The sequence below is a fragment of the Anser brachyrhynchus genome (assembly GCF_964034855.1).
Source record: "Anser brachyrhynchus genome assembly, chromosome: 10".
Lineage (NCBI taxonomy): Eukaryota > Metazoa > Chordata > Aves > Anseriformes > Anatidae > Anser > Anser brachyrhynchus.
In genome coordinates, this window is record NC_137705.1 from 25,060,194 (window position 1) to 25,110,845 (window position 50,652).

The following is a 50,652-nucleotide window of genomic DNA, read 5'->3' on the forward strand; positions in this document are numbered from 1 at the left end:
ATAAGTTTCGATAACGCTATGTGCTTTCTTGACCATTACATCTGCGTTATGTGGCCAGGGTGGACTCGTTCAGGGCACGGAAGCCCCACACAGTCCTTGAGCTAGCAGGGTGCTAAGGAGGGTGTTGGAGATTTTGCATACAATTGCAGCCCTTTGTTGCTGCAGTGACAGGTTCCTCAGATTCTTTCTAAACAGGGTTTAGCTTGTTGAGAATCTTTTTGGGAGTGCTTATTGTGGATCAGTCAGTAAAAGTATCTTAGTGGGCCCGTGAGGGATTTGGGGCTGTGGTGCAGTAACCCAGTGTTTACAAGTGTTACTGCTATGCATGCTTGTCCAATAACGTCTCCAGATCAGAGAGTGAGAGCGGGCAACTGGTTTGGATTAAATCTGTCACTTCTTGCTGCTTTGGACAGAGCCTGTAGATTAAACCCTTGTGCTGTTCAATAAGCTGGGGTATCAGATGTGTCGGTTGGGTTTTTATCATTTGATTTATTTTTTTTATCCGTTTGGAGATCTGTCTTTTCTATTTAAGTTTCCCCAAGAGAGCTGAGTTGCTTGATGCATCGACCAAAGAGAAGTTCCCCGGCTGACTTGGGACAGCCAGTCCCCTCGTTTTTCTGATCACAAAAAAAAAAAAAAAAAAAAGAAAAGAAAAAGAAAAAAATCGAAGAAGAAAAATTTTGACTGTAACTGTAACTCAGAAACTAAGATTACCTAAATGGAGAGAAATGAATTTTGATGCACAGGCTGTGCTAGAAATCTGTTAATCAGCATTCAGTTTTTCAAAACTTCAATTTGTGTATCATCATCATGAAAATTAATAAATTCAAGGTGGGAGATCCTTTCCTGAAAGGGAAGGACAGAAATACGAGTCTTGCTGTGGGGCCTACCCAGCGCAGTTCTGCCATTCCGAGAAGTAATACGTCAGGAGTGTCACAGCAGACGTTCCCAGGAAGAAACCTTTGAGGGGCAGCATGACACACTTGATTGGCTAAAGCAGCTTCAGCTGGACAGCCTGCTGCCGGGATGGGTAATTCTAAGTTGTGTTCAAGTTGCTGAGTTCCTTTCAGCATGTAGTAAAGATGTAACGTGCCGATGTCGTTTGGGAACAGGAGGCATTACGTGTCACCAGCAGTGGGCACGTAGGGAACAAAACAGTATCTTACGAGGTCCTCCACATCTGCCTTTCATTTTGTCCTTGGTTTGCCAGCTGGAGCTTTCAGGAGGTGAGGAAGGAGGCTGTCCCAGTGAATAGTTCAGGTGTTGCAGGGTATTTGTGATGCAGTGCTTGTAAAATTTACCTGCCCGCATCTCCTGTTACAGGCAGCCCCCCGCGGGCCCTGTGAGATGGGGAGCTGCTGCCCGGGGTTAGGCCCAAGGTGCCCTGTCAGGCCCAGGGCCGCCCTTCCCCTTCCCCTCGCCCTGCCCTTCCCTCCCGCTCCTCAGCCCTTGCTCAGGCCTTTTGGGCCGTCTGGCCGTCCGTCTGGCCGTCTGTCCATCCATCCGGCCGTCTGGCCGTCCATCTGGCCCTGTGTCCCTCCATCCCACCGCCCTGCCCCGTCCCTGCCGTCTCCCTAGGGAAGCAAAGAGTCCCTGGGCTGCCTTCAGGGGGGAGGTTCTGCTCAGGAAATTAAAGCTTCCCCCTTAACGGGCGCCTTGCGAGTTATTTTGAGTTCCAACCTTCTGCCTTCCTTTCGTAGCAGTGCCTCTGAGGGGTGCGCTGTAAGGTAGCCGTCATCTGGCGCGCTGCTCCTGCGTTTCCCAAAGGAACTGCCTTCGGGATCTGACTAACTCTGGATGCACGCGGTTGTCACCTTAATTTCTCCGTTAGTTTGCTGAAAACAACCCGCTTGGGTGACCTTTGTGTTTGTTTCTTCAAACTTGGATCGAGGAGGTCTCTGTTTCCTTATGTTGATGTTCACGACGAAAGTGCAGAAGGGATGCTTACTGTTGCCCGGGTCAGTCCTGTTGCCAGGATGGGAATGTTTAGCCTACCGGCCCTCTGGTGCTGTTAGGCTGCACTCGGAGTGTGAGCTCTGGGCCTTATTTGGAAAAGACTGCGTTATTTGAGTGTACAAACCCGAGATATTCTGCGGATAGGTGATTCTCAAACCACGTCAGAACCACCGCTGTGACGTGTGCTGGAGTCGGACGCGCGTTTGACTGATCAGGCGGAGCAGGTGAATTGAATTTGTTGCTGGATGGCGAGGTGTTCTGGGGGAAGAGCTAGTCTAAGGAAAACTTCCTCTTACTGCCCCTTCCCATCTCAAATGGCCACTGCCTGGGGAAATTGCTTCTTTATGACATTAACTACAACGTTACAGTGAGGATGAGGAATCATCATTACTCCCATAGTTATTTGCTGCCAGGCCGCAGTGTTGATTTCAGAGATTTTAAAAAAAAAAAAAACAGGAAAAAGAAAGGAAGTATGTATTCTTTCACATACTCTCTTTTCCCTGAGAGTAAATGTTGTAGCTTCAGCAGTACCTTTCGTCTGGAAACGATTCCCAGTGCCTGCTCAGACACTGGGGAGTAAAATGACAGAACAATGGAGGAGAGCCACCCGATATAAAGAAAGGAAAAAAGGGGTTATGGATGAAGGGAAAGCAACTACATAAAAAATTGGTGCTATCTAAAAATTGGTTAACGGTTTGGGACCTGCAGGTGCTGCCTACACGTGCGTGTGTTGCAGTCGTGCCTGTTGCCACTGCGCAAAATGGAGAGAGCTTCTTTGTCGAATGCAGCATGTTAAAGAATGCGCCATTGCCTGGAAGAAATGCACGGCCTTCCCTCGTGTGGGACTTCTTCCCCATTGATCTGTGGTTTACCTGAAGGTTTACCATAACCTACATAAGTTTCAAAAGCAAGCAAGCAACCAACCAAAAAACAACACCAACATTAAAGAGTGGCAAGGCAGATGCTCATCTGGGGACTCTGACTCATCGGTGACATCACCAAGCAAAGCATTGTGAGCGCTTCGGGTCGGGGCTGCTGTGGCGAGCCTCGCAGCCGGGAGGGAGAGCGGGTACGGTTCGCCTCTGGCGGGTCTGTGTCAGCCCTCTGCCCTGGTGGCTTCGTTAGCAGTGAGAGTTTGACTGCTGTGTTCCCAGCTTTCGCTTCTGCACCGACCGTGTGGCAGAGCCCGCAAGCTGCTTCCTCAGCTGGAAGAGGAAGAGGAGTGACCTCAACTGTGCCGAGGTAAAGCAGAACCGTTGAAAAGATTTGTCAAAGATGCGGCTGGTACCAGCGCAGCCGCTGCAGCTGCAGCAGGTCCTGGAGCATTGGAGAAGATAGAGAGGGGTTTCTTCGTGAAAAGAATGCTGTGAAAGTGTTTTCATGCCAGAAATTAGGAGAAGCGCCTCTGTTGTTTGGATATCCTCTATTGACCTGGCACACGGGCATTACAGCATAGCTGGCACACTCTTTGTATTGTTTGTAAAAGAAAAAGAAAAAAAAGTGTTTTAGGGCAGGCCAAAAACCTGCCTTGGCACTTCCACATCGCAGCAGTGCTTGCAGGCCGTGCATCCTGGATGCCAGGCAAGGATCTAAATCCGATGGTGCTGTTGGTAACGTGAAGTTCAGGAAGCACTTCTGTTTTTTTCTGCTCTTCCATGTGAATTTTTGCCCTGTGAAGGTGGTGTACTGAGCTCTTTTCTTACCAACAAATAGGTTTAAAAGCAGTTACAGCAAGGATGAGCTGTGTTAGCAGGAGGCTGTTCTGTGCTTTGACCATGGGAAGATGAATGGTTTACCTATGCACCGTTAAATATAATTTGACACCTAGCACACAACACTTGCAGCCTGTGGGGTGCTTTAACAAGCAGGTAAATCAGCGGAGACTGTTTTGCAGCAAGGCTGATGCTGGGTGATTAAAAAGCAGGGTCACAACAAGGAGTTTATGCTGTTCTTTCTTGCTTGTCATCCGACTGTCCGCTTACACTGTTCTAAAAAAAAAAAAAAACCACCAAAACGGGGTAAGCATCTTTAATACCTTTATTATAAACGGAAGGCACAAAACAGGCCAGCAACAGAGACTGTCCAAGAGAAAGACTTTGTGCTTTATAAACAAACAAGAAATTACCCTTAGGTAGGTGTGATAATCCTTCCCTAATGCATTTTTTGGAGTGCAAAAATATTTTGTTCCCTTCTTGCTCTTCTCTCCAGGACAAAGGCAGAATAGCCAACTGGAAAGTTAGACCAGGGAGGTCAGTTTGTTCCATACTGAGAAAGACAAGCCTGTAAAACAAACTAGGCAGGTTTTCTTTGGACTAGTTATCTTCCTTCAGCAAAGGCAAAGTTTATGACACTTGTTGGCATGTATTTCCAGACCCCCAGCTACCGTGACTGTAGTGCATCTGTAATTCTTTTGTACAAAAAGAGTTCAAAATCTCGTAACGCAAAAACTTTACTAGCACCCTGGAGAAAAAAGAAATCTAAAAATCTTGCCAACTTCTATTACAGACCTGCTGAGTGCACCAGAGTTACTCATTTTTATTCAGGCTTTCAGGGGCTAGTTCAGTTGGTTTCTGTTCAGCACTTGGATCGCCATATTGGCAGATGTCAGTTTAAAAAAAAAAAAAAAAGCTTTGGAGATCTTTTTTAAAATGAGACTGCTTTTTATGGCATTTAGGGCTGTGAGGTATCCTTGGTTTTTGCTTTCTTCCCATTCCTTAGACCAGATCCATTCATATCCTGAACAGTGTTCTGGGTCTGTTCAGGAAAATGGAAGGCAACAAGCAAAATGATGAGCTCCTTGGGCATTCAAAAGAGCTCAATCTGGGAAAGATTTCAAGTCCAACTTCCATGCTAAGGAGCACCAGTAATTTTTAGAAGTAGATGCAGAGGAATCTGCATGGCACTAAGTGTGTTTCTGAAGGTGCTAAAGGTCAGAAGTGACGATTCCTCTCAATACTAAAGAAGAGAAGGAAACCTTGCACTTAACTACTGTTTTTATTCCCTTTGTCAAGCAGTCAAAACCAACAACTAATACGGGAACCCAACTTTTCCCCTCTTTACTTTAGATTTGGGAAAATTCCCTGCCAAAATAATACTTCCTGGAAAATTCACTAGTGTTTGTGTGAGTAAAAGGTTCCAACCTTTTATTATTAATTTGTAAGAACTATTTCATCCGCTTTTGTCCAGAAGAGTCAGAAATAATTTGCACAGAAATGTGCAGCATTTTAATGAAAGGCTTCAGAATCACTCTAATTTGAACTTTATCTGGTCTGGTTGCAGGTTTTATGACATTTAGTGTCTTAAAAAAAAAATCAAAATATCTGACTTCACATCAGAAAAAAAAACCTGCTTGTGGCTAAATAAAATCTGTTGCAGCTCTGGTCATTGAAAAATCATTGGCTGTTAAATTGGACCTAAGTCATCTTTTCTAACCTTTCATGATCTTGCAGCAATGGATGATGATGGATATATGGATTAGGGAACAGCACGTGATGGCAAACCTGTGGTATTTGCTACAGCGCAGAAAGAAAACAAATTGCTTCCAAAAAATCAAACTAATTCAAAATTCTTGGTATCATGCAGCCATGCCACTGGCAAAGTGAGCATTGCCCTGCCTCTCAAAGCTTGCTGTATCCTTGATCTGCTGTCTTCCTGCTGTTAATTGATTGCAACTCTACGTGTCTGATCAGGGCTACGAGTTGTTCTCGATATGGATACCATACGACATATACTGTGCACGCTTGTGTGTATAGATATGTTTATCCTGTATGCATGTACATATTTGATCTGGATAGGCTGGAGCGATGGGCTGAGGTCAACTGTATGAAGATCAACAAGGCCAAGTGCCGGGTCCTGCACCTGGGGCGCAACAACCCCAAGCAGAGCTACAGGCTGGGAGATGAGTGGCTGGAAAGCTGCCTGGCCGAGAAGGACCTGGGAGTGTTGGTTGACAGTCGGCTGAATATGAGCCAGCAGTGTGCCCAGGTGGCCAAGAAGGCCAACAGCATCCTGGCCTGTATAAGAAGCAGTGTGGCCAGCAGGTCTAGGGAAGTGATTGTGCCCCTGTACTCGGCTCTGGTGAGGCCGCACCTTGAGTACTGTGTTCAGTTTTGGGCCCCTCGCTACAGGAAGGACATGGACGTGCTCGAGCGAGTCCAGAGAAGGGCGACCAAGCTGGTGAGGGGTCTGGAGAACAAGTCTTACGAGGAGCGGCTGAGGGAGCTGGGCTTGTTCAGCCTGGAGAAGAGGAGGCTCAGGGGCGACCTTATCGCTCTCTACAGTTACCTTAAAGGAGGCTGTAAAGAGGTGGGGGTTGGTCTGTTCTCCTACGTGCCTGGTGACAGGACGAGGGGGAATGGGCGAAAGTTGCGACAGGGGAGTTTTAGGTTGGATGTTAGGAAGTACTTCTTTACCGAAAGGGTTATTAAGCATTGGAACGGGCTGCCCAGGGAGGTGGTGGAGTCACCATCCCTGGAGGTCTTTAAAAGACGTTTAGATGTAGAGCTTAGCGATATGGTTTAGTGGAGTACTTAGTGTTAGGTCGGAGGTTGGACTCGATGATCTTGAGGTCTCTTCCAACCTAGAAATCCGTGATACTGTGTGATACATATGTATGCATATTTGTGTGCTGGCCCCCAGATCACTCATGGTATAAAGCATTGGCCTCGAAGGCATACTCATCAAAATATTTGGTAGATCCTCCATTTTTTTCTAGTTCCCTCAAAATGAGAGAGTTTTTACGCGCTCTCTGTGTCAAAAAGGCAAAACTTCTGATTTCCACTGTCGCTCTCGCTAACTTTCTATCACTCACTCCTCGTGTGTGTGTGTCTAAACACATATGTGTGTAGGCGTATGCACATTTGTGTATTTCTGTGCACTGGTGTGTTTTTTGCTGTACAGGTAATAAAGACGGGGAAAGGTTTTAGTGTTTTCTTAATAGGTGAAGAAATCTTGAAGACCAGAGATTGGAACATACTGAATTTTGAATTAAAAAAAAAAAAAAGTCAAATTTTCTGGCTGTGGAAGATGGAGCCTCATTTTTGCAGCCACTTTGAATCACGAGTTCATCTCTAAATGCACTGGGTTTTTTTGTTTTTGTTTTGTTTTGTGTTTTTTTTTTTTGGTTTTTATTTTTTGAAGAGCTAACTAACCCTGGCTGTCTCCAGTCTGAGAGAGTGTTCAGATGGACTTGCTTCCTCCATTAGTTATAAGCTGTTTAAAAGCACATCCTATGTTTGAATTGTGGATGAGAGGCTCCCTTGGCAAAGTGAGGAGGCAAATTCTTCCTACCCCTTTATCATTAATTCACGGATTCAGTGTTGGTTCGGCCTCCAGGAGAAGTTAACTGGAAGTCTTTGAAGATCGATAACTTTGCTGAGGTTGTCCAGGTAGGTGAACTCGAAGACCCACAGTGACTGGAACGTGCTATTTAATGCGTCATACTGCGTTCTGTAGAAGTTACTCGTAGCCATAGTTGATCATTGCCTTGCATGTATGATCAGGTCGTTTTTGAAGAAGTGACTCCATTTTCAGGCTTCCGGATGTGCTCCAAGGCATATTATTGAGGACGTGGAAGAGAACACTTGCTGACAAAGCTCCTGGCAGCTTTACAGAACTTTAGTTTAATATTGTGTTAGTTCCCGTAACAGCTGATTTCAAGGCATTGCTCTCCTCAAGAGACTAATTTGATGAACAGAAGAAAGCTGGAAAAATGCTTGTTACTCATTATTTTTCACTTGTTGGTACTTTGTTTAGGGTTACTTTTAAAAAGAAGATTTCACTGATCACAAGCCAGTGGAAGACTTTCAGCCCAAGCAAGGGTGAAGACAGCTCTCTCCAAGAGCAGAGGAAGTCCCTGTGGAGAGAACCCGAGCTTGTTATCAGAACTTGTCGGCATGTCTAAACAAGGAGACGATTGCTACTTCTATTTCTATTCTACCTGTACCAAGGTATGGCTGGGTTTCTTTTGCTTTGCTTTGCTTTGTTTTTTTGTTGGTTTTTTTTTTTTTCATTTTTTTCAGGAAGGGGTAGAGTAGGAGGAGGAGGCACACTGGTCTTTGGTTAACGTGATAACCAGATAGATTCTGAATTCAGTCGTAGCAACCTGAAGCAGTAGCATGGACGTTTTTGAGGCTGTACTATATTTTCCTTGTTGGTTTCCTTTTGGTTACAGGGAGACAACTGTTCCTTCCGCCACTGTGAAGCTGCTCTGGGGAACGAGACAGTCTGCACGCTGTGGCAGGAGGGTCGTTGTTTCAGGAATGTCTGCCGATTCAGACACATGGAAATCGATGTGAGTGCCTAAAGATGTGTTCTCAAAATAAATCAACAAAAGCATTTTTCAGTGCTGTAGGTGTGCTGATTGTGCTTTTGCAGGACAGAGTCCTTTGCTTTGGAATTACACTGGTTTCTGTTAGCAGGGGAGGGGGTGGGAGGAAGGAGAGGGAAATAAAATCAATGCCTTAGGTATGTCTTAGCAAGATTTTCTTTTATTAGACGCCGACAGTATTTTCTCAACAGATGCAGAATAACCGCTAACTAGACTGCTAAAACCTGCTGGAGCAGGGGGGTAATAAACAGGCTGTACTAGCCTCCTGAGAGCAGGCTTGATAATGATCAGGTCTCTTGTGTCCCGGAGTCCTTCAGATAATGCTGTTCTAGCTGCCTGGGCTAGGAAGCAGTGGGGAAAGTTAAAGGTGCAGAAGAACGAAGTCTCCGAGAAGTAGTTCTGGATAGAGTTAACGTAGGCAATTTAAGATGTTCTTTTTCCCTCCGAATAATCCTAGTATAATCCTAGGTGTATTAGTTTAACCCACCCTAAACTGATGTCTGAGAGTGCCTGTCTTCTCAAACTGAATGATGACAAGGCTAAACGTGCATAGTGGTTACAGCTTCTGCAAACTTTGTGAATATGCCCGGAAATACTATACTTCCGTGATAAACTGACCTTTGGAATGATGTTTCAGCACTGTATTGTGACAGCCCTATCGCTGTCGTGACCTGGAACTGTGCATCTCTTTGCAAACCTTAGGTGCATGTTATCACGAGCTTGTCTTTCTTTCTGTCTTCAGAAAAAGCGCGCTGAGATTCCCTGCTACTGGCAGAAGCAGCCAGTAGGCTGTCAGAAAGCCAACTGTGCTTTTCATCACGCAAAGGGACGTTACATCGATGGCGTCTTCTTACCACCAAGCAAGAGTGAGTTTAGGTCCTTTTTCTTTAAGTATTGAAGAATTAATTTTGCATATTACTTAGTGGGTGCCAATAGTGTAGGAGACATCAGGTAACCGTTCATTTGTGAGTGCAGGAAAAGGTCTGCAGTCCTAGGTGGTCAGCTAAACCGAGTGTACTGCTGCTGTACTGCTGGTATTTGTTTTCTGCTTTCATGCTCAGCTTCTCTCTGCTTTGTGTGATATTTGCCTTGCAGTTTGCTTTCTGTTGTTTCGTCTTCTGCTGGGTGGTAGGGAGATGTGTTGTTGTTTGAAGGCAAGTCATTGTTCACGGTGTAAACAGTGGCGGGATGGGCAAAAGGAGATGCTGCATTCATTGCCTGTGCAGGTTATCTGCCTTAGCTACCATCTTCGTGCATTGTGGTCAAAGTTTTAAACTGCCATATTACTGATGATCCTCCTCTTCCTCTAGCTACACTGCCAAGTCCGCCTGAGTCCGCGGACGATGATTTGAAAGTGGCTCAGATGTCACTGCAGCAAAACAAACTTTCTGTCCAGTCCAATCCCTCTCCATAGCTAAGGCGGGTGATGAAAGTGGAAAACTCGGAAAATGTCCCAAGCCCTACACACCCTCCAGTTGTAATCAATGCTGCAGATGATGATGAAGATGATGATGGTGAGCATGGTTTGGTTCTTGGAAGGAATTTGTGCTGTAAATGATTGTGTAAGTCTTTGGTTCTTGGAAGGAATTTGTGCTGTAAATGAATGTATAAATCACAGATGACCTGAGGTCTGACTAGCGATAGGGCAGGCAGTCCGCTCAGGTCACTGGTGGCTTTGTCTGGCAGTCAGTGGACAGAACCTGAAATGTTGGAGGAAAGCTTAGAACCACTCTTGGCTTTAGCTGGTCTGTTGTGTAAAGCTCTATGTGAAACTAGGAAGGAAATTCCTTTTTTTTTGTCTGAAGAGTAATATGTTGTGTAGTAGTTAAAGCTGCAGAGAGAATCTAGAGTCCTAGATGTTTTGTCCTAGGGTAGTCTACTTACGAGTTCATCAGGTCAGTGTAGCTGTATTAAAAAAAAAAAAAAAAAAAAACAAAAAAACCACAACTTTTTTATAGGAACCATGGACTGAAGTGTCATTGCATGAGCTACATAATCACGAACAATCTGGCCTATGCATAACTGAATAGATTTTTCCCCTTCAGACCAGCTTTCTGCGGAAGGAGAAGAAACTAAAACTCCCGTCCAGCAACCAGCTGAGGAAGGCCAAAATGGATTACGGATGATTTCCACTCGGAAAGCCAGTGCTACTACTGCTAAACAAGGTATTCCAGCACCTGTAGTAGGATAAATCGGAAGGAGAACTTGACAATTAACTCAAAAGCAATGTGGCGTAAAAACACAACAGAATGTAGGGGTGCTGAATGGACTCGGTTATTTCCATGATCTCATTTCTCCCTGATACCATCATGTGCCCATTGGGTCAGAAAGTTGAACTCCTTTTCTTTCCTTTTGGAGAACAAAACAGGGTCACAGCATGGAGTTTAAATGGCTGCACGTGCAGCCTGGCAACCACTGTTGAAAGCCATACCTAACGATAGAGGGATCTAATATCACGTAAATGGATTAAAATTAAAACTACAGTTTTTACCCTGAAGGGTGAAAGGAGGGGCAAAATGCCATTGATTCTATGGTTGTTTCACTTGTGAGGAGTGTTGACAGGCTTTATTCTAAATACTTCTGAAAGTTCCTGAGCACTAAGAAGCCTGAGGATCTGTGGTCCTCAGTGAGTGCCTCTAAGCCTTAGTCTCATTAACTGTTTTCTGTTTTCAGAGGACGGTCTGAATTTTGGAATAAAAACACTTGAAGAAATCAAATTGCAGAAAATGAAGGAAAAAACTAAGAGACACGGTGGTGAGTTAATATTCCCTGCTTCCTTACCCTGTTCACCTTCATCCTGTGTGATGATTTTTCTTTCAAAAAAAAACTCTTCCAGTAATACCGGGTAGCTGGCTATGCTTTGGTGAATCCAACTATTTTGCCAAAGAAGTGAAATTTGATTGGCTTCAGAATGGCAGGTGATGGTGGCTGGGAGCTGCTTGAGGGATAGACTTCCATGTTTAGCTGGGGGCATCGAGCAACCTGATTCTCAGCCAGCTGGTATTCTAGATGGGAATTCCAAGGGCAACCAGAGGCAAACTAGTCACCTCTCTTATTTGCATGCTCTGGTCACTGTATGTTTGACAGTAATGAATAATTAAAGTTTTTTGTTCTTCGTGATAGTTTTTTCTGTTTGGTAAACTTCCTTATGTTTTGCTTGCTCTGAGCAGAAGGTCCTTCAAGATCTTCTCTTCCTCCCGTCGATTCTATGATTTTTCCTGCTCCGGAAAAGGAAAATGTCCGGACAGTGGTGAGAACTGTGACACTGTCTACAGAGGAAGGTAATAATTCATGCTTTTGTTTTGATTTCATTACTCCTAAACTGGAAGGTTAAGCAAGAAGGAAGGCAATTCACCCCTGTTAGCCTCCTGGTGCTGCCACCTTCTGTTCAAAACATGCTTTTATGCTGAAAGTCCCTGGTTGTACTGGAAAGCTTTGGTGCTCAGGTTAAGTGCAGTAGCAGGAGAAAGAAAAAAATGTGTCAGTATGCAAATAGGGGGATAACTGAAAAACAGGAGAGTAACGAGAAGAAAGAGCTCTAGAGGACAGTGCTATGTAAGAAGCAATTTCTGAAGCTTTAAAGAGGCTGACAGTGGCACGTGTGGACAGTAGTGCGATAGGAGTCTGTGTATAAATTATATTGTTTAGAGTTGTGCAAATTCCTTTGAAAGGGAAAGAAGTGAAGAAGTACTTCTACTCATAGACATTCACCTTAGAAAGGAATATTTCTCAGCATTTGTACCTAATAATATTCTGCTTGCTTATGCAGCTCTGTTCTGCACAAAGTATAGCTGTCAAGCAGACTCAGATTCATTCTCGACTACATTCAGCTGGAATTTGAGGCAAACACTGAGACTATGGATACTTTTTCTAAGTTAATTATAGTTGAAATATGAGTTTGTGTGGTTTAGCTGTCAAAACAGTGCCTTGCTGGGTTCTTTTTGGACATGGGCTAACAGTATACTATTTCTATTGGCTACTGGTTTCTATGAAATAGAAAAATTTTACTTTTGTTTTAGGGGAGGAACCTGTGGTTCGACTAGATCTTGCTGAGAAACAAGGAAAACGGAAAGCCTCCGTGGGTAAGAACTTTTTATGAGCTGTTATTTAGGTGCCGCCTTCTCTATATGACTGCATTGAAGAGTATTTTTGACGTATGAGAGGAAAATGCATTGCAGTGGAGATCTGTGTTGACTGCAGAAATGGCAAAAAAACCATTTAGCAGCTGAAAGGCAATTTTATGAAAATATGCTTGAAAAATAGAAGCTTGTGGTTGACTGTTCTCAAATCTTCCTGCAAAGAAATGTTCTTAAAATATTCCTTGTTTTCTCTGTCTGAAGCTGATGTAAGCACCCTTCCGGTGAAGCGCAGCCTTGCTGAAAGGCTGGGGAAGAAGGTGGAGGTTCCGGGAAATGCTGACAAAGCACCAAAGAGAGGTACAGCTACTAAACAGGCATCTGGATGTGATTCACGGGTTTTGTATTTAGGCTTTCTGTTTGTCCTTTTCCTGCGATGTTTCTTTTTGCATGTTGGCTGAGGTCTTAATCACCGGGATTCAAAGTTACCTTTCCTGCCTTGTTTTCGAATGTGAACACAAAGTTGACGTTTATGCAGCCTCCCTAATTTGGTCTTTTTCTGTTTTGCAGTTCAAGTTCCCAAGTCTGTGAAGGAGAGGCTAGGATTACCTTCTCAACGGACTAGTACTGCGAAAGGTAACAACTGGCTATTAAATATACTTTCTCCTTCTTCCTTTCCGTGAACTTAGACCGTTTTCATACAGCCCTAAAAAGGAATTCAAATGAAAACAAAGAACTGGTTCCTCTTGCTCGAGTGCTGAAGCTCTTCTGACAGCCACTATCAGAAATCTGCCTCTAGGTGTGTGTTTATTTTCCGCTTGTGCCTTGTCAAGGTTTTAAGCTGCTTCTGTGAACCATCATATACAATTAGAATAGAGCCACTGCCGGGAGCAGGAATTTGAAATGCAGTCTGAAAAAGTAATCAAGTAAACTAGCATTTCTGTGTAGCAACTCTCTCTGGATAGGGCTGGTCTTCAAAATACAACAAGTGGCTCAGAGGAGGAGGAGAATGTTAGGCTATTGTCCTAAGATGCGTTATTGGGAACGCTCAGGCTTAGTTTTCCTTAGTACTGTGACAAATTTTGGAGACTTAAACTATTGTTGGACTCTCTTTAAATGTTGGTGCTTCTCATTTCTTGATGATGACAGGGAAGGCTGCTAAGCCAAAGGGAGAGATCCATGTGAAAACACTGGAGGAAATCCGTCGTGAGAGAGCTCTTCAGAGACGAGAATGTCAAGCCAAAGCCCAGGCTGAATGGCATGGTAAAACCAAAGATCCCAGCGCAGGGGCAAAAATTGAGGGTGAGCCCAAGAAGCAGAGCGTGCTTACTCTTTCCGGGCCCAGCAAAGTGCAGTCGAAGGAGCCGGCAGGTAAAGCCAAGCCAGAAGGAGAAGTGCGTGTTAAAACCCTGGAAGAAATAAAGCGCGAGAAAGCTCTGCGGATGCAGCAGAGTGGAGGAAATGTGCCAGCTCCCCCAGCACAACCTGGACCTGCCCCAGCCGGGCAGAAATCGTTATGGAACACAAAGCTATCAGGTAATAAGATGCTTTAATACCTGCCCCGGTGAGGTGCTTCCCATATTGAGCAAGTTCCGTTTGCTCAGGATCTGCTTTGCTTTTTCCTTCAATGCAGAGGATAAAAGAGTTTAAGGCTACAAAGTTCAAAGGCAAAGAAGGGCCAGAACATGCAACCATGTCTGTTTTCGTTAATTACGTGATGGTATTCTGTATTTCCCACTAGAAAATTAACACATTGAGGGGCTTTTTAGTCTAATTTTGGTATTCTGTTTTTTTCTGCCATCTGTTTATGGTATGAAGTCCTCCCTGCGTTGAGTTCAAGTTCACCTTCCTCTTTGGCATGTGTTGCTTAACTTGACACGTGTATGTGTTTGTAAAGCATGCATCAGCGTCTTAATGTGGGGGGCCAGTTTCTGTCAAAAATGACAGAGGATCAAAGGCCTCGTTGTTAAGATTATATCAACTTTGTAAAATGAGATTGTGTGAGGGAGATAAGGAGGGCTTAAAGGCTGCATGCGCTGCACATTGTAGCCTTTCTCTCTGTCTCATGGGACACGAGGAAATAAACACACAAAGAAAACAAGTACCGAGCTTTCTTTCGTTTCTTCTCCTGCCAGCCAGATGTTAGGTCAGGAATGGGAGACTAGAATATGACTCTACAAATTTGGATTTTGTAGAACAACTTAATAGATTTTGTGGGACATCACTGCAGGGGAGAGGAAGCTGGTACAACAGTTGCATACACTCTCTTGTCTTACTATACCTGCTGCTTTTCCTTTCCTAGAGGGAGCAAGACTTTAAATACAAAAGCTGTCAACATTTGTGAATCTTACTAGACTTCATACAACGTCTTAGAGTATTGCTTGCACTTGGGATCGCTCTGTGTCTGAGTTTCCCTCGTCCTGGATTATGATTTACTGTAGCTATTCAGTTCCTTTGTTCCTTTGTATGGATTGTTGGTAGACGGAGTTTACTATGTGGAAGATATTGCTGAGAATCCAGGCAATGGCAGTGTAATTCTGCTGGCCAAATACAGTTAACTGTGTAGACGGGCCGTGGAAATGAGGAAAAGAACGTGGATTTTTCATGAGGCAGAGCAAGACTGTATCAGTTCTCTCTTCCTTTTACTCTAGCCAACTTTAACATGTTTGCGAAGCCTTGGGATGGGAAAGTCGCTTCCCCCAAGAAGAAGGCACTGAAACGTAAGGCACCTGGCAGTTTTCCCTCTGCTGTAGCAGCTGTGAAGCCACGGACTGCCTCTGACGCTGACACAATGGGACCTCCAGCCAAAAAAGCAGCTATGGTAAGGACAGGGGCTAATGCAGAAATGGATCCCTTGTAAAATTTACACCCTCCTCTAGGAGAAAAGATGGAAAACTCAAAAGTTCTACAGGCTTTCTGTTTCCTTTTAAATCCAGTAGCTGCCTACAGAATTCTTGTAGTACCCTTCCATATTTATTAGATTAATGGCACTATTTACTTAGTCCTCTGTGATTCTGTGATTTCTCTGGTGTGGAGGATTTTGTCCATTAATGCTGTGTTCTTAAAAGACACAAGATCATTAGTAACCTCCAAGTGAATATTAACTTTCTTCAGGAGCACCTTGGTTTTGTATTTTGGCTAAGGCTCCGCAATGCCAGAGGAGAAGCAGCATGGAGGAAAAAGCTAGTAAGGAATCTTTTACCCATGAGTCCTAAATACTGTTTTGCTGCTTTCTAGGCTGTTCCAGCCACGCTGGAGCATGTCCCAGCCACCAGACTTGAAGAAAATCCCCAAAACAGGTGATGACCACAACTTGTTCTTTTTCTCAATCGGTGTATATCCCCAGTGAAACATAAGTTCTGTCACACGTGGGGAAAAAAGGAGGGTTCTGAGATAATTAAAGCCCAAATCCATCAGAGGAATAAGTCACGTGAAATGACTTTCTAGCAGCTAGCAGGAATGCTTAATTAGACTTACTTTCTTTAAATGCTGCAAGTCGGTACAGCTTTCCAGTGACTTCTTGCTCTGTCTGAATACCTAAATGAGGATGAGGTGAAGTTCTCCTACTTCCTCGTGAGGTGATAAATGATGAGTAGTGTCCTCTGCCTTTTGGTCCTCAAGAATGCCACCCGAACAAACATACAAGGTGACAAGAGTGCAGGGAGAGCAGAGGGAAGTGATGGCTGCAGATCAGCTTCCTGTAGTGGGGAGCAAACTCTGCTGAGTGTGCCGTGGGAAAAATGACTAACTTAGCAAACAGATATTTGCAGATGGAGACTTCTTAACATTTTTACAGGAAAATTAAGCAAGGTGGCAAAGTGCCTCTTGCTACAACAATTGAACCATCTTTGCTAGACTCCAGGTGCTCTGGCTTCACAGAGAAACCCCCAAACTGAAAAATGTACCTGCTAATATATTGGGCTCTAAATGTAGCCCTGGGTTAATTGAATAACAATCCCTGGGTAAGATTGAAGTGCAGGAGGGGTTGGCTACGGTTTTAAGAGCCGGTTTGCAGAAAAGGGATTTCCCGTTAAGAAATGGCATATACTGATTGTTCTCTTCCTTGCTCTGCCAAGACCTGAAGCACATCTTGGAAGCCAGGCAGAATCTGTGGAGCCAATGGAGTTCTCAAGCTCGACTTCAGCTTCTTCCCAGCTAGAAGAAGCAAGGACACGCCGGCTGAGTTCCACAGGCAACGCGCCCGTATCTGTAGACGAGGATTTAGAGATGCTACTTTGGGAACTCTCAGACGGCATACTGGAAGCCGAGCTCGACTTGGACCCAGGGAAGGATGAGGATGACCTCCTCCTTGAGCTTTCCAAGATGATTGATGATTGAACTGCATAGTCCTATGGTATATTAAAAGAAAAAAAAAAAAAACAAAAAAAACCAACTCTTCTTCTTGTTGGATACCCTGAGGTGATCCTTTTTCTAACTGAGGCTTTGCAATGAGACTTAAAGCACAGTTGGAACTGGTAGAAATTGGCAGGATCTGCACTCAGTTGTCCTAAGTTTCCCTGCTGGTCAGAGTTAAGGTCTTGTGCATGGTTCCGTAACTATAGGTGGCTACCTTTGATATCAAGAGGACAAAGCACTTGTTTCTTTTGGCACAGAAAGATGTCCATCGGCACGCTGCGGTGGCTGTGAATTGACGTAGTGATGGAGCGATGCTCTGAAGTCTTAAACGGAAAGCTTCTTCCTTCCCCCCCGCCTTGGCACAGCTCGATGTTGGGCACATTGTGAAGCCTGGGTGTTCTGATTTCTCGGACAGTTGATACCCAAATCCCGGAGTTACTATGTCAACTCTTGACTTTTATTTGTGTATGCCATTGTTTTGACTGTAATCTTTTCAGATGATGAAGCTGTAGGGGCGGGAGGGAGCAGAATAATTATTCTAGCGTTGTGGACCAAACATGCTGCCAGGAGTGGTGGTGGTGGGGTCAGCCCACCCGGCCTTACTTTCAATTATCAGGGATGATAAAATGGTGTGAAAAGCAGCAGCTCTGCGATGCGGCTACGCTACCCCCACTCCCTTCTCTTGTGCTGTACCAAAGTTCCCCCAAGCTTTGGTTGGTGCTTTTTGCTGGTGACAGTAGGACTCCAGGGCGAGTAGTCGGGACTCTCCTGCAGTAACTGGGTCAATTAAGGGTTGGTTTAAGTGCCTCCTGGTTTTTAAAATTGCTCCCCTGAGCTGCTGGCTCTGCTGCCTGCTACAGCAAATGTTCGGGTGCCATCAGCGTCGCACTTGGGCGTGGGCACTGACTCTGCGGAGGAGAGCTGAGGCTCGGGTGTATTGTGTACCCTGCCGCCAGTGATCGTTTTCCCCTAGCAGATCTATTTTGAATTATTTCCCTAAATTTTAGAGGAACTTTAGGCTCTTTGTGCTATGATTTGTGAAGCTGTAGGGGCCCTCAGGCATTTGCTGCTGGCAGAGAAAAACCGCTTGTCGAATTTGTTGTAAATACTTTCTGTTTGGACAACAACGCCTGTGTGTGTGTGTGTGTGTGTGTGTGTGCGCGTGCTTTGACGACCCCCTGCGACGCCCCAGCTCCGCGAGGGAAGCTTTGAAGCGGCTCTGGGAAAACCTCTGCGGAAGAAACTGCTGCTGGCGACTTGCGGAAAAGGGACTCCACAATCAGTGAGATTGTAAAGTAGGTATGTTTATTCAGCGCTGGGCAGCACGGGAGGTCGTGGGCATGAAGATTGATGACTCTTCCTCGTCACCGCTAGTTGACCTCTTGTCTTTGCACAGACTCAGTTGCTCCTTGGCTCTTGTCCACCTGCAGGACCAGTTTCTCCCAGTTTCTTAAGATAGGCTCGCTCTCTTATTAGGAGACTGACCTTGGTAAGGGGGCCCAAGGCTTCTTGCTTTAGTTAATTGGCACAATGCACCATAGTTAGCAAAGACACTAAGTAGCATCCTAGTTTAATGCCGTCAGCGCTCTATCTCTACTTGATAAGATTCTCCTAACTCCCTCTCTCACTGGAGCCCACGCAGCCCTCCGTTCTGCCGAAGGACTTCACGGGGACTTCTGCCGGCTCCGGGTGCCCGCACACAGACAGAAATGGCTTTGAGAGAAAACAATCAGGAGGAGGAGAGCTCAGAGACTGCGGCCGGCTTCGGCCACCTTCCCCTCGCTTTCCCTCTCCGTGTTCAAACCGAGCACTGTTCTGCCGTCAACCTTTGCTGCCTCTGCCCGCGGCGCTGGGCTTTCGCGTGTGCCATTGCTCCTCTACATATTTTATCCTTCCTTTTGTAAGGAATGGTCCAGCAATTCGTGTCACTAAGGGATTTGAAGGGTTAACATCGAGGCCCGGGTCTAGGTGATAAGAGAACAAAGGGGTTTTTAGGGAAAAGTGCTGACTACTGCAGGGGATGTTGCTAGAGTTTCTGAAATCCGGCGCAGAGGCTCCCAAACGAGGAGGAAGGGGGAGCTGAAGGACAATTGAAGGACAAAAGCCTGGGAGGAAGACAACCAGCATTCAGCCCGAGCAAGCCCCGAGAGACCACCAGAGACTGATACGCAGGCGCCCCTGGGAGGGGTTTCGGATTCCGGAAACCAATTCTAATAACCCTGCCTCTTCTCGAAGTAGTAATGAATATGTATTAGCCTGGGAGCATCAAAACCAGCCGCCTTAAGTAACAGGTGTGCGTCCTGGGGGAGCAGAGACTCCCGGCGCACCCAGCGCTGCTTGCTTGCCTCTATTCGTTTAATAAATTGTAAACTTTGATTGTAATCCTATTTGGATTTATAACAGCCATTTATAACACTTTTTATATTTGTATTTTATTTAAGGCTGTCTTGCCCCCCTCCCCCCCCCAGCCTCGCTGCTCACCAATAAAGCTGGCGCAGGGACTCCTGCCTGCGACCATAGAGACGCGGTCCTCCCGGCCTGCTAGAGCGGCCCGCCACGCTCCTCCAGCATCCCAGCGTCCCTTGCGCGCTCCCGCCCGGCCTCAGGGGCTTCCGGAGGCGGCCCAGCAGGGGCGGCGGGAGCAGCGAGGCGGCGGCAGCCATGGCGTACCGCGGGCAGGACCAGAAGGTGCAGACGGTGATGGTGCAGCCCATCGTAGCCTTCCTGCGGCTGGGGAGCGACGGGGGAGCGGGTGGGGGGGCAGCCCGGGCCTCAGGGGTCTCGGCCCGGGCCTTGAGGCCTTGTCCCGGGGCCCTGGGGCCTCGTTGCAGGGTTTGAGGCCTTGTCTTGAGGCCTTGTCCCGGGCCTGGAGCTCTTGTCCCCGTGCTGAGCCCTTCACGCAGTGCCCCAGAACCTCATCTTCCGCTACCTGCAGAGCGTGAGTAGCGCGGGGAGAGGACGGGGAGGGGATGGGGATGGGGATTTGGGGGGGGTGGGGGGAGCGGGGAGGGTCCGGGGATCTCCCTCGCTGAGTTTTCGGCTCCCACCCGTTGCTCGGGGCAGGTTTGTGGGGAATGGAGAGCTGTGCGGCGTGCTGGTGGGTACAAGGAGCTGCTGTGCAGCCCGGCGTTTCCCCCTCGTGTTAACGGGAGTGGGATCGTGCAGCCGGGCGTGCAGGAGTGTTCCCTTGTGACTGGAAACGTGTCCTTCAGCAAACGTGTAGTATTCACCCAGTCATATAAGACTCTAAAATGTCAGACTGTTAATTGAAACTGCCCCTGAGAGTTGCTCCTTGGAGTGTTTGGGAGCTCTAGCGGCTATGGTTAGCGGGTATTTCTGAACACACGAGAGAGAACAAAACTGCTTGTGGTGTTTGTGTTCCAATTTACTCTCCTCCTTCGTTCTGCAGAGCTCGAGGATCCAGGTGTGGCTGAGCAAGTGAACGTGCGGATAGAAGGCTGCATCATCGTGAGTGTCAGCACGACCCCACGTTACATCGTTAGTTTGTTTTCCCTCATTCACAATCCTATTTTTTCTTGTCAAGAAAAACTAGCCCAAGGGAAAAAAGAAATCGTGCTTCTCTAACAATTAGTCTTCGTTGTCCAGCCTGGGTCAGCACAGCTGACGATGGTTCGTGTTGTTGCTGAACTAATTGCCACTGTTGCCGATTTCTAGGGCTTTGACGAGTACGTGAATTTGGCGCTGGACGACGCAGAGGAGATTCACTCCAAGACAAAATCAAGGAAACAGCTGGGTGTGTCGTGTGTCTGTGCAACCCGAGTGACGCGCGGTCTGAAACCTGCCCGGGTGAGCCTTCTAGGTAGCAGCACTGAGACGTACCAACCGTGTGACGAGCCTTGCTGTTGAAGTTCAGTGAGCAATTCCTGGCTACATCTCTGTCCCTGATGATTTTTGAGCTGCTGATTTTGCTGGATGAAGGAGAATCTGTCCCTGCCTGAGACCAGTTCTGGTCTTTGAAACGTGTAATACCAGGCGGCCTGCACTCTGCGTGATGGGCAAAACCCTGCTCAACCACAGGAAACACTTTCTGAAAACACGAGATTATTCTCAGGTTCTGGGCTCTCTCTAATCCCCTCTTTCCCTTCTCTTTGCTGCAGGCCGGATCGTGTTAAAAGGGGACAACATCACTCTTCTACAGAGCGTTTCTAAGTAGAATTTGCCATCCTTAGAACAAAGGTGGCTGCCGTGCTGCGGAGTGACTGAGTGCCAGGGGAACGCGGCCCGCTGGTAGATAGGAAGTTATTTGTAACTGGGGTTGCATGCTGAGGTCAAAAGTCTTTCCTTTGTGGGAGCGAGTTGTTTGTAGCTTGAAACAATACGTGATGTATTTCACAAATAGCCATTTTTCACATTAACTGTAAATGTAAACCACAAATCTGCTTGTTTTCAGTCTCTTCCTTCTGTGAATGGAGAAGGAGGAGAAATATAGAAGCGTGGGCTTTTCTTTTTGCTGTGGATCTGATAAGTTTCGATAACGCTATGTGCTTTCTTGACCATTACATCTGCGTTATGTGGCCAGGGTGGACTCGTTCAGGGCACGGAAGCCCCACACAGTCCTTGAGCTAGCAGGGTGCTAAGGAGGGTGTTGGAGATTTTGCATACAATTGCAGCCCTTTGTTGCTGCAGTGACAGGTTCCTCAGATTCTTTCTAAACAGGGTTTAGCTTGTTGAGAATCTTTTTGGGAGTGCTTATTGTGGATCAGTCAGTAAAAGTATCTTAGTGGGCCCGTGAGGGATTTGGGGCTGTGGTGCAGTAACCCAGTGTTTACAAGTGTTACTGCTATGCATGCTTGTCCAATAACGTCTCCAGATCAGAGAGTGAGAGCGGGCAACTGGTTTGGATTAAATCTGTCACTTCTTGCTGCTTTGGACAGAGCCTGTAGATTAAACCCTTGTGCTGTTCAATAAGCTGGGGTATCAGATGTGTCGGTTGGGTTTTTATCATTTGATTTATTTTTTTTATCCGTTTGGAGATCTGTCTTTTCTATTTAAGTTTCCCCAAGAGAGCTGAGTTGCTTGATGCATCGACCAAAGAGAAGTTCCCCGGCTGACTTGGGACAGCCAGTCCCCTCGTTTTTCTGATCACAAAAAAAAAAAAAAAAAAGAAAAGAAAAAGAAAAAAATCGAAGAAGAAAAATTTTGACTGTAACTGTAACTCAGAAACTAAGATTACCTAAATGGAGAGAAATGAATTTTGATGCACAGGCTGTGCTAGAAATCTGTTAATCAGCATTCAGTTTTTCAAAACTTCAATTTGTGTATCATCATCATGAAAATTAATAAATTCAAGGTGGGAGATCCTTTCCTGAAAGGGAAGGACAGAAATACGAGTCTTGCTGTGGGGCCTACCCAGCGCAGTTCTGCCATTCCGAGAAGTAATACGTCAGGAGTGTCACAGCAGACGTTCCCAGGAAGAAACCTTTGAGGGGCAGCATGACACACTTGATTGGCTAAAGCAGCTTCAGCTGGACAGCCTGCTGCCGGGATGGGTAATTCTAAGTTGTGTTCAAGTTGCTGAGTTCCTTTCAGCATGTAGTAAAGATGTAACGTGCCGATGTCGTTTGGGAACAGGAGGCATTACGTGTCACCAGCAGTGGGCACGTAGGGAACAAAACAGTATCTTACGAGGTCCTCCACATCTGCCTTTCATTTTGTCCTTGGTTTGCCAGCTGGAGCTTTCAGGAGGTGAGGAAGGAGGCTGTCCCAGTGAATAGTTCAGGTGTTGCAGGGTATTTGTGATGCAGTGCTTGTAAAATTTACCTGCCCGCATCTCCTGTTACAGGCAGCCCCCCGCGGGCCCTGTGAGATGGGGAGCTGCTGCCCGGGGTTAGGCCCAAGGTGCCCTGTCAGGCCCAGGGCCGCCCTTCCCCTTCCCCTCGCCCTGCCCTTCCCTCCCGCTCCTCAGCCCTTGCTCAGGCCTTTTGGGCCGTCTGGCCGTCCGTCTGGCCGTCTGTCCATCCATCCGGCCGTCTGGCCGTCCATCTGGCCCTGTGTCCCTCCATCCCACCGCCCTGCCCCGTCCCTGCCGTCTCCCTAGGGAAGCAAAGAGTCCCTGGGCTGCCTTCAGGGGGGAGGTTCTGCTCAGGAAATTAAAGCTTCCCCCTTAACGGGCGCCTTGCGAGTTATTTTGAGTTCCAACCTTCTGCCTTCCTTTCGTAGCAGTGCCTCTGAGGGGTGCGCTGTAAGGTAGCCGTCATCTGGCGCGCTGCTCCTGTGTTTCCCAAAGGAACTGCCTTCGGGATCTGACTAACTCTGGATGCACGCGGTTGTCACCTTAATTTCTCCGTTAGTTTGCTGAAAACAACCCGCTTGGGTGACCTTTGTGTTTGTTTCTTCAAACTTGGATCGAGGAGGTCTCTGTTTCCTTATGTTGATGTTCACGACGAAAGTGCAGAAGGGATGCTTACTGTTGCCCGGGTCAGTCCTGTTGCCAGGATGGGAATGTTTAGCCTACCGGCCCTCTGGTGCTGTTAGGCTGCACTCGGAGTGTGAGCTCTGGGCCTTATTTGGAAAAGACTGCGTTATTTGAGTGTACAAACCCGAGATATTCTGCGGATAGGTGATTCTCAAACCACGTCAGAACCACCGCTGTGACGTGTGCTGGAGTCGGACGCGCGTTTGACTGATCAGGCGGAGCAGGTGAATTGAATTTGTTGCTGGATGGCGAGGTGTTCTGGGGGAAGAGCTAGTCTAAGGAAAACTTCCTCTTACTGCCCCTTCCCATCTCAAATGGCCACTGCCTGGGGAAATTGCTTCTTTATGACATTAACTACAACGTTACAGTGAGGATGAGGAATCATCATTACTCCCATAGTTATTTGCTGCCAGGCCGCAGCGTTGATTTCAGAGATTTAAAAAAAAAAAAAAACAGGAAAAAGAAAGGAAGTATGTATTCTTTCACATACTCTCTTTTCCCTGAGAGTAAATGTTGTAGCTTCAGCAGTACCTTTCGTCTGGAAACGATTCCCAGTGCCTGCTCAGACACTGGGGAGTAAAATGACAGAACAATGGAGGAGAGCCACCCGATATAAAGAAAGGAAAAAAGGGGTTATGGATGAAGGGAAAGCAACTACATAAAAAATTGGTGCTATCTAAAAATTGGTTAACGGTTTGGGACCTGCAGGTGCTGCCTACACGTGCGTGTGTTGCAGTCGTGCCTGTTGCCACTGCGCAAAATGGAGAGAGCTTCTTTGTCGAATGCAGCATGTTAAAGAATGCGCCATTGCCTGGAAGAAATGCACGGCCTTCCCTCGTGTGGGACTTCTTCCCCATTGATCTGTGGTTTACCTGAAGGTTTACCATAACCTACATAAGTTTCAAAAGCAAGCAAGCAACCAACCAAAAAACAACACCAACATTAAAGAGTGGCAAGGCAGATGCTCATCTGGGGACTCTGACTCATCGGTGACATCACCAAGCAAAGCATTGTGAGCGCTTCGGGTCGGGGCTGCTGTGGCGAGCCTCGCAGCCGGGAGGGAGAGCGGGTACGGTTCGCCTCTGGCGGGTCTGTGTCAGCCCTCTGCCCTGGTGGCTTCGTTAGCAGTGAGAGTTTGACTGCTGTGTTCCCAGCTTTCGCTTCTGCACCGACCGTGTGGCAGAGCCCGCAAGCTGCTTCCTCAGCTGGAAGAGGAAGAGGAGTGACCTCAACTGTGCCGAGGTAAAGCAGAACCGTTGAAAAGATTTGTCAAAGATGCGGCTGGTACCAGCGCAGCCGCTGCAGCTGCAGCAGGTCCTGGAGCATTGGAGAAGATAGAGAGGGGTTTCTTCGTGAAAAGAATGCTGTGAAAGTGTTTTCACGCCAGAAATTAGGAGAAGCGCCTCTGTTGTTTGGATATCCTCTATTGACCTGGCACACGGGCATTACAGCATAGCTGGCACACTCTTTGTATTGTTTGTAAAAGAAAAAGAAAAAAAAGTGTTTTAGGGCAGGCCAAAAACCTGCCTTGGCACTTCCACATCGCAGCAGTGCTTGCAGGCCGTGCATCCTGGATGCCAGGCAAGGATCTAAATCCGATGGTGCTGTTGGTAACGTGAAGTTCAGGAAGCACTTCTGTTTTTTTCTGCTCTTCCATGTGAATTTTTGCCCTGTGAAGGTGGTGTACTGAGCTCTTTTCTTACCAACAAATAGGTTTAAAAGCAGTTACAGCAAGGATGAGCTGTGTTAGCAGGAGGCTGTTCTGTGCTTTGACCATGGGAAGATGAATGGTTTACCTATGCACCGTTAAATATAATTTGACACCTAGCACACAACACTTGCAGCCTGTGGGGTGCTTTAACAAGCAGGTAAATCAGCGGAGACTGTTTTGCAGCAAGGCTGATGCTGGGTGATTAAAAAGCAGGGTCACAACAAGGAGTTTATGCTGTTCTTTCTTGCTTGTCATCCGACTGTCCGCTTACACTGTTCTAAAAAAAAAAAAAAACCACCAAAACGGGGTAAGCATCTTTAATACCTTTATTATAAACGGAAGGCACAAAACAGGCCAGCAACAGAGACTGTCCAAGAGAAAGACTTTGTGCTTTATAAACAAACAAGAAATTACCCTTAGGTAGGTGTGATAATCCTTCCCTAATGCATTTTTTGGAGTGCAAAAATATTTTGTTCCCTTCTTGCTCTTCTCTCCAGGACAAAGGCAGAATAGCCAACTGGAAAGTTAGACCAGGGAGGTCAGTTTGTTCCATACTGAGAAAGACAAGCCTGTAAAACAAACTAGGCAGGTTTTCTTTGGACTAGTTATCTTCCTTCAGCAAAGGCAAAGTTTATGACACTTGTTGGCATGTATTTCCAGACCCCCAGCTACCGTGACTGTAGTGCATCTGTAATTCTTTTGTACAAAAAGAGTTCAAAATCTCGTAACGCAAAAACTTTACTAGCACCCTGGAGAAAAAAGAAATCTAAAAATCTTGCCAACTTCTATTACAGACCTGCTGAGTGCACCAGAGTTACTCATTTTTATTCAGGCTTTCAGGGGCTAGTTCAGTTGGTTTCTGTTCAGCACTTGGATCGCCATATTGGCAGATGTCAGTTTAAAAAAAAAAAAAAAAGCTTTGGAGATCTTTTTTAAAATGAGACTGCTTTTTATGGCATTTAGGGCTGTGAGGTATCCTTGGTTTTTGCTTTCTTCCCATTCCTTAGACCAGATCCATTCATATCCTGAACAGTGTTCTGGGTCTGTTCAGGAAAATGGAAGGCAACAAGCAAAATGATGAGCTCCTTGGGCATTCAAAAGAGCTCAATCTGGGAAAGATTTCAAGTCCAACTTCCATGCTAAGGAGCACCAGTAATTTTTAGAAGTAGATGCAGAGGAATCTGCATGGCACTAAGTGTGTTTCTGAAGGTGCTAAAGGTCAGAAGTGACGATTCCTCTCAATACTAAAGAAGAGAAGGAAACCTTGCACTTAACTACTGTTTTTATTCCCTTTGTCAAGCAGTCAAAACCAACAACTAATACGGGAACCCAACTTTTCCCCTCTTTACTTTAGATTTGGGAAAATTCCCTGCCAAAATAATACTTCCTGGAAAATTCACTAGTGTTTGTGTGAGTAAAAGGTTCCAACCTTTTATTATTAATTTGTAAGAACTATTTCATCCGCTTTTGTCCAGAAGAGTCAGAAATAATTTGCACAGAAATGTGCAGCATTTTAATGAAAGGCTTCAGAATCACTCTAATTTGAACTTTATCTGGTCTGGTTGCAGGTTTTATGACATTTAGTGTCTTAAAAAAAAAATCAAAATATCTGACTTCACATCAGAAAAAAAAACCTGCTTGTGGCTAAATAAAATCTGTTGCAGCTCTGGTCATTGAAAAATCATTGGCTGTTAAATTGGACCTAAGTCATCTTTTCTAACCTTTCATGATCTTGCAGCAATGGATGATGATGGATATATGGATTAGGGAACAGCACGTGATGGCAAACCTGTGGTATTTGCTACAGCGCAGAAAGAAAACAAATTGCTTCCAAAAAATCAAACTAATTCAAAATTCTTGGTATCATGCAGCCATGCCACTGGCAAAGTGAGCATTGCCCTGCCTCTCAAAGCTTGCTGTATCCTTGATCTGCTGTCTTCCTGCTGTTAATTGATTGCAACTCTACGTGTCTGATCAGGGCTACGAGTTGTTCTCGATATGGATACCATACGACATATACTGTGCACGCTTGTGTGTATAGATATGTTTATCCTGTATGCATGTACATATTTGATCTGGATAGGCTGGAGCGATGGGCTGAGGTCAACTGTATGAAGATCAACAAGGCCAAGTGCCGGGTCCTGCACCTGGGGCGCAACAACCCCAAGCAGAGCTACAGGCTGGGAGATGAGTGGCTGGAAAGCTGCCTGGCCGAGAAGGACCTGGGAGTGTTGGTTGACAGTCGGCTGAATATGAGCCAGCAGTGTGCCCAGGTGGCCAAGAAGGCCAACAGCATCCTGGCCTGTATAAGAAGCAGTGTGGCCAGCAGGTCTAGGGAAGTGATTGTGCCCCTGTACTCGGCTCTGGTGAGGCCGCACCTTGAGTACTGTGTTCAGTTTTGGGCCCCTCGCTACAGGAAGGACATGGACGTGCTCGAGCGAGTCCAGAGAAGGGCGACCAAGCTGGTGAGGGGTCTGGAGAACAAGTCTTACGAGGAGCGGCTGAGGGAGCTGGGCTTGTTCAGCCTGGAGAAGAGGAGGCTCGGGGCGACCTTATCGCTCTCTACAGTTACCTTAAAGGAGGCTGTAAAGAGGTGGGGGTTGGTCTGTTCTCCTACGTGCCTGGTGACAGGACGAGGGGGAATGGGCGAAAGTTGCGACAGGGGAGTTTTAGGTTGGATGTTAGGAAGTACTTCTTTACCGAAAGGGTTATTAAGCATTGGAACGGGCTGCCCAGGGAGGTGGTGGAGTCACCATCCCTGGAGGTCTTTAAAAGACGTTTAGATGTAGAGCTTAGCGATATGGTTTAGTGGAGTACTTAGTGTTAGGTCGGAGGTTGGACTCGATGATCTTGAGGTCTCTTCCAACCTAGAAATCCGTGATACTGTGTGATACATATGTATGCATATTTGTGTGCTGGCCCCCAGATCACTCATGGTATAAAGCATTGGCCTCGAAGGCATACTCATCAAAATATTTGGTAGATCCTCCATTTTTTTCTAGTTCCCTCAAAATGAGAGAGTTTTTACGCGCTCTCTGTGTCAAAAAGGCAAAACTTCTGATTTCCACTGTCGCTCTCGCTAACTTTCTATCACTCACTCCTCGTGTGTGTGTGTCTAAACACATATGTGTGTATGCGTATGCACATTTGTGTATTTCTGTGCACTGGTGTGTTTTTTGCTGTACAGGTAATTAAGACGGGGAAAGGTTTTAGTGTTTTCTTAATAGGTGAAGAAATCTTGAAGACCAGAGATTGGAACATACTGAATTTTGAATTAAAAAAAAAAAAAAAAGTCAAATTTTCTGGCTGTGGAAGATGGAGCCTCATTTTTGCAGCCACTTTGAATCACGAGTTCATCTCTATATGCACTGGTTTTTTTTTGTTTTTGTTTTGTTTTGTGTTTTTTTTTGTTGGTTTTTATTTTTTGAAGAGCTAACTAACCCTGGCTGTCTCCAGTCTGAGAGAGTGTTCAGATGGACTTGCTTCCTCCATTAGTTATAAGCTGTTTAAAAGCACATCCTATGTTTGAATTGTGGATGAGAGGCTCCCTTGGCAAAGTGAGGAGGCAAATTCTTCCTACCCCTTTATCATTAATTCACGGATTCAGTGTTGGTTCGGCCTCCAGGAGAAGTTAACTGGAAGTCTTTGAAGATCGATAACTTTGCTGAGGTTGTCCAGGTAGGTGAACTCGAAGACCCACAGTGACTGGAACGTGCTATTTAATGCGTCATACTGCGTTCTGTAGAAGTTACTCGTAGCCATAGTTGATCATTGCCTTGCATGTATGATCAGGTCGTTTTTGAAGAAGTGACTCCATTTTCAGGCTTCCGGATGTGCTCCAAGGCATATTATTGAGGACGTGGAAGAGAACACTTGCTGACAAAGCTCCTGGCAGCTTTACAGAACTTTAGTTTAATATTGTGTTAGTTCCCGTAACAGCTGATTTCAAGGCATTGCTCTCCTCAAGAGACTAATTTGATGAACAGAAGAAAGCTGGAAAAATGCTTGTTACTCATTATTTTTCACTTGTTGGTACTTTGTTTAGGGTTACTTTTAAAAAGAAGATTTCACTGATCACAAGCCAGTGGAAGACTTTCAGCCCAAGCAAGGGTGAAGACAGCTCTCTCCAAGAGCAGAGGAAGTCCCTGTGGAGAGAACCCGAGCTTGTTATCAGAACTTGTCGGCATGTCTAAACAAGGAGACGATTGCTACTTCTATTTCTATTCTACCTGTACCAAGGTATGGCTGGGTTTCTTTTGCTTTGCTTTGCTTTGTTTTTTTGTTGGTTTTTTTTTTTTTCATTTTTTTCAGGAAGGGGTAGAGTAGGAGGAGGAGGCACACTGGTCTTTGGTTAACGTGATAACCAGATAGATTCTGAATTCAATCGTAGCAACCTGAAGCAGTAGCATGGACGTTTTTGAGGCTGTACTATATTTTCCTTGTTGGTTTCCTTTTGGTTACAGGGAGACAACTGTTCCTTCCGCCACTGTGAAGCTGCTCTGGGGAACGAGACAGTCTGCACGCTGTGGCAGGAGGGTCGTTGTTTCAGGAATGTCTGCCGATTCAGACACATGGAAATCGATGTGAGTGCCTAAAGATGTGTTCTCAAAATAAATCAACAAAAGCATTTTTCAGTGCTGTAGGTGTGCTGATTGTGCTTTTGCAGGACAGAGTCCTTTGCTTTGGAATTACACTGGTTTCTGTTAGCAGGGGAGGGGGTGGGAGGAAGGAGAGGGAAATAAAATCAATGCCTTAGGTATGTCTTAGCAAGATTTTCTTTTATTAGACGCCGACAGTATTTTCTCAACAGATGCAGAATAACCGCTAACTAGACTGCTAAAACCTGCTGGAGCAGGGGGGTAATAAACAGGCTGTACTAGCCTCCTGAGAGCAGGTTGAGAATGATCTATCAGGTCTCTTGTGTCCCGGAGTCCTTCAGATAATGCTGTTCTAGCTGCCTGGGCTAGGAAGCAGTGGGGAAAGTTAAAGGTGCAGAAGAACGAAGTCTCCGAGAAGTAGTTCTGGATAGAGTTAACGTAGGCAATTTAAGATGTTCTTTTTCCCTCCGAATAATCCTAGTATAATCCTAGGTGTATTAGTTTAACCCACCCTAAACTGATGTCTGAGAGTGCCTGTCTTCTCAAACTGAATGATGACAAGGCTAAACGTGCATAGTGGTTACAGCTTCTGCAAACTTTGTGAATATGCCCGGAAATACTATACTTCCGTGATAAACTGACCTTTGGAATGATGTTTCAGCACTGTATTGTGACAGCCCTATCGCTGTCGTGACCTGGAACTGTGCATCTCTTTGCAAACCTTAGGTGCATGTTATCACGAGCTTGTCTTTCTTTCTGTCTTCAGAAAAAGCGCGCTGAGATTCCCTGCTACTGGCAGAAGCAGCCAGTAGGCTGTCAGAAAGCCAACTGTGCTTTTCATCACGCAAAGGGACGTTACATCGATGGCGTCTTCTTACCACCAAGCAAGAGTGAGTTTAGGTCCTTTTTCTTTAAGTATTGAAGAATTAATTTTGCATATTACTTAGTGGGTGCCAATAGTGTAGGAGACATCAGGTAACCGTTCATTTGTGAGTGCAGGAAAAGGTCTGCAGTCCTAGGTGGTCAGCTAAACCGAGTGTACTGCTGCTGTACTGCTGGTATTTGTTTTCTGCTTTCATGCTCAGCTTCTCTCTGCTTTGTGTGATATTTGCCTTGCAGTTTGCTTTCTGTTGTTTCGTCTTCTGCTGGGTGGTAGGGAGATGTGTTGTTGTTTGAAGGCAAGTCATTGTTCACGGTGTAAACAGTGGCGGGATGGGCAAAAGGAGATGCTGCATTCATTGCCTGTGCAGGTTATCTGCCTTAGCTACCATCTTCGTGCATTGTGGTCAAAGTTTTAAACTGCCATATTACTGATGATCCTCCTCTTCCTCTAGCTACACTGCCAAGTCCGCCTGAGTCCGCGGACGATGATTTGAAAGTGGCTCAGATGTCACTGCAGCAAAACAAACTTTCTGTCCAGTCCAATCCCTCTCCATAGCTAAGGCGGGTGATGAAAGTGGAAAACTCGGAAAATGTCCCAAGCCCTACACACCCTCCAGTTGTAATCAATGCTGCAGATGATGATGAAGATGATGATGGTGAGCATGGTTTGGTTCTTGGAAGGAATTTGTGCTGTAAATGATTGTGTAAGTCTTTGGTTCTTGGAAGGAATTTGTGCTGTAAATGAATGTATAAATCACAGATGACCTGAGGTCTGACTAGCGATAGGGCAGGCAGTCCGCTCAGGTCACTGGTGGCTTTGTCTGGCAGTCAGTGGACAGAACCTGAAATGTTGGAGGAAAGCTTAGAACCACTCTTGGCTTTAGCTGGTCTGTTGTGTAAAGCTCTATGTGAAACTAGGAAGGAAATTCCTTTTTTTTTGTCTGAAGAGTAATATGTTGTGTAGTAGTTAAAGCTGCAGAGAGAATCTAGAGTCCTAGATGTTTTGTCCTAGGGTAGTCTACTTACGAGTTCATCAGGTCAGTGTAGCTGTATTAAAAAAAAAAAAAAAAAAAACAAAAAAACCACAACTTTTTTATAGGAACCATGGACTGAAGTGTCATTGCATGAGCTACATAATCACGAACAATCTGGCCTATGCATAACTGAATAGATTTTTCCCCTTCAGACCAGCTTTCTGCGGAAGGAGAAGAAACTAAAACTCCCGTCCAGCAACCAGCTGAGGAAGGCCAAAATGGATTACGGATGATTTCCACTCGGAAAGCCAGTGCTACTACTGCTAAACAAGGTATTCCAGCACCTGTAGTAGGATAAATCGGAAGGAGAACTTGACAATTAACTCAAAAGCAATGTGGCGTAAAAACACAACAGAATGTAGGGGTGCTGAATGGACTCGGTTATTTCCATGATCTCATTTCTCCCTGATACCATCATGTGCCCATTGGGTCAGAAAGTTGAACTCCTTTTCTTTCCTTTTGGAGAACAAAACAGGGTCACAGCATGGAGTTTAAATGGCTGCACGTGCAGCCTGGCAACCACTGTTGAAAGCCATACCTAACGATAGAGGGATCTAATATCACGTAAATGGATTAAAATTAAAACTACAGTTTTTACCCTGAAGGGTGAAAGGAGGGGCAAAATGCCATTGATTCTATGGTTGTTTCACTTGTGAGGAGTGTTGACAGGCTTTATTCTAAATACTTCTGAAAGTTCCTGAGCACTAAGAAGCCTGAGGATCTGTGGTCCTCAGTGAGTGCCTCTGAGCCTTAGTCTCATTAACTGTTTTCTGTTTTCAGAGGACGGTCTGAATTTTGGAATAAAAACACTTGAAGAAATCAAATTGCAGAAAATGAAGGAAAAAACTAAGAGACACGGTGGTGAGTTAATATTCCCTGCTTCCTTACCCTGTTCACCTTCATCCTGTGTGATGATTTTTCTTTCAAAAAAAAACTGTTCCAGTAATACCGGGTAGCTGGCTATGCTTTGGTGAATCCAACTATTTTGCCAAAGAAGTGAAATTTGATTGGCTTCAGAATGGCAGGTGATGGTGGCTGGGAGCTGCTTGAGGGATAGACTTCCATGTTTAGCTGGGGGCATCGAGCAACCTGATTCTCAGCCAGCTGGTATTCTAGATGGGAATTCCAAGGGCAACCAGAGGCAAACTAGTCACCTCTCTTATTTGCATGCTCTGGTCACTGTATGTTTGACAGTAATGAATAATTAAAGTTTTTTGTTCTTCGTGATAGTTTTTTCTGTTTGGTAAACTTCCTTATGTTTTGCTTGCTCTGAGCAGAAGGTCCTTCAAGATCTTCTCTTCCTCCCGTCGATTCTATGATTTTTCCTGCTCCGGAAAAGGAAAATGTCCGGACAGTGGTGAGAACTGTGACACTGTCTACAGAGGAAGGTAATAATTCATGCTTTTGTTTTGATTTCATTACTCCTAAACTGGAAGGTTAAGCAAGAAGGAAGGCAATTCACCCCTGTTAGCCTCCTGGTGCTGCCGCCTTCTGTTCAAAACATGCTTTTATGCTGAAAGTCCCTGGTTGTACTGGAAAGCTTTGGTGCTCAGGTTAAGTGCAGTAGCAGGAGAAAGAAAAAAATGTGTCAGTATGCAAATAGGGGGATAACTGAAAAACAGGAGAGTAACGAGAAGAAAGAGCTCTAGAGGACAGTGCTATGTAAGAAGCAATTTCTGAAGCTTTAAAGAGGCTGACAGTGGCACGTGTGGACAGTAGTGCGATAGGAGTCTGTGTATAAATTATATTGTTTAGAGTTGTGCAAATTCCTTTGAAAGGGAAAGAAGTGAAGAAGTACTTCTACTCATAGACATTCACCTTAGAAAGGAATATTTCTCAGCATTTGTACCTAATAATATTCTGCTTGCTTATGCAGCTCTGTTCTGCACAAAGTATAGCTGTCAAGCAGACTCAGATTCATTCTCGACTACATTCAGCTGGAATTTGAGGCAAACACTGAGACTATGGATACTTTTTCTAAGTTAATTATAGTTGAAATATGAGTTTGTGTGGTTTAGCTGTCAAAACAGTGCCTTGCTGGGTTCTTTTTGGACATGGGCTAACAGTATACTATTTCTATTGGCTACTGGTTTCTATGAAATAGAAAAATTTTACTTTTGTTTTAGGGGAGGAACCTGTGGTTCGACTAGATCTTGCTGAGAAACAAGGAAAACGGAAAGCCTCCGTGGGTAAGAACTTTTTATGAGCTGTTATTTAGGTGCCGCCTTCTCTATATGACTGCATTGAAGAGTATTTTTGACGTATGAGAGGAAAATGCATTGCAGTGGAGATCTGTGTTGACTGCAGAAATGGCAAAAAAACCATTTAGCAGCTGAAAGGCAATTTTATGAAAATATGCTTGAAAAATAGAAGCTTGTGGTTGACTGTTCTCAAATCTTCCTGCAAAGAAATGTTCTTAAAATATTCCTTGTTTTCTCTGTCTGAAGCTGATGTAAGCGCCCTTCCGGTGAAGCGCAGCCTTGCTGAAAGGCTGGGGAAGAAGGTGGAGGTTCCGGGAAATGCTGACAAAGCACCAAAGAGAGGTACAGCTACTAAACAGGCATCTGGATGTGATTCACGGGTTTTGTATTTAGGCTTTCTGTTTGTCCTTTTCCTGCGATGTTTCTTTTTGCATGTTGGCTGAGGTCTTAATCACCGGGATTCAAAGTTACCTTTCCTGCCTTGTTTTCGAATGTGAACACAAAGTTGACGTTTATGCAGCCTCCCTAATTTGGTCTTTTTCTGTTTTGCAGTTCAAGTTCCCAAGTCTGTGAAGGAGAGGCTAGGATTACCTTCTCAACGGACTAGTACTGCGAAAGGTAACAACTGGCTATTAAATATACTTTCTCCTTCTTCCTTTCCGTGAACTTAGACCGTTTTCATACAGCCCTAAAAAGGAATTCAAATGAAAACAAAGAACTGGTTCCTCTTGCTCGAGTGCTGAAGCTCTTCTGACAGCCACTATCAGAAATCTGCCTCTAGGTGTGTGTTTATTTTCCGCTTGTGCCTTGTCAAGGTTTTAAGCTGCTTCTGTGAACCATCATATACAATTAGAATAGAGCCACTGCCGGGAGCAGGAATTTGAAATGCAGTCTGAAAAAGTAATCAAGTAAACTAGCATTTCTGTGTAGCAACTCTCTCTGGATAGGGCTGGTCTTCAAAATACAACAAGTGGCTCAGAGGAGGAGGAGAATGTTAGGCTATTGTCCTAAGATGCGTTATTGGGAACGCTCAGGCTTAGTTTTCCTTAGTACTGTGACAAATTTTGGAGACTTAAACTATTGTTGGACTCTCTTTAAATGTTGGTGCTTCTCATTTCTTGATGATGACAGGGAAGGCTGCTAAGCCAAAGGGAGAGATCCATGTGAAAACACTGGAGGAAATCCGTCGTGAGAGAGCTCTTCAGAGACGAGAATGTCAAGCCAAAGCCCAGGCTGAATGGCATGGTAAAACCAAAGATCCCAGCGCAGGGGCAAAAATTGAGGGTGAGCCCAAGAAGCAGAGCGTGCTCACTCTTTCCGGGCCCAGCAAAGTGCAGTCGAAGGAGCCGGCAGGTAAAGCCAAGCCAGAAGGAGAAGTGCGTGTTAAAACCCTGGAAGAAATAAAGCGCGAGAAAGCTCTGCGGATGCAGCAGAGTGGAGGAAATGTGCCAGCTCCCCCAGCACAACCTGGACCTGCCCCAGCCGGGCAGAAATCGTTATGGAACACAAAGCTATCAGGTAATAAGATGCTTTAATACCTGCCCCGGTGAGGTGCTTCCCATATTGAGCAAGTTCCGTTTGCTCAGGATCTGCTTTGCTTTTTCCTTCAATGCAGAGGATAAAAGAGTTTAAGGCTACAAAGTTCAAAGGCAAAGAAGGGCCAGAACATGCAACCATGTCTGTTTTCGTTAATTACGTGATGGTATTCTGTATTTCCCACTAGAAAATTAACACATTGAGGGGCTTTTTAGTCTAATTTTGGTATTCTGTTTTTTTCTGCCATCTGTTTATGGTATGAAGTCCTCCCTGCGTTGAGTTCAAGTTCACCTTCCTCTTTGGCATGTGTTGCTTAACTTGACACGTGTATGTGTTTGTAAAGCATGCATCAGCGTCTTAATGTGGGGGGCCAGTTTCTGTCAAAAATGACAGAGGATCAAAGGCCTCGTTGTTAAGATTATATCAACTTTGTAAAATGAGATTGTGTGAGGGAGATAAGGAGGGCTTAAAGGCTGCATGCGCTGCACATTGTAGCCTTTCTCTCTGTCTCATGGGACACGAGGAAATAAACACACAAAGAAAACAAGTACCGAGCTTTCTTTCGTTTCTTCTCCTGCCAGCCAGATGTTAGGTCAGGAATGGGAGACTAGAATATGACTCTACAAATTTGGATTTTGTAGAACAACTTAATAGATTTTGTGGGACATCACTGCAGGGGAGAGGAAGCTGGTACAACAGTTGCATACACTCTCTTGTCTTACTATACCTGCTGCTTTTCCTTTCCTAGAGGGAGCAAGACTTTAAATACAAAAGCTGTCAACATTTGTGAATCTTACTAGACTTCATACAACGTCTTAGAGTATTGCTTGCACTTGGGATCGCTCTGTGTCTGAGTTTCCCTCGTCCTGGATTATGATTTACTGTAGCTATTCAGTTCCTTTGTTCCTTTGTATGGATTGTTGGTAGACGGAGTTTACTATGTGGAAGATATTGCTGAGAATCCAGGCAATGGCAGTGTAATTCTGCTGGCCAAATACAGTTAACTGTGTAGACGGGCCGTGGAAATGAGGAAGAGAACGTGGATTTTTCATGAGGCAGAGCAAGACTGTATCAGTTCTCTCTTCCTTTTACTCTAGCCAACTTTAACGTTTGCGAAGCCTTGGGATGGGAAAGTCGCTTCCCCCAAGAAGAAGGCACTGAAACGTAAGGCACCTGGCAGTTTTCCCTCTGCTGTAGCAGCTGTGAAGCCACGGACTGCCTCTGACGCTGACACAATGGGACCTCCAGCCAAAAAAGCAGCTATGGTAAGGACAGGGGCTAATGCAGAAATGGATCCCTTGTAAAATTTACACCCTCCTCTAGGAGAAAAGATGGAAAACTCAAAAGTTCTACAGGCTTTCTGTTTCCTTTTAAATCCAGTAGCTGCCTACAGAATTCTTGTAGTACCCTTCCATATTTATTAGATTAATGGCACTATTTACTTAGTCCTCTGTGATTCTGTGATTTCTCTGGTGTGGAGGATTTTGTCCATTAATGCTGTGTTCTTAAAAGACACAAGATCATTAGTAACCTCCAAGTGAATATTAACTTTCTTCAGGAGCACCTTGGTTTTGTATTTTGGCTAAGGCTCCGCAATGCCAGAGGAGAAGCAGCATGGAGGAAAAAGCTAGTAAGGAATCTTTTACCCATGAGTCCTAAATACTGTTTTGCTGCTTTCTAGGCTGTTCCAGCCACGCTGGAGCACATCCCAGCCACCAGACTTGAAGAAAATCCCCAAAACAGGTGATGACCACAACTTGTTCTTTTTCTCAATCGGTGTATATCCCCAGTGAAACATAAGTTCTGTCACACGTGGGGAAAAAAGGAGGGTTCTGAGATAATTAAAGCCCAAATCCATCAGAGGAATAAGTCACGTGAAATGACTTTCTAGCAGCTAGCAGGAATGCTTAATTAGACTTACTTTCTTTAAATGCTGCAAGTCGGTACAGCTTTCCAGTGACTTCTTGCTCTGTCTGAATACCTAAATGAGGATGAGGTGAAGTTCTCCTACTTCCTCGTGAGGTGATAAATGATGAGTAGTGTCCTCTGCCTTTTGGTCCTCAAGAATGCCACCCGAACAAACATACAAGGTGACAAGAGTGCAGGGAGAGCAGAGGGAAGTGATGGCTGCAGATCAGCTTCCTGTAGTGGGGAGCAAACTCTGCTGAGTGTGCCGTGGGAAAAATGACTAACTTAGCAAACAGATATTTGCAGATGGAGACTTCTTAACATTTTTACAGGAAAATTAAGCAAGGTGGCAAAGTGCCTCTTGCTACAACAATTGAACCATCTTTGCTAGACTCCAGGTGCTCTGGCTTCACAGAGAAACCCCCAAACTGAAAAATGTACCTGCTAATATATTGGGCTCTAAATGTAGCCCTGGGTTAATTGAATAACAATCCCTGGGTAAGATTGAAGTGCAGGAGGGGTTGGCTACGGTTTTAAGAGCCGGTTTGCAGAAAAGGGATTTCCCGTTAAGAAATGGCATATACTGATTGTTCTCTTCCTTGCTCTGCCAAGACCTGAAGCACATCTTGGAAGCCAGGCAGAATCCGTGGAGCCAATGGAGTTCTCAAGCTCGACTTCAGCTTCTTCCCAGCTAGAAGAAGCAAGGACACGCCGGCTGAGTTCCACAGGCAACGCGCCCGTATCTGTAGACGAGGATTTAGAGACGCTACTTTGGGAACTCTCAGACGGCATACTGGAAGCCGAGCTCGACTTGGACCCAGGGAAGGATGAGGATGACCTCCTCCTTGAGCTTTCCAAGATGATTGATGATTGAACTGCATAGTCCTATGGTATATTAAAAAAAAACAAAAAACAAAAAAAAAAACAACTCTTCTTCTTGTTGGATACCCCGAGGTGATCCTTTTTCTAACTGAGGCTTTGCAATGAGACTTAAAGCACAGTTGGAACTGGTAGAAATTGGCAGGATCTGCACTCAGTTGTCCTAAGTTTCCCTGCTGGTCAGAGTTAAGGTCTTGTGCATGGTTCCGTAACTATAGGTGGCTACCTTTGATATCAAGAGGACAAAGCACTTGTTTCTTTTGGCACAGAAAGATGTCCATCGGCACGCTGCGGTGGCTGTGAATTGACGTAGTGATGGAGCGACGCTCTGAAGGCTTAAACGGAAAGCTTCTTCCTTCCCCCCCGCCTTGGCACAGCTCGATGTTGGGCACATTGTGAAGCCTGGGTGTTCTGATTTCTCGGACAGTTGATACCCAAATCCCGGAGTTACTATGTCAACTCTTGACTTTTATTTGTGTATGCCATTGTTTTGACTGTAATCTTTTCAGATGATGAAGCTGTAGGGGCGGGAGGGAGCAAAATAATTATTCTAGCGTTGTGGACCAAACATGCTGCCAGGAGTGGTGGTGGTGGGGTCAGCCCACCCGGCCTTACTTTCAATTATCAGGGATGATAAAATGGTGTGAAAAGCAGCAGCTCTGCGATACGGCTACGCTACCCCCACTCCCTTCTCTTGTGCTGTACCAAAGTTCCCCCAAGCTTTGGTTGGTGCTTTTTGCTGGTGACAGTAGGACTCCAGGGCGAGTAGTCGGGACTCTCCTGCAGTAACTGGGTCAATTAAGGGTTGGTTTAAGTGCCTCCTGGTTTTTAAAATTGCTCCCCTGAGCTGCTGGCTCTGCTGCCTGCTACAGCAAATGTTCGGGTGCCATCAGCGTCGCACTTGGGCGTGGACACTGACTCTGCGGAGGAGAGCTGAGGCTCGGGTGTATTGTGTACCCTGCCGCCAGTGATCGTTTTCCCCTAGCAGATCTATTTTGAATTATTTCCCTAAATTTTAGAGGAACTTTAGGCTCTTTGTGCTATGATTTGTGAAGCTGTAGGGGCCCTCAGGCATTTGCTGCTGGCAGAGAAAAACCGCTTGTCGAATTTGTTGTAAATACTTTCTGTTTGGACAACAACGCCTGTGTGTGTGTGTGTGTGTGTGTGTGTGCGCGTGCTTTGACGACCCCCTGCGACGCCCCAGCTCCGCGAGGGAAGCTTTGAAGCGGCTCTGGGAAAACCTCTGCGGAAGAAACTGCTGCTGGCGACTTGCGGAAAAGGGACTCCACAATCAGTGAGATTGTAAAGTAGGTATGTTTATTCAGCGCTGGGCAGCACGGGAGGTCGTGGGCATGAAGATTGATGACTCTTCCTCGTCACCGCTAGTTGACCTCTTGTCTTTGCACAGACTCAGTTGCTCCTTGGCTCTTGTCCACCTGCAGGACCAGTTTCTCCCAGTTTCTTAAGATAGGCTCGCTCTCTTATTAGGAGACTGACCTTGGTAAGGGGGCCCAAGGCTTCTTGCTTTAGTTAATTGGCACAATGCACCATAGTTAGCAAAGACACTAAGTAGCATCCTAGTTTAATGCCGTCAGCGCTCTATCTCTACTTGATAAGATTCTCCTAACTCCCTCTCTCACTGGAGCCCACGCAGCCCTCCGTTCTGCCGAAGGACTTCACGGGGACTTCTGCCGGCTCCGGGTGCCCGCACACACACAGAAATGGCTTTGAGAGAAAACAATCAGGAGGAGGAGAGCTCAGAGACTGCGGCCAGCTTCGGCCACCTTCCCCTCGCTTTCCCTCTCCGTGTTCAAACCGAGCACTGTTCTGCCGTCAACCTTCGCTGCCTCGGCCCGCGGCGCTGGGCTTTCGCGTGTGCCATTGCTCCTCTACATATTTTATCCTTCCTTTTGTAAGGAATGGTCCAGCAATTCGTGTCACTAAGGGATTTGAAGGGTTAACATCGAGGCCCGGGTCTAGGTGATAAGAGAACAAAGGGGTTTTTAGGGAAAAGTGCTGACTACTGCAGGGGATGTTGCTAGAGTTTCTGAAATCCGGCGCAGAGGCTCCCAAACGAGGAGGAAGGGGGAGCTGAAGGACAATTGAAGGACAAAAGCCTGGGAGGAAGACAACCAGCATTCAGCCCGAGCAAGCCCCGAGAGACCACCAGAGACTGATACGCAGGCGCCCCTGGGAGGGGTTTCGGATTCCGGAAACCAATTCTAATAACCCTGCCTCTTCTCGAAGTAGTAATGAATATGTATTAGCCTGGGAGCATCAAAACCAGCCGCCTTAAGTAACAGGTGTGCGTCCTGGGGGAGCAGAGACTCCCGGCGCACCCAGCGCTGCTTGCTTGCCTCTATTCGTTTAATAAATTGTAAACTTTGATTGTAATCCTATTTGGATTTATAACAGCCATTTATAACACTTTTTATATTTGTATTTTATTTAAGGCTGTCTTGCCCCCCTCCCCCCCCCAGCCTCGCTGCTCACCAATAAAGCTGGCGCAGGGACTCCTGCCTGCGACCATAGAGGCGCAGGGACTCCTGCCTGCGACCATAGAGACGCGGTCCTCCCGGCCTGCTAGAGCGGCCCCCCATGCTCCTCCAGCATCCCAGCGTCCCTTGCGCGCTTCCGCCCGGCCTCAGGGGCTTCCGGAGGCGGCCCAGCAGGGGCGGCGGGAGCAGCGAGGCGGCGGCGGGAGCAGCGAGGCGGCGGCAGCCATGGCGTACCGCGGGCAGGACCAGAAGGTGCAGACGGTGATGGTGCAGCCCATCGTAGCCTTCCTGCGGCTTGGGAGCGACGGGGGAGCGGGTGGGGGGCGGCCCGGGCCTCAGGGGTCTCGGCCCGGGCCTTGAGGCCTTGTCCCAGGGCCCTGGGGCCTCGTTGCAGGGTTTGAGGCCTTGTCTTGAGGCCTTGTCCCGGGCCTGGAGCTCTTGTCCCTGTGCTGAGCCCTTCACGCAGTGCCCCAGAACCTCATCTTCCGCTACCTGCAGAGCGTGAGTAGCGCGGGGAGAGGACGGGGAGGGGATGGGGATGGGGATTTGGGGGGGGTGGGGGGAGCGGGGAGGGTCCGGGGATCTCCCTCGCTGAGTTTTCGGCTCCCACCCGTTGCTCGGGGCAGGTTTGTGGGGAATGGAGAGCTGTGCGGCGTGCTGGTGGGTACAAGGAGCTGCTGCGCAGCCCGGCGTTTCCCCCTCGTGTTAACGGGAGTGGGATCGTGCAGCCGGGCGTGCAGGAGTGTTCCCTTGTGACTGGAAACGTGTCCTTCAGCAAACGTGTAGTATTCACCCAGTCATATAAGACTCTAAAATGTCAGACTGTTAATTGAAACTGCCCCTGAGAGTTGCTCCTTGGAGTGTTTGGGAGCTCTAGCGGCTATGGTTAGCGGGTATTTCTGAACACACGAGAGAGAACAAAACTGCTCGCGGTGTTTGTGTTCCAATTTACTCTCCTCCTTCGTTCTGCAGAGCTCGAGGATCCAGGTGTGGCTGAGCAAGTGAACGTGCGGATAGAAGGCTGCATCATCGTGAGTGTCAGCACGACCCCACGTTACATCGTTAGTTTGTTTTCCCTCATTCACAATCCTATTTTTTCTTGTCAAGAAAAACTAGCCCAAGGGAAAAAAGAAATCGTGCTTCTCTAACAATTAGTCTTCGTTGTCCAGCCTGGGTCAGCACAGCTGACGATGGTTCGTGTTGTTGCTGAACTAATTGCCACTGTTGCCGATTTCTAGGGCTTTGACGAGTACGTGAATTTGGCGCTGGACGACGCAGAGGAGATTCACTCCAAGACAAAATCAAGGAAACAGCTGGGTGTGTCGTGTGTCTGTGCAACCCGAGTGACGCGCGGTCTGAAACCTGCCCGGGTGAGCCTTCTAGGTAGCAGCACTGAGACGTACCAACCGTGTGACGAGCCTTGCTGTTGAAGTTCAGTGAGCAATTCCTGGCTACATCTCTGTCCCTGATGATTTTTGAGCTGCTGATTTTGCTGGATGAAGGAGAATCTGTCCCTGCCTGAGACCAGTTCTGGTCTTTGAAACGTGTAATACCAGGCGGCCTGCACTCTGCGTGATGGGCAAAACCCTGCTCAACCACAGGAAACACTTTCTGAAAACACGAGATTATTCTCAGGTTCTGGGCTCTCTCTAATCCCCTCTTTCCCTTCTCTTTGCTGCAGGCCGGATCGTGTTAAAAGGGGACAACATCACTCTTCTACAGAGCGTTTCTAAGTAGAATTTGCCATCCTTAGAACAAAGGTGGCTGCCGTGCTGCGGAGTGACTGAGTGCCAGGGGAACGCGGCCCGCTGGTAGATAGGAAGTTATTTGTAACTGGGGTTGCATGCTGAGGTCAAAAGTCTTTCCTTTGTGGGAGCGAGTTGTTTGTAGCTTGAAACAATACGTGATGTATTTCACAAATAGCCATTTTTCACATTAACTGTAAATGTAAACCACAAATCTGCTTGTTTTCAGTCTCTTCCTTCTGTGAATGGAGAAGGAGGAGAAATATAGAAGCGTGGGCTTTTCTTTTTGCTGTGGATCTGATAAGTTTCGATAACGCTATGTGCTTTCTTGACCATTACATCTGCGTTATGTGGCCAGGGTGGACTCGTTCAGGGCACGGAAGCCCCACACAGTCCTTGAGCTAGCAGGGTGCTAAGGAGGGTGTTGGAGATTTTGCATACAATTGCAGCCCTTTGTTGCTGCAGTGACAGGTTCCTCAGATTCTTTCTAAACAGGGTTTAGCTTGTTGAGAATCTTTTTGGGAGTGCTTATTGTGGATCAGTCAGTAAAAGTATCTTAGTGGGCCCGTGAGGGATTTGGGGCTGTGGTGCAGTAACCCAGTGTTTACAAGTGTTACTGCTATGCATGCTTGTCCAATAACGTCTCCAGATCAGAGAGTGAGAGCGGGCAACTGGTTTGGATTAAATCTGTCACTTCTTACTGCTTTGGACAGAGCCTGTAGATTAAACCCTTGTGCTGTTCAATAAGCTGGGGTATCAGATGTGTCGGTTGGGTTTTTATCATTTGATTTATTTTTTTTATCCGTTTGGAGATCTGTCTTTTCTATTTAAGTTTCCCCAAGAGAGCTGAGTTGCTTGATGCATCGACCAAAGAGAAGTTCCCCGGCTGACTTGGGACAGCCAGTCCCCTCGTTTTTCTGATCACAAAAAAAAAAAAAAAAAGAAAAGAAAAAGAAAAAAATCGAAGAAGAAAAATTTTGACTGTAACTGTAACTCAGAAACTAAGATTACCTAAATGGAGAGAAATGAATTTTGATGCACAGGCTGTGCTAGAAATCTGTTAATCAGCATTCAGTTTTTCAAAACTTCAATTTGTGTATCATCATCATGAAAATTAATAAATTCAAGGTGGGAGATCCTTTCCTGAAAGGGAAGGACAGAAATACGAGTCTTGCTGTGGGGCCTACCCAGCGCAGTTCTGCCATTCCGAGAAGTAATACGTCAGGAGTGTCACAGCAGACGTTCCCAGGAAGAAACCTTTGAGGGGCAGCATGACACACTTGATTGGCTAAAGCAGCTTCAGCTGGACAGCCTGCTGCCGGGATGGGTAATTCTAAGTTGTGTTCAAGTTGCTGAGTTCCTTTCAGCATGTAGTAAAGATGTAACGTGCCGATGTCGTTTGGGAACAGGAGGCATTACGTGTCACCAGCAGTGGGCACGTAGGGAACAAAGCAGTATCTTACGAGGTCCTCCACATCTGCCTTTCATTTTGTCCTTGGTTTGCCAGCTGGAGCTTTCAGGAGGTGAGGAAGGAGGCTGTCCCAGTGAATAGTTCAGGTGTTGCAGGGTATTTGTGATGCAGTGCTTGTAAAATTTACCTGCCCGCATCTCCTGTTACAGGCAGCCCCCCGCGGGCCCTGTGAGATGGGGAGCTGCTGCCCGGGGTTAGGCCCAAGGTGCCCTGTCAGGCCCAGGGCCGCCCTTCCCCTTCCCCTCGCCCTGCCCTTCCCTCCCGCTCCTCAGCCCTTGCTCAGGCCTTTTGGGCCGTCTGGCCGTCCGTCTGGCCGTCTGTCCATCCATCCGGCCGTCTGGCCGTCCATCTGGCCCTGTGCCCCTCCGTCCCACCGCCCTGCCCCGTCCCTGCCGTCTCCCTAGGGAAGCAAAGAGTCCCTGGGCTGCCTTCAGGGGGGAGGTTCTGCTCAGGAAATTAAAGCTTCCCCCTTAACGGGCGCCTTGCGAGTTATTTTGAGTTCCAACCTTCTGCCTTCCTTTCGTAGCAGTGCCTCTGAGGGGTGCGCTGTAAGGTAGCCGTCATCTGGCGCGCTGCTCCTGCGTTTCCCAAAGGAACTGCCTTCGGGATCTGACTAACTCTGGATGCACGCGGTTGTCACCTTAATTTCTCCGTTAGTTTGCTGAAAACAACCCGCTTGGGTGACCTTTGTGTTTGTTTCTTCAAACTTGGATCGAGGAGGTCTCTGTTTCCTTATGTTGATGTTCACGACGAAAGTGCAGAAGGGATGCTTACTGTTGCCCGGGTCAGTCCTGTTGCCAGGATGGGAATGTTTAGCCTACCGGCCCTCTGGTGCTGTTAGGCTGCACTCGGAGTGTGAGCTCTGGGCCTTATTTGGAAAAGACTGCGTTATTTGAGTGTACAAACCCGAGATATTCTGCGGATAGGTGATTCTCAAACCACGTCAGAACCACCGCTGTGACGTGTGCTGGAGTCGGACGCGCGTTTGACTGATCAGGCGGAGCAGGTGAATTGAATTTGTTGCTGGATGGCGAGGTGTTCTGGGGGAAGAGCTAGTCTAAGGAAAACTTCCTCTTACTGCCCCTTCCCATCTCAAATGGCCACTGCCTGGGGAAATTGCTTCTTTATGACATTAACTACAACGTTACGGTGAGGATGAGGAATCATCATTACTCCCATAGTTATTTGCTGCCAGGCCGCAGCGTTGATTTCAGAGATTTTAAAAAAACAAAAAACAGGAAAAAGAAAGGAAGTATGTATTCTTTCACATACTCTCTTTTCCCTGAGAGTAAATGTTGTAGCTTCAGCAGTACCCTTCCTCTGGAAACGATTCCCAGTGCCTGCTCAGACACTGGGGAGTAAAATGACAGAACAATGGAGGAGAGCCACCCGATATAAAGAAAGGAAAAAAGGGGTTATGGATGAAGGGAAAGCAACTACATAAAAAATTGGTGCTATCTAAAAATTGGTTAACGGTTTGGGACCTGCAGGTGCTGCCTACACGTGCGTGTGTTGCAGTCGTGCCTGTTGCCACTGCGCAAAATGGAGAGAGCTTCTTTGTCGAATGCAGCATGTTAAAGAATGCGCCATTGCCTGGAAGAAATGCACGGCCTTCCCTCGTGTGGGACTTCTTCCCCATTGATCTGTGGTTTACCTGAAGGTTTACCATAACCTACATAAGTTTCAAAAGCAAGCAAGCAACCAACCAAAAAACAACACCAACATTAAAGAGTGGCAAGGCAGATGCTCATCTGGGGACTCTGACTCATCGGTGACATCACCAAGCAAAGCATTGTGAGCGCTTCGGGTCGGGGCTGCTGTGGCGAGCCTCGCAGCCGGGAGGGAGAGCGGGTACGGTTCGCCTCTGGCGGGTCTGTGTCAGCCCTCTGCCCTGGTGGCTTCGTTAGCAGTGAGAGTTTGACTGCTGTGTTCCCAGCTTTCGCTTCTGCACCGACCGTGTGGCAGAGCCCGCAAGCTGCTTCCTCAGCTGGAAGAGGAAGAGGAGTGACCTCAACTGTGCCGAGGTAAAGCAGAACCGTTGAAAAGATTTGTCAAAGATGCGGCTGGTACCAGCGCAGCCGCTGCAGCTGCAGCAGGTCCTGGAGCATTGGAGAAGATAGAGAGGGGTTTCTTCGTGAAAAGAATGCTGTGAAAGTGTTTTCACGCCAGAAATTAGGAGAAGCGCCTCTGTTGTTTGGATATCCTCTATTGACCTGGCACACGGGCATTACAGCATACCTGGCACACTCTTTGTATCGTTTGTAAAAGAAAAAAAAAAAAAAAAAGTGTTTTAGGGCAGGCCAAAAACCTGCCTTGGCACTTCCACATCGCAGCAGTGCTTGCAGGCCGTGCATCCTGGATGCCAGGCAAGGATCTAAATCCGATGGTGCTGTTGGTAACGTGAAGTTCAGGAAGCACTTCTGGGTTTTTCTGCTCTTCCATGTGAATTTTTGCCCTGTGAAGGTGGTGTACTGAGCTCTTTTCTTACCAACAAATAGGTTTAAAAGCAGTTACAGCAAGGATGAGCTGTGTTAGCAGGAGGCTGTTCTGTGCTTTGACCATGGGAAGATGAATGGTTTACCTATGCACCGTTAAATATAATTTGACACCTAGCACACAACACTTGCAGCCTGTGGGGTGCTTTAACAAGCAGGTAAATCAGCGGAGACTGTTTTGCAGCAAGGCTGATGCTGGGTGATTAAAAAGCAGGGTCACAACAAGGAGTTTATGCTGTTCTTTCTTGCTTGTCATCCGACTGTCCGCTTACACTGTTCTAAAAAAAAAAAAAAACCACCAAAACGGGGTAAGCATCTTTAATACCTTTATTATAAACGGAAGGCACAAAACAGGCCAGCAACAGAGACTGTCCAAGAGAAAGACTTTGTGCTTTATAAACAAACAAGAAATTACCCTTAGGTAGGTGTGATAATCCTTCCCTAATGCATTTTTTGGAGTGCAAAAATATTTTGTTCCCTTCTTGCTCTTCTCTCCAGGACAAAGGCAGAATAGCCAACTGGAAAGTTAGACCAGGGAGGTCAGTTTGTTCCATACTGAGAAAGACAAGCCTGTAAAACAAACTAGGCAGGTTTTCTTTGGACTAGTTATCTTCCTTCAGCAAAGGCAAAGTTTATGACACTTGTTGGCATGTATTTCCAGACCCCCAGCTACCGTGACTGTAGTGCATCTGTAATTCTTTTGTACAAAAAGAGTTCAAAATCTCGTAACGCAAAAACTTTACTAGCACCCTGGAGAAAAAAGAAATCTAAAAATCTTGCCAACTTCTATTACAGACCTGCTGAGTGCACCAGAGTTACTCATTTTTATTCAGGCTTTCAGGGGCTAGTTCAGTTGGTTTCTGTTCAGCACTTGGATCGCCATATTGGCAGATGTCAGTTTAAAAAAAAAAAAAAAAGCTTTGGAGATCTTTTTTAAAATGAGACTGCTTTTTATGGCATTTAGGGCTGTGAGGTATCCTTGGTTTTTGCTTTCTTCCCATTCCTTAGACCAGATCCATTCATATCCTGAACAGTGTTCTGGGTCTGTTCAGGAAAATGGAAGGCAACAAGCAAAATGATGAGCTCCTTGGGCATTCAAAAGAGCTCAATCTGGGAAAGATTTCAAGTCCAACTTCCATGCTAAGGAGCACCAGTAATTTTTAGAAGTAGATGCAGAGGAATCTGCATGGCACTAAGTGTGTTTCTGAAGGTGCTAAAGGTCAGAAGTGACGATTCCTCTCAATACTAAAGAAGAGAAGGAAACCTTGCACTTAACTACTGTTTTTATTCCCTTTGTCAAGCAGTCAAAACCAACAACTAATACGGGAACCCAACTTTTCCCCTCTTTACTTTAGATTTGGGAAAATTCCCTGCCAAAATAATACTTCCTGGAAAATTCACTAGTGTTTGTGTGAGTAAAAGGTTCCAACCTTTTATTATTAATTTGTAAGAACTATTTCATCCGCTTTTGTCCAGAAGAGTCAGAAATAATTTGCACAGAAATGTGCAGCATTTTAATGAAAGGCTTCAGAATCACTCTAATTTGAACTTTATCTGGTCTGGTTGCAGGTTTTATGACATTTAGTGTCTTAAAAAAAAAATCAAAATATCTGACTTCACATCAGAAAAAAAAACCTGCTTGTGGCTAAATAAAATCTGTTGCAGCTCTGGTCATTGAAAAATCATTGGCTGTTAAATTGGACCTAAGTCATCTTTTCTAACCTTTCATGATCTTGCAGCAATGGATGATGATGGATATATGGATTAGGGAACAGCACGTGATGGCAAACCTGTGGTATTTGCTACAGCGCAGAAAGAAAACAAATTGCTTCCAAAAAATCAAACTAATTCAAAATTCTTGGTATCATGCAGCCATGCCACTGGCAAAGTGAGCATTGCCCTGCCTCTCAAAGCTTGCTGTATCCTTGATCTGCTGTCTTCCTGCTGTTAATTGATTGCAACTCTACGTGTCTGATCAGGGCTACGAGTTGTTCTCGATATGGATACCATACGACATATACTGTGCACGCTTGTGTGTATAGATATGTTTATCCTGTATGCATGTACATATTTGATCTGGATAGGCTGGAGCGATGGGCTGAGGTCAACTGTATGAAGATCAACAAGGCCAAGTGCCGGGTCCTGCACCTGGGGCGCAACAACCCCAAGCAGAGCTACAGGCTGGGAGATGAGTGGCTGGAAAGCTGCCTGGCCGAGAAGGACCTGGGAGTGTTGGTTGACAGTCGGCTGAATATGAGCCAGCAGTGTGCCCAGGTGGCCAAGAAGGCCAACAGCATCCTGGCCTGTATAAGAAGCAGTGTGGCCAGCAGGTCTAGGGAAGTGATTGTGCCCCTGTACTCGGCTCTGGTGAGGCCGCACCTTGAGTACTGTGTTCAGTTTTGGGCCCCTCGCTACAGGAAGGACATGGACGTGCTCGAGCGAGTCCAGAGAAGGGCGACCAAGCTGGTGAGGGGTCTGGAGAACAAGTCTTACGAGGAGCGGCTGAGGGAGCTGGGCTTGTTCAGCCTGGAGAAGAGGAGGCTCAGGGGCGACCTTATCGCTCTCTACAGTTACCTTAAAGGAGGCTGTAAAGAGGTGGGGGTTGGTCTGTTCTCCTACGTGCCTGGTGACAGGACGAGGGGGAATGGGCGAAAGTTGCGACAGGGGAGTTTTAGGTTGGATGTTAGGAAGTACTTCTTTACCGAAAGGGTTATTAAGCATTGGAACGGGCTGCCCAGGGAGGTGGTGGAGTCACCATCCCTGGAGGTCTTTAAAAGACGTTTAGATGTAGAGCTTAGCGATATGGTTTAGTGGAGTACTTAGTGTTAGGTCGGAGGTTGGACTCGATGATCTTGAGGTCTCTTCCAACCTAGAAATCCGTGATACTGTGTGATACATATGTATGCATATTTGTGTGCTGGCCCCCAGATCACTCATGGTATAAAGCATTGGCCTCGAAGGCATACTCATCAAAATATTTGGTAGATCCTCCATTTTTTTCTAGTTCCCTCAAAATGAGAGAGTTTTTACGCGCTCTCTGTGTCAAAAAGGCAAAACTTCTGATTTCCACTGTCGCTCTCGCTAACTTTCTATCACTCACTCCTCGTGTGTGTGTGTCTAAACACATATGTGTGTATGCGTATGCACATTTGTGTATTTCTGTGCACTGGTGTGTTTTTTGCTGTACAGGTAATTAAGACGGGGAAAGGTTTTAGTGTTTTCTTAATAGGTGAAGAAATCTTGAAGACCAGAGATTGGAACATACTGAATTTTGAATTAAAAAAAAAAAAAAAGTCAAATTTTCTGGCTGTGGAAGATGGAGCCTCATTTTTGCAGCCACTTTGAATCACGAGTTCATCTCTATATGCACTGGGTTTTTTTTGTTTTTGTTTTGTTTTGTGTTTTTTTTTGTTGGTTTTTATTTTTTGAAGAGCTAACTAACCCTGGCTGTCTCCAGTCTGAGAGAGTGTTCATATGGACTTGCTTCCTCCATTAGTTATAAGCTGTTTAAAAGCACATCCTATGTTTGAATTGTGGATGAGAGGCTCCCTTGGCAAAGTGAGGAGGCAAATTCTTCCTACCCCTTTATCATTAATTCACGGATTCAGTGTTGGTTCGGCCTCCAGGAGAAGTTAACTGGAAGTCTTTGAAGATCGATAACTTTGCTGAGGTTGTCCAGGTAGGTGAACTCGAAGACCCACAGTGACTGGAACGTGCTATTTAATGCGTCATACTGCGTTCTGTAGAAGTTACTCGTAGCCATAGTTGATCATTGCCTTGCATGTATGATCAGGTGGTTTTTGAAGAAGTGACTCCATTTTCAGGCTTCCGGATGTGCTCCAAGGCATATTATTGAGGACGTGGAAGAGAACACTTGCTGACAAAGCTCCTGGCAGCTTTACAGAACTTTAGTTTAATATTGTGTTAGTTCCCGTAACAGCTGATTTCAAGGCATTGCTCTCCTCAAGAGACTAATTTGATGAACAGAAGAAAGCTGGAAAAATGCTTGTTACTCATTATTTTTCACTTGTTGGTACTTTCTTTAGGGTTACTTTTAAAAAGAAGATTTCACTGATCACAAGCCAGTGGAAGACTTTCAGCCCAAGCAAGGGTGAAGACAGCTCTCTCCAAGAGCAGAGGAAGTCCCTGTGGAGAGAACCCGAGCTTGTTATCAGAACTTGTCGGCATGTCTAAACAAGGAGACGATTGCTACTTCTATTTCTATTCTACCTGTACCAAGGTATGGCTGGGTTTCTTTTGCTTTGCTTTGCTTTGTTTTTTTGTTGGTTTTTTTTTTTTTCATTTTTTTCAGGAAGGGGTAGAGTAGGAGGAGGAGGCACACTGGTCTTTGGTTAACGTGATAACCAGATAGATTCTGAATTCAATCGTAGCAACCTGAAGCAGTAGCATGGACGTTTTTGAGGCTGTACTATATTTTCCTTGTTGGTTTCCTTTTGGTTACAGGGAGACAACTGTTCCTTCCGCCACTGTGAAGCTGCTCTGGGGAACGAGACAGTCTGCACGCTGTGGCAGGAGGGTCGT

General features: G+C 46.1%; 2 long non-coding RNA genes across 2 annotated transcripts; one reads left to right on the forward strand and one right to left on the reverse strand.

The window, feature by feature from the left end:
* The first annotated feature begins 6,810 nt into the window (after nt 1-6,810).
* LOC308200662 lies at nt 6,811-21,099 on the forward strand. The gene is made up of 2 exons (XR_013955741.1): nt 6,811-11,565; nt 12,304-21,099. It is a non-coding gene; the product is annotated as an uncharacterized lncRNA (long non-coding RNA).
* Nucleotides 8,310-46,429, reverse strand: LOC308200663. Its single transcript, XR_013955742.1, has 2 exons — nt 39,686-46,429; nt 8,310-18,488 (listed from the first exon to the last, which is right to left on the reverse strand). It is a non-coding gene; the product is annotated as an uncharacterized lncRNA (long non-coding RNA).
* Nucleotides 46,430-50,652: the final 4,223 nt, after the last annotated feature.